Source organism: Oncorhynchus mykiss, chromosome 8 (assembly GCF_057628025.1).
Source record: "Oncorhynchus mykiss isolate SJ-2025 chromosome 8, ASM5762802v1, whole genome shotgun sequence".
Lineage (NCBI taxonomy): Eukaryota > Metazoa > Chordata > Actinopteri > Salmoniformes > Salmonidae > Oncorhynchus > Oncorhynchus mykiss.
The window spans coordinates 60,364,566-60,436,654 of NC_143029.1; the positions used below are offsets into that span (position 1 = coordinate 60,364,566).

A 72,089-nucleotide genomic window follows, 5' to 3' on the forward strand; every position below is an offset into this window, starting at 1 on the left:
CATAGCTTATCATTAGCATGGGATGAGCGCTCAGCCTCAGTCGGAGTTTCATAAATTCTTCATTCACTACAAGATGTAATGAAATCTTTTATGTCATTTTTCCCCATCAATAATTTGGAAGGCCTTGTCGAATGCCTTTCAGAGTCTATGTAAATGGTGCCCGACTAGAAATCCTACACCATAAATGTTGCATGCTGCTCTGTTAGGCTGATTTAATGAGCTGATCGCCCTCCGAATGGTCAATATTTAATCCACTATATTACCTCAGTCGATTTAGAGGGGTTAGTAACTTTGCAAAGCCCAAATAGTCTCCACCCGCTGGGCAGAACATTCATTGATTTGAGAGTTGGAGAGGTGAAGTGGGAAAAGGAGAGAAGTTGGATCTCTGGTGAAAACTATGTAGAAATTCTAACCATGTGGAATCTGACGATGAATTCAAAGCTAAAAAGAAAGGCTCTAAATAGTGACCCGGTAAGGTTCAGGTGATTCAAGACAATTATAACACCTTATGGACGTTTTAATACAGTAGTCCATCATAAGTGCTCATTAGTGCAGCATTACATCTAGACCCACTTACGTACAGAACCTCCACTCGATAGCTCACTGTAGAACTCTTTCATTTTCCTTCTTCGTATTAATCAACTCTCTCCTACTACTGACTCAGTGTAAAGTGTATATTATGCTCTGTGTGAAGTGTGAGTAACAGTTCCAAGTACAGGTAGCTCGCTCCCAGTCTCCTGAGATCTTGTCACATCAGATCTTTTTCAGAACTGATCTGATTGGGCAAAAATACCAATTAGTGAAAAAAATAGTAGAATTGGGCTGCCTGTCTAAATCTAGCCTTAGTTACTGCTTGCTTTTCTGAGTCTTCCAAACTTGCCAGAAGGCATGCCAGCTAAGATAGTTAGACAAGCTAACTACTCTAACTTGGATTGATAGCCTGAAATGGGTATCAAGATGGCGTCGACAGAGAGGGCTGCCTCGCTTCTAGTCCTTAAGAAACTTTGCAGAATTTAGTTTTTTTATGTATCATTTCTTACATTGCTAGCCCAGAAAATCTTAAGTGTTATTACATACAGCCGGGAAAAACTATTAGATATCAACTTACCAGCACTGCGACCAGTAGTGTGACTTTCCCGAAGCGGATCCTTTGTCCGAACTACCCAGGGCATTTGAAATTATTCTTGTTTTAGGCTGACCCAAAACAATGCCGCCAGAGAAGAGATAGACGGAGCGATCTTCTGGTCATATCACCTCAACCTTACCTGTCACCCTAGACCCACTTCAATTTGCTTACCGCCCCAATAGGCCCACAGACAATGCAATCGCCATAACGCTGCACACTGCCCTATCCCATCTGGACAAGAGGAATACCATTCAACACCATAGTACCCTAAGCGCCGTCCACAGGGTATGGCATGGCGTTGCAAAATGGAGTGATATCTTTCCTTCAAGATCCTTTTACCCAGTACAAATCTCCCACTTTACCACCACTAAAGTACCCCCAGACCATCACATTGTCTTCTCCATTCTTGACAGATGGCATCAAGCACTCCTCCAGCATCTTTTCATTTTTTCTGCATTTCACGAATGTTCTACTTTGTGATCTGAACACCACAAACTTAGATTTGTCTGTCTATAACACTTTTTTCCAATACTTCCTCTTTCCAGTGTCTGTGTTATTTTGTCCATCTTAATCTTTTCTTTTTATTGGCCGGTCTGACTTTTGCTTTGCAACTCTAACTAGAAGGCCAGCATCCCGGAGTCACCTCTTCACTGTTGGCGTTGGGACTGGTGTTCAGACCCCTTGACCTTTTCCACATTTTGTTACGTTACAGCCTTATTCCAAAATGGATTAAAAAATATACATATAATCAGCAATCTCCACACAATACCCCATAATGACAAAGTGAAAACAGCTTTTTAGACATATTTGGAGTCCACACAAATCTATATAAGGTCCCACAGTTGACAGTGGATGTCAGAGTAAAAACAAAGCCAAGAGGTAAAAGGAAATATCTGTTGAGCTACAAGACAGGATTGTGTCGGGGCACAATGGTACCAAAATATTTCTGAAACATTGAAGGTCCCCAAGAACACAGTGGCCTCCATCATTCTTAAATGGAAGACGTTTGGAACCACCAAGACTCTTCCTAGAGCTGGCCGCCAGGCCAAACTGAGCAATCAGAGAAGAAGGACCTTGAGCAATCAGAGGAGAAGGACCTCTCCTCACCAATCAGCCTTTATGGTAGAGTGGCCACTCCTCAGTAAAAGGCACAGGACATCTCTCTTGGAGTTTGCCAAAGGTCACCTAAACACTCTCAGCCATGAGAGACAAGATTATCTGGTCTGAAGAAACCAAGATTCAACTCTTTGGCCTAAATGCCAAATGCATCATCTGGAGGAAACCTGGCACCATCCCTATGGTGAAGCATGGAGGTGGCAGCATCATGCTGTGGCGGTGTTTTTCAGCGTCAGGGACTGGGAGACTAGTCAGGATCAATTCAAAGATGAATGAAGCAAAGTAAAGAGAGATCCTTGGTGAAAACCTGCTCCAGGGTACTCAGGACCTCAGACTGGGGCGAAAGTTCACCATCCAACAGGACAACAATCCGAAGCACACAGCAAAGACAATGCAGGAGTGGCTTCGAGACAAGTCTTTGAATGTCCTTGGGAGCCCGTACTTGAACCCTATTGAACATCTCTGGAGAGACCTGAAATAGCTGTGCAGCAACAGTCCCCATCCAACCTGAGCTTGAGCTTGAGAGGATCTGCAGAGAATAATTGGAGAAACTCCCCAAATACAGATGTGCCAAGCTTTTAGAGTCATACCCAAGAAGACTCGAGGCTATAATTGCTGCCAACGGTGCTTCAACAATGTACTGAGTAAAGGGTCTGAATACTTATGTAAATGTTGCATTTAATTTTTTATTTATAATAAATAGCAAACATTTCTAAACCTGTTTTTGCTTTGTCATTATGGGGTATTGTGTGTAGAAAAACAACAACAATTTAATCAATTTCAGAATTAGGCTGTAACCTAACAATGTGGAAAATGTCAAGGTGTCTGAATACTTTACGAAGGCACTGTATATATATTTAAATAGGACAAATCTGAGGGGGCACATGACCCTCTGCCCCCTATGGGCATGACACCTCTGGTTGGGCCTTCCAACTCCTCTTCATTCCATGTTAATGGCAGCACTAATGGTACTGCGAGAGAGCAAAGTCATGAATATGCATCCTCCTCACCGCTGATAGTTTTTCAGAAGCCCAGTCCGCAGAAATAGAAAAATGGAACAACAAATAATATCTCGCTGTAATTGGCTGTCTGGCAAGGTAATATGCAAATATGTGCTCTTTAGCAAGGCCTTTGTAGTGCGTGGAGAGTTTTTGAAACATGGAAATAGAGGTACTAGGACTTGATTAGAGTGTTCATTAGCATTGGGCTGGTGGACACTCCCTGTGGTAACAATTTATTCTACTGAAGAATGTTCTCTCGTGTACAAATGCTGTGTTTATGAAACAAAAAGTATTTGTACTTATTTTGCTGGTTATAACAAGTGAGGTCATATTTTTGCTATTGTTTTTAAGTGCTACCCAAAGCTATAATACTAGTAAATCATAGCAAATGTGGATTATTCTTTTGTTTACTGCACTTTGTAACATTATGTGGACTTAAATGCATCCATTTTGCTGATGCCAATATTAATATGCTTACATCTAGAACTTAATTTGTTTGATGGATCTTCAAACCATACTTTTCTGTCGAATGAGTGATGGAAACTAATAAATATGTCAGCATTTATTTGACAAGTTGGCAGCAGCTGTCTTGCTTTTGCCTGACATCACACCGTTCAATGCAGATTAATCTACTGAGGGTATTTTGCCTGTAGTTAAATGAACACACGTTATGATCGGTAAACAGATGAGCAGTCATTCGATATTGCATCATCTCTAGGGCCTACCTCATATCCTGTTTGTGACAGGTCCCTCACCATTCATACTGTTCTGTTTGTTTAGTCTTGGAGTACAGTAGTTGTCTGATGAGCATATTGAAAGTATTCTTGGAATGGTTAGTTTGATGTTGCCAAATGTTGGCTTTATTAATAGATGGGAAATTGCTTGATTCATTCAAGATCTCAGCGATCACTGCCTCATTGCCTGCATCCGTAATGGGTCAGCGGTCAAACGACCTCCTCTCATCACTGTAAAACGCTCCCTGAAACACTTCAGCGAGCAGGCCTTTCTAATCGACCTGGCCGGGGTATCCTGGAAGGATATTGACCTCATCCCGTCAGTAGAGGATGCCTGGATATTTTTTAAAAATGCCTTCCTAACCATCTTAAATAAACATGCCCCATTCAAGAAATTTAGAACCAGGAACAGATATAGCCCTTGGTTCTCCCCAGACCTGACTGCCCTTAATCAACACAAAAACGTCCTATGGCGTTCTGCATTAGCATCGAACAGCCCCCGTGATATGCAGCTGTTCAGGGAAGCTAGAAACCATTATACACAGGCAGTTAGAAAAGCCAAGGCTAGCTTTTTCAAGCAGAAATTTGCTTCTTGCAACACTAACTCAAAAAAGTTCTGGGACACTGTAAAGTCCATGGAGAATAAGAACACCTCCTCCCAGCTGCCCACTGCACTGAAGATAGGAAACACTGTCACCACTGATAAATCCACCATAATTGAAAATTTCAATAAGCATTTTTCTACTGCTGGCCATGCTTTCCACCTGGCTACTCCTACCCCTGTCAACAGCACTGCACCCCCAACAGCAACTCGCCCAAGCCTTCCCCATTTCTCCTTCTCCCAAATCCATTCAGCTGATGTTCTGAAAGAGCTGCAAAATCTGGACCCCTACAAATCAGCCGGGCTAGACAATCTGGACCCTTTCTTTCTAAAATTATCTGCCGAAATTGTTGCCACCCCTATTACTAGCCTGTTCAACCTCTCTTTCGTGTCGTCTGAGATTCCCAAAGATTGGAAAGCAGCTGCGGTCATCCCCCTCTTCAAAGGGGGGGACACTCTTGACCCAAACTGCTACAGACCTATATCTATCCTACCATGCCTTTCTAAGGTCTTCGAAAGCCAAGTCAACAAACAGATTACCGACCATTTTGAATCTCACCATACCTTCTCTGCTATGCAATCTGGTTTCAGAGCTGGTCATGGGTGCACCTCAGCCACGCTCAAGGTCCTAAACGATATCTTAACCGCCATCGATAAGAAACATTACTGTGCAGCCGTATTCATTGATCTGGCCAAGGCTTTCGACTCTGTCAATCACCACATCCTCATCGGCAGACTCAACAGCCTTGGTTTCTCAAATGATTGCCTCGCCTGGTTCACCAACCACTTCTCTGATAGAGTTCAGTGTGTCAAATCTGAGGGTCTGTTGTCCGGACCTCTGGCAGTCTCTATGGGGGTGCCACAGGGTTCAATTCTTGGACCGACTCTCTTCTCTGTATACATCAATGAGGTCGCTCTTGCTGCTGGTGAGTCTCTGATCCACCTCTACGCAGACGACACCATTCTGTATACTTCCGGCCCTTCTTTGGACACTGTGTTAACAACCCTCCAGGCAAGCTTCAATGCCATACAACTCTCCTTCCGTGGCCTCCAACTGCTCTTAAATACAAGTAAAACTAAATGCATGCTCTTCAACCGATCACTACCTGCACCTACCCGCCTGTCCAACATCACTACTCTGGACGGCTCTGACTTAGAATACGTGGACAACTACAAATACTTAGGTGTCTGGTTAGACTGTAAACTCTCCTTCCAGACCCATATCAAACATCTCCAATCCAAAGTTAAATCTAGAATTGGCTTCCTATTTCGCAACAAAGCATCCTTCACTCATGCTGCCAAACATACCCTTGTAAAACTGACCATCCTACCAATCCTCGACTTTGGCGATGTAATTTACAAAATAGCCTCCAATACCCTACTCAACAAACTGGATGCAGTCTATCACAGTGCAATCCGTTTTGTCACCAAAGCCCCATACACTACCCACCATTGCGACCTGTACGCTCTCGTTGGCTGGCCCTCGCTTCATACTCGTCGCCAAACCCACTGGCTCCATGTCATCTACAAGACCCTGCTAGGTAAAGTCCCCCCTTATCTCAGCTCGCTGGTCACCATAGCATCTCCCACCTGTAGCACACGCTCCAGCAGGTATATCTCTCTAGTCACCCCCAAAACCAATTCTTTCTTTGGCCGCCTCTCTTTCCAGTTCTCTGCTGCCAATGACTGGAACGAACTACAAAAATCTCTGAAACTGGAAACTCTTATCTCCCTCACTAGCTTTAAGCACCAACTGTCAGAGCAGCTCACAGATTACTGCACCTGTACATAGCCCACATATAATTTAGCCCTATCAACTACCTCTTTCCCAACTGTATTTAATTTATTTATTTATTTTGCTCCTTTGCACCCCATTATTTTTATTTCTACTTTGCACATTCTTCCATTGCAAAACTACCATTCCAGTGTTTTACTTGCTATATTGTATTTACCTTGCCACCAAGGCCTTTTTTTGCCTTTACCTCCCTTCTCACCTCATTTGCTCACATTGTATATAGACTTGTTTATACTTTATTATTGACTGTATGTTTGTTTTACTCCATGTGTAACTCTGTGTTGTTGTATCTGTCGAACTGCTTTGCTTTATCTTGGCCAGGTCGCAATTGTAAATGAGAACTTGTTCTCAACTTGCCTACCTGGTTAAATAAAGGTAAAATAAAATAAATAAATAAATAAATTCAGACTGCTGAAATGTGAGTAATTAAATGGATGGTTAGCTTAGTTTTCTATTAATTGTCTCATAGTTTTCATAATTTCTTCTCTACTTGTTAAAGAGAAAGACAGCTGCTCCATCACTGATTAAGGGAGTGCTCTGACTGCCTCAAACACTCACATCCCCACTCTCCACATGCCCAGGACCTTGACTCCGACTCTCCAAACATCACAGTGATTCACACAGCCGAAGGCGGGGTACCCAGTGTTCCTCATCTGCATATCCATGGCTCTGCATTTCTCCTCGTTTTCCACATTAAAAGAGTCGCCACACACTAATTAGACTTCCTGGGTCAGAGGTCAGGGAGCTGGAGGAGAGAAAAAGAGATAGAGCTCATCCCTCCATCCTCTAGGGAGGAAAGGAAGATGTGGCTTTCTGAAAGTTTCTGAAGGTTTTTATTTTTCCAGACATCAGGGCTTGGTCATGTGGAAAGCAGCATGCTGACAACTCGATTGGTCCTTGGGGACTGTTGTTTGAGTCTGTGTGCATAGGCCTACTGTACGTGTCCCGATGTGTACTGTTCGTCTCCAGGTGCAGAGTATGTGGGTAGACATGTGCTTGAGTAGGAATTGGTGAAGTGTATGATAAACGTGTTGAAAATAGCAAGGAAAAAAGGCCTTAGTATAATTGTAGTTTGTAGTACAACCATAGACATCATAGACACCATCATCATCATAAGCAGTACATAGTGATAGGAATAAGTGGATGATGTCAGCGCTATGGGAAACTCTTGACGACGCATGAATCCGGAAGTATTTTAATTTGAAGCACACCATATTGCTGAATGGGGTTGAACGGCAGCAACAATTGGATCACGGTGAAAGTGGCCGTAATTACCAAAGGATCAAATCAAATCAAATCCAGATCATTGTCGATGTAGTCGTTTTCATCCTGCCTGACAGAGTCAACCGTAACATCTATGGCATGAGGACACGAGCCTTCTCGTAGCCTGCCAGGCCGTGATCGGTCTGTGTCATCGCGTGGCCCTGTGTGACGACAAATGTAGTAGTCGGAATGGATCACTAATTAATTGAATATCTCGATTTGTAGCAAACTTTAAAATAATTCACAGTTGGGATCGAACTTCATCATAAGACATTTTTGGGGGGCCATTCTCCCGATTGTTTTCTCCCCAAGTTGATGGTATTCACTTGGTAATTACAGTCTTGTCTCATCGCTGCAACTCCAATATGGATTCGGGAGAGGCGAAGGTTGAGAGCCATGCGTCCTCCGAAACACAACCCAACCAAGCCACACTGCTTCTTGACACAAGGCACATCCAATCCCGAAGCCAGCCACACCAATGTGTCAGAGGAAACACCGTACACCTGGTGACCGTTTCCGCGTGCATGCGCCCGACTCGCCACAGGAGTCGCTAGAGCGCGATGGGACAAGGACATCCCTGCCGGCCAAACCCTCCCCTAACCCGGACAACGATGGGCCAATTGTGCGCCGCCCCATAGTCTTCTGGTCGCGGCCGGCTGCGACAGAACCAGGATCTCTAGTGGCACAGCTAGCACTGCGATGCAGTGGCTTAGACCACTGAGCTACTCGGGAGGCCCAATTGTAATTTACATAGGCTTTCTAGAGCAGACCAGGACTTTGGGCACCACTAGGTTTCTACATAGTAACCGACCAGCAGGGCTTGTGACTTCACGCTCCTGACCGGACACTGGGGACCTTATCCCCATTCATAAAGACATTGATCATTTGAAAAAGCAGTACACATTTGAAAGCCAATCAAGAGAGAGCCTCCTTTGGTTTTCCGGCCTCTAGTTGATTTACACTGTTTCGTTTTAAGATGGTACTAAACACACATTCAATTACCAGCATGTGTCACTTTGATTCATAAGTGTTCCATGAGTGATATCCTCACACACAGAAAGCCCCTTCATCATCTTCAATAACAACAATGGGACATCTGTGCACAATAGGCCCTCGTACACACATACTGTACACGCATGCACACGAGTCACACACGTAAACACACAGACACAAATGCAAGCATGCACTGTGCATACACACTTGCAGATGCACACATACAGTACACTTATGCAAACAGACTAACACACGCACACACTCATGCAGACACTCTGCCATATCTCAAATCAAACTTTATTTGCCACATGCGCCAAATACAACAAGTGTAGACTTTACTGTGAAATACTTACTTACAAGCCCTTAACCAACAGTGCAGTTCAAGAAGAAAATATTTACCAAGTAGACAAAAATAAAAAGTAATAATTAAAAGTAACACAATAAGAATAACGAGGTTATATACAGGGGGCACCGGTACTGAGTCAGTGTGCCGGGGTACAGGCTAGATGAGGCAATCTGTATATGTAGGCGGGGGCGAAGTGACTATGCATAAGTAACAACAAAAAGCGAGTAGCAGCAGTGTACAAAAAGGGGGGGGGGGGGGGGTCAATGTAAATACCGATTTTTATAAATTGTTCAGCAGTCTAATGGCTTGGGGGTAGAAGCTGTTGAGGAGCCTTTTGGTCCTAGACGTGGTGCTCCGGTACCGCTTGCCGTGGGGTAGCAGAGAAAACAGTCTATAACTTCGGCTTTCCTCTGGCACCGCCTATTATATAGGTCCTGGATGGCAGGAAGCTTGGCCCCAGTGATGCACTGGGCCGTTCGCACTACCCTCTGTAGCGCCTTACGTTCAGATGCTGAGCAGCTGCCATATCTGCTATGATCCCTATGATATAACAGGGTACTACTGACATCAGTATATCACAGTCAGTCTGCCTGAGAGTAAAAATTGTGATTTTAACAGTGTGTTCTACAGGACCATACATGTGCATCCAGGCTAGGGCTACAATCAGACAACTAGGGAACTGAAATGAAATACAGCTTCAAGGTAAAACCCAAACTCACAGCGCTTGGCCGACACAGCCTTAAATAAAATATTCAGAGCTCTCCCAGTAATTGCATTAGCCAATTCACATTTATCGCGCTAAGGGATAATAAAAAGGTGCAAATGTGAATGTAAATGCTACGCACATACACTGTCGATAATTACCGCATTAATTGCTTGTTTTTTACCCAAGTGGTGGCTCTAGGGTAGTTCTAGTGCTAGGATTTCCCTGGAGTTGTCCCTATAGGAGATAGGAGATGTTATTCTCTACTCTCTCCTTCCCTCTTCTCTCTGTCCTGCATCTCCCTTATGACCGTGTGTGTTCATGTAGTCAGGGCAGAATACAGCTGTCTCATCAGCATCATTTGGATGAGAGATGGAGTCATCCGTGGAGTCCCGTTGCCGCTGACACCCCAGCTGCAATTGCTGCAATTCGGTGGGTTGTGGACGGGGTCGTGTTGCTATGACAAATGCATCCAGTTGGTCAAAACTGAGTGAGGCTAGCAGAGCCCATTAAAACATAAGGGTTGTTCTGCATTACTGCTCAGATATCACAGGTACACACACACACACACACACAGGGCAAACATTTATACAAATGCGTGCGCGCACACACACGCACCTCAAGGCCTACATTTACCACATTCAATAGCATTGGTTTTGTGGTCTATCCAACCCCTCTTTATTACAATCAAATAGGTCTCCCCTTCCCCCCATCCTTATTAGCCACATATCATAACAATAACAGCAGCTATAAGGGATAATAATGATGCTGACACTGTGCCAACTCTAAGAGAAACCTCGTCTCAAAGCCAACTTCCTAAGCGAAGGGTGGGGAGGGTGTAACATATAAAAAGCTCTGAGCTTTATAGCCAATGAGGCTAATTTATCAGACAATAGCAAACCAATATCTAAAGCACCATCAATTTTGTCAGTCTCTGACACATAATCCATGATTTGACATTTAAAAAAGTGTCTTCCCTTTCCTACCAGCTGGCTTCCCATTCGCTTTGCCCCTCTGAAAGGCACGGTGGCGGTAATTTGCTAGATTATAGATGGAGAGCTAATAAATAGCGGAGCTAGCGGCTCACACAAACCATTTATCGTGACCTTTATTCCAGGCAAAATCAATTTGCCGTTAATATGCCTGTAATAAGGATACAGCTTTTATTTGCTTGGCTCTCAAACTGCATTGATGTTTTTAGTGATGGCTGTGGCAACTGGTGAGGAATGGCAGTGTTGCATTTGATTTGTTTACTGAGAATTGACAACCACTTAGCAACCACCTCTCGGAGGCAGTACAAATAAAGAAAGTGACACCTAAAATAGCACCAACAGTTGCCTGACGACACAAACTGAATTCTTCCGCTGCTCTATGTTCTCTACACACTTCAGTCGTTGTATGTTGTTCAGTTGTTTGTTGTGACGTCAAAGTGAGGGGTGTTGTACAAAACAAAGTCATAATCGATTGGGTCATCTCTAACCAATCAGAGTATCAAAGAGAATGGAACATTTTTGAAACGCTGCTTTACCCACGTGTGTTCTGGCTCTGGCCCAACCCATCGGTTTCTGGACCAATCAGAGCGGTTAGAATGCGTTCGTGTTCTAGAACTCATCGGGGAGGTCCTCAGTTCCAGACTTATTGCAGAGAAACTAACGTCTGTGGGCGTGGCATAGAGTTTGGGTACCCAGGCAATGAAAACAGCAGTTGCATCACTAGCTGTATTTATTGGATTATAAAACTGTAGGCCTGTATACTTGATTGTGTTTCTGTGCTTTTAGTTTTGGTATTCTACATTGCTGATTGAGGTTTGAAGAACAAACACATTGGCATAAGACAGACTTCAAACTATGTTTGCTAGATCTCTAGTGCTGAGCGGTTAACAGAAATTCCAGTTATTTTTCTTTTTTTCAACAACCAATTGACCTAGGTCGGTTAAAGGATTTGAATTCCATTTTGTTCTTCTTTTTTCTTGTGAACTCAATGCACACAATGAGTAGTTTCTCTAGAGATAAATCAGATCAAACCTGAACTATGCGATGTAGTAGGACAGGGTTTCCCAAACACGTTTTGGTTTTTGCCCTAGCACTACACAGCTGATTCAGATAATAAACTAATCATCAAGCTTTGATGATTTCAATCAGCTGTGTAGTGTTGGGCTTACAAACCAAACTTGGGGTCCCGAGGACCGAGTTTGGGAAACGCTTTTGTGGGGAGTTGTAGTTTCATAGAGGCCAATATTCTACATGGTTTAGTGCAGAAAACATGGTAATTAAATACATAGACCACAATCCACTGCGTACCTAATTGTCCAGTATGTGTTTCTTTTTTACAACTGCCGTGTAAAAGAGACAGAAGAATGCATGATTGAGAGGGATGGAGAGGAGTTGCTTCGCGAGGTCTCCAGACTAGAGAATACACCGAGAGTTGGTATCCAGCTGTCAAAAGTATGCCTTATTTACTTTGAAGAACTACTGAAACAGTTGATTTTGTCAAACATCATAGGCAGCAGCTCTATAGAGATGATGTCTCGTGAAGAAGTAATACATGTAATAAGTGATAAGCAGTAATGGGTAGTCAATACCATCGTGGGACTCTTATTAATTATGTTATGCTGTGTTGTCACAGCATTCAATCCACATAATGCATAGTGCATTTAACGTAAAGAAAAAAAAAATGAAAACCGTGATTTGAAAACCGTGATTTTTTTTTTTTATGAACCGAAACCTAACCGACCTCAAAAAGCACTAAATCGCTCAGCGCTGTAGAGCTCAGAAATAAAAATCTAGTCTAAATCTGATTCACCCCTTTAATCCAGTTGTACAGGTCTTGCACTGTATAATATGATAGACATACCTCAATGAAATCCACATCTGTTAAAGACCATAATAAAGCAGAAATTGTGGTTTGAATAGATGACTACTTTGATCTTCAAGGTTAATAGACTGAATGGAAGAAAACACAACAGGTTACTCCATATTCATTTCTCAGACAAACAACCAGGGTATGTATTTTAGACAATGAAGTTGGAGTGCATTTGCGCTTCTCATCCATGCTGACAGGCCTGTGATTGGTGTAAACATAATCCAGCCCACCAGCTGGCTCTCACTCTGTCAAACTGTCTGGTTTCACAGCTCCTCAGAATGGAACTTGAATGAAAGCCTATGGCAGTAGCAGATGAAACAACCTCTGGTTTCAAATGGCTGATATCTCAGTCCATCACCATCTACCACAGGGTTTCCTTCATTTTTATGGGCCCTTCTCCCTATTTTGATACCCAAATAATTTTGAGACCCCACCATGTAACAAAAATTGTATAATCAACGGGCAATGTATACTTTTTCCAATTTGGGATATGACTATTGTCTATTACAAATCAGTCTGACAGTATTTCAACATGAAGACAGTATGGTTTGAAGTGACTGAAACGCATCAGAAAGGTATTGGGAAATTCAGAAGATCATCAGGCAATAATGTTGTATGATCTGTGTAGAAAATGACATCATTGATGTTGAAGGGTTGGGTTAAATGCGGAAAACACATTTGAGTTGAAGGCATTCAGATGTACAACTGTCTAGGTATCCCCCTTTCCCTTTCCTTTCCCCGCAGTCTGATTCAGTGCCTACTCTTGTCCACTCGGTTCTAACGGCTTATGGGCAAAGTAAAGGGAAACAGTATGCACATACGTGTTCCTGAGAGTCTTATCTTTCAGTGATGGGGTTATAAGAATGTGTAGTTTAAAACATTCAAAATATGGAGCCACATTTGTAGGGAGTAAACAGAAGCCTCTCTGTTTATTACAACCACGTCTAGCGGCTACCCGAGGAAACTGACGTAACCCTTCTATGTATCAAGCGTGAATTTTCTTTCGCGAACCAATTTTCAAATCAGGGGTTGCAACCCCTAGTTTGGGACACCCTGATCTAGAATAATCCTTAGATTAATAATCCTTAGGTTCGTTTAGATTTGGTTCGCGAGCAGTGCAGGTTAAATAAGGAAGTGCATTCGGGAAATGTGAAAGTACGCATCTTAGAAATAGTTTCCACATTCCCGAATTCAGAATCAATTGGGCTTCCCAAAAATAATATATACAACGTGGTAGTACATGTAGCAAAATCCCATCTAATACAACTGTAGCAGGCTCGCTCCCTATCACGTTCCACTTTACAGCACAGTGTTACCAGGCTCTATAATTATAATGCCGCCGATTCTCGAAGCTGCAATATTCTCGGCTTTTCTGAAGCATGGCTCTTGGACTAGATACCCCCAATGGCTATCCAACTCGATGGATTCTCCATTCACTGTGCAGACAGGACAGTGGAGTCAGAAATGGGGAGGGGTTTGCCTATTTATCAACAACAACTGGTGTGCGGACTCGAGTGTGGTGCACATGTCGACCCACTGTTTACCAGTCTTGGAATGCCTGATGGTCAAATCCCGATCCTTATACTTCCCGAGGGAGTTTTCAGCTGTTATTGTGACTGTTGTATATATTCCAACTCAGGACAAAATAAATAACAAGCTGGCACTTAACGAACTGTATGAGGCAATAAACAAGCAGAAAAACTTACATCCGGAGGCTACTTTTCTGGTTTGCGTCATTAAGACACGTGATGCCCAACTTCCATCAACAAGTCTCCTTCGCCATCAACTCCATCATCCCAGACACCTTAGACCAACTCCAATTTGCATAATGCACCAAAAGATCCATAGACAACTCAATTGCCCTCCACACAGCTCTTATCCACCTAGATAAAAGGAATACCTATGTGAGAATGCTCTTTATTGACAACTCACCATTCAACATCATTGCATTGTCCCTGCCAAGCTCATCACCAAGCTTAGGACACTAGGACTGAACCTCTGCAGTTGAACCCTGGACTTCATGACGGGACGACCCCAGGTGGCAAGGGTAGGCAACATCAACTCCACCAAGCTGACCCTCAACGCGGGGGCCCCACAGGTATGCTTAGTCCCCTCCTGCACTGCCTGTTCACCCATGACTGCACGGCCATGCACGACTCCAACACCATCATCAACTTTGTTTACAAGACGACGGTGGTAGGCCTGATCACCTGAACAGCAACTTCTCCCTCAACGTTAGTAATACCAAGGAGGTGCTCATGAACTACAGGAAACGGGGGCTAGCATGCCACCATCCACATTGACTGGGCTACAGTGGAGTGGGTCGAGAGCTTCAAGTTCCTTTGTGTTCAAGTCACACGCGCAAGAGCACCTCTTCCCCCTCAGGAGGTTGAAAAGGTTTGGTATTGGCCCTCAAATCCTCAAAACGTTCTACAGCTGTACCATTAAGAGCATCTTGGCTGCATCATTGCTTGGTATGGCAATATCACCGCCCTCAATCAGATGACGCTACAGAGGGTGGTGCGGACAGCCTAGTACATCACTGGGCCCGAGATCCCTGCTGTCCAGGACCTTTATTTATTGGGCGAGTGAAAGGAAGGCCTGGAAGATTGTTAAGGACTCCAGCCACCCAAGCCATACTGTTCTCTCTGCATCTTTACAGAAAGAGGTAACAGTGCATAAAGTCTGACACTAACAGGCTCCTGTACAACTTATTTCGCCTATCCATAAGATTGCTAAACAGCTAACAAAATAGCTAACAAAATGGCTAGACGGACTGAGTTGACCCTTGTTTTTTATTTATACACACTCACTGGGCTCTACACACTCACACACACTGACACTCCAACACACAGAAGAACACTCACTTCCTCATTTGCTCACACACACAAAATATGCACATGCATTTATACGGACTCGCCACAAACACACCCACTCATATACAATAATCATATACGCTGCTGCTACTCTGTTAATCATATATCCTGATGCCTAGTCACCTTACCCCTATACATAATCTACCACTTTCACTCCAGTATCCCTGCACATTGTAAATATGGTACCGGAACTGACTGACCCTGTATATAGTATGCTTTATACTTTCTTGTGTGTTTTTGTTCTACCTTATGTTATTTTTTGTAAGAAAATGATTGATTACTGCATTGTCAGGGTCGGGGAGTAAAGGGTTGGGGAGTAATGTAAGTAATTGCAGAAAAACGGTAACTGTAATCCATTACGTTATCAGCTAAAATATTGTAATCAGATGACAGATACTTTTGAAAAGTTACATGATTACTACAAGGATTCCTTATCAATTCAGAAAGGATATTTCACTTCTCTGTTTTCTTAATGACAGTCAAATCAGCATTGAAAAAAGGCACAAGTTTGTTCCACCTGAGCGACTCTGACCACAAGTCAGAGACCACTATGATGACACACAAAATGTGTTTGATGGATTGTGGGAAAAGAGCAGGAATAGGCTTTTGTAGGCTACAGTCCAAGATATGTCTTCCAATGGTGCGACTGCTGTTGGCAAGATAATCCAACTTGAATAAACTCTTGGAGGTAAGGATGACAGCAGTGGTTTAGTCTACGGCGATACTGATATCACTTGTTATTGATATCTACATAGCACATATTGATGTGAATCACACTGCTGCTCTCTCATTTAGCTATTTGCGCCTTACGGATTGTGGTTGTTGTGGATGGTTGTTCACAAATCTAAATTTGTATTTGAACCCAATAATGGTTGAATTCAAGAAGTTTAAGCTGCCTATCAATCGTTGTTTTTGAAACCAGTGGACAGCCAGTGAAAAATGCACTCTTGCAACAGCTGCACAGTGCGGATTCAAGATTATGGAATAAAAGTAGGCTTTTATTGCTCAATATAATTCACGCTGATAAAATATAAAAATACATGGGCCTAATGGACACATTCTCAAACTCACACACTTGTAATAGACTTAAAGGGGCAATCTGTCGTTGCTACATCCATTTTTGGACGTATAAATTATACATACTGTGACTTAGTACTTGGTGGCAAAACCCTTGTTGGCAATCACAGAGGTCAGACGTTTCTTGTAGTTGGCCACCAGGTTTGCACACATCTCAGGAGGGATTTTGTCCCACTCCTCTTTGCAGATATTCTCCAAGTCATTAAGGTTTCGAGGCTGACGTTTGGCAACTCGAACCTTCAGCTCCCTCCACAGATTTTCTATGGGATTAAGGTCTGGAGACTGGCTAGGCCACTCCAGACCTTAATGTGCTTCTTCTTGATCCATTCCTTTGTTACCTTGAAGTTGTCCTGTCCCCTTAGCAGAAAAACACCCCCAAAGCATAATTTTTCCACCTCCATGTTTGATGTGGGGATGGTGTTCTTGGGGTCATAGGCAGCATTCCTCATAGGCTGATTCCTCACCGTTCTCATGATCATTGCAACTCCACGAGGTGAGATCTTGCATGGAGCCCCAGGCCGAGGGAGAATGACAGTTCTTTTATGCTTCTTCCATTTGCGAATAATCGCACCAACTGTTGTCACCTTCTCACCAAGCTGCTTGGCGATGGTCTTGTAGCCCATTCCAGCCTTGTGTAGGACTACAATCTTGTCCCTGACATCCTTGGAGAGCTCTTTAGTCTTGGCCATGGTGGAGAGTTTGGAATCTGATTGATTGCTTCTGTGGACAGGTGTCTTTTATACACTTAACAAACTGAGATTAGAGTGTGCTCCTAATCTCAGCTCGTTACCTGTATAAAAGACAGCTGGGAGCCAGAAATCTTTCTGATTGAGAGGGGGTCAAATACTTATTTCCCTCATTAAAATGCAAATCAATTTATAACATTTTTGACATGGGTTTTCTGGATTTTATTGTTGTTATTCTGTCTCTCACTGTTCAAATAAACCTAGCATTAAAATTATAGACTTTGTTAGTGGGCAAACGTACAAAATCAGCAGGGGATCAAATACTTTTTTCCCCTCACTGTATATATCTATTGATTCTTAAAGAATATAACTTATAAATGCATCATGAGCTTAGTTCAACTGTCACACTCTATGAGAACTCAAAATATAAGCTTGCTTTCTCCAATGTTTGTAAACATTGTAAATGTAAATTCACACTGTGTAGCCTCATAACATGGTTAAAACTATAATTTTGAAATCATGGATGGTGAGTCCTTGCATCCATAGCTCTGTCTATTAATCTGAGAGTGGTTAGCTTTTTACCAAAAAAGAGGCGGGGCGACCGTTTTCTTATTGTTTCATTTGTGGATTTGCCCTTTAAATAGCTGCATGTTATCAAGATATCAGTGTCACCGACAAAAAGTTAAACAATAGGCCTATAACAAATGCTGAATATGGCATTCATTTTCACATGTAAATAGCACTTTTCAGTGGTGCTCAGAGCATGCCATTCTATGAGAGCAGCATTTATTTTTCAAATCGAATCAATGAGCCCAATCAGTCCTCCATGACAACAAAATCATCAACAACGGAGTAGGGCTGGCTGATAAGTCCTTAGTTTTGGGGTCATGCTCAGGTAAAACAATTTGGCTGATCTATACTTCCATATTGTCCAAGTCCTATTGTTGAAGATCAAGGGGTATAACATTTATTGGAACGACTCCAATTCAGATTTTTTTATGTAAAGGTAATAATAATTTAAGCATATTAGCAAATGTAGTAGAATGTGATGGGTTAGAATAGGCCTATATAACCAACCCTATAAAGTAACATTTAACATCCACATAAGGCCAGCTATGTAAACGTTAACATTGATTTATCCTGCAATAGATGTCTTTCAATTGATAATACATTTTTGTCTTATTCTAATGCTTCTTAAGTGGAAAGTAATTTAAAAGTAACTGAATGTAATCAGATTACGTTACCGAGTTTGGGTATACCAAAATGTACGTTACTGACTACACTTTTGGACAGGTAACTAGTAACTAAAGAGTTACATTTATTAAGTAATCTACCCAACCCTGAGCATTGTTGAGATTACAGCTTGCAAGAAAGCCATTTCACATTACTTGTGCACGTGACATTAAACTTGAGTCTACAGTTGAAGTCGGAAGTTTAGCTTAGCCAAATACATTTAAACTCAGTTTTCACAATTCCTGACATTTAATCCAATTAAAAATTCCCTGTCTTAGGTCAGTTAGGATCACTAATTCATTTTAAGAATGTGAAATGTCAGAATAATAGTAGAGAGAATGATTTATTTCAGCTTTTATTTCTTTCATCACATTCCCAGTGGGACAGAAGTTTACATACAGACAGTTAGTTTTTGGCAGCATTGCCTTTAAATTGTTTAACTTGGGTCAAACGTTTTGGGTAGCATTCCACAAGCTTCCCACAATAAGTTGGGTGAATTTTGGCCCATTCCTCCTGACAGAGCTGGTGTAACGGAGTCAGGTTTGTAGGCCTCCTTGCTCGCACAAGCTTTTTCAGTTCTGCCCACAGATTTTCTATAGGATTGAGGTCAGGTCTTTGTGATGGCCACTCCAAAATCTTGACTTTGTTGTCCTTAAGCCATTTTGCCACAACTTCGGAAATATGCTTGGAGTTACTGTCCATTTGGAAGAACCATTTGCGACCAAACTTTAACTTCCTGACTGATGTGTTGAGATGTTGCTTCAATATATCCACATAATTGTCCTCCTTGTGATGCCATGTATTTTGTAAAGTGCACTAGTCCCTCCTGTAGCAAAGCACACCCTACAGCATGATGCTGCCACCCCCGTGCTTCACGGATGAGATGGTGTTCTTCGGCTTGCAAGCCTCCCCCTTTTCCTCCAAATATAACGATGGTCATTATGGCCAAACAGTGCCATTTTTGTTTCATCAGATCAGAGGACATTTCTCCAAAAAGTATGATCTTTGTCCCCATGTGCAGTTGCAAACCTTAGTCTGGCTTTATTATGGCGGTTTTGGGGCAGTGGCTTCTTCCTTGCTGAGTGGCCTTACAGGTTATGTCGATACAGGACTCATTTTACTGTGGATATAGATACCTTTGTACCTGTTTCCTTCAGCATCTTCACAAGGTCCTTTGCTGTTGTTCTGGGATTGATTTGCACTTTTCGCACCAAAGTACGTTCCTCTCTAGGAGACAGAACGCATCTCCTTACTGAGCAGTATGACAGCTGCGTGGTCCCTTGGTGTTTATACTTGCATACTATTGTTTGTATAGATGAACGTGGTACCTTCAGGCCTTTGGAAATTGCTCCTAAGGATGAACCAGACTTGTGAAGGTTTATAATTTTATCTGAGATCTTGGCTGATTTCTTTAAATTTTCTGGAATTTTCCAAGCTGTTATAAAGGCACAGTTAACTTAGTGTATGTCAATTTCTGACCCACTGGAATTGTAATACAGTGAATTATAAGTTAAATAATCAGTCTGTAAACAAAAGTTGGCAAAATTACTTGTGTAATGCACAAAGTAGATGTCCTAACCGACTTCCCACAAATTTCTTGTTAACAAACTAGAGTTTTGGCGTGGTTGAAAAACGAGTTTTAATGACTCTAACCTAAGTGTATGTAAACTTACGACTTCAACTGTATATGTGGTAGCTATTGAGCCTGGGGACGAGGTTAGTCTAAGCACGACCTGGTTAATCTCCAGGGGACTGAGGTGAAGACATACATCATCAGGCCCGTTTCTTCCTGTTGCCTTAAAGTTATTATTTCCCACCTCTCCCGAGAGAATCCCAGAGTAAGCCAGCCAGGGTGCCAGGGATAGGGGAGGGCTGGGTGGCTGCATTATGGAGATTTGAGCCTCCAAAACATTTCAGAAAACATGCCTCAAGATCACAACTGCCAGTCTTGCTCGCAGCACAAAACCTTGTATTGTCAGCCCGCTCTCACCCTCCCTCTTTTTTTCCCTCTTGCTTACCTCCACTTCCCAATTTATATGTAAATTCGTCTTCCCTAAACAATGCTGCACCCACGTCTTTTGGCGAATGGCGGAGGTCCAAAAGCTAGAATAACAAGGCTGAGCCCTTGCTTTCCGAGGCAGCACTACGAATTGTTTTTTTTCTTCATGTTTTTAACAGTGACCTTCTGCGAACACTTGTGATGATACATTAATTGAGTGTGCCTTTTTCTTTTATAGCAGACACGTGTAGTGCTTCGATGTTTCAGCCTAACAAGCACACACAGCACAAGCAGAGAAAGTACTTATTTCAGAGTCTGAGCTGCAGAAATCTCTCCCGTACAAGCAGAAATGTAATGGCAGGCAACAGCTGTACCTGTTATTGACTGACTTTACACCAGAGGAAAGTCTATTTTTATTTTATCCTTTACTTATCTAGGCAAGACAATTAAGAACACATTTTTATTTACAATGACGGCCTACACCGGCCAAACCCAGACAACGCTGGGCCAATTGTGCGCCGCCCTATGGGACTCCCATTCACAGCCGGTTGTGATACAGCCTGGATTCGAATCAGGGTGTCTGTAGTGATGCTTCTAGCACTGGGATGCAGTGCCTTAGACCGCTGCGCCACTCGGGAGCCCAAGTAAAGTAGAACAGAAAAATATATACTCTAAGCTATGTTGTGAAACTGAAAAATCACAAGCCAGACTTGGGGTTTTCAGACTTTCTATGTCACTGACTTATAATTACGAAGATCTTGTATTATGAGTGGTGCTGAGCGTTTATCCTGCATTTTGTTTAGTTTTTCGGTTATTAAATTAAACTAATTGACTGATGTCGGTTCAATTACTTTAATTCCAGTTAGTTTGTTTTGTGTGAGCGCTGTTTGTCAAGAGCTGGGCTGGGAGTTGTAGTTTTCATTAAGCAAATATTCAAACTAGTTCAGTGCAGAAATATGGTAATTAACTACAATGACCATAATCCATTGCACCCGTGTATCCAGCTACTTTAGGTTAGGCCACATGACAAAGGACTGTACACAACACAATTACATGAGAAAGAGACAGTTCGTGAAAGTATGCCTTATCTGCTTTAAACTAGTCAATGATTTTATCCTAACCTAATATGACCATTTTGGGGTCATTTTGGGATCACTTTTGTTGTAAATAAGAATACAATATGTTTCTAAACACTTTCACTTGAATGTGGATGCTACCATTATGGATAATCCTGAATGAGTTGTGAAAAATTATGAGTGAGAAAATTATAGACGCGCAAATATCATACCCCCACCAAAAATGCTAAGCTCCCCTGTTAATGTAATGCTGAGAGGTTAGCATGTCTTGGGGATATGATATACATTGCAGATTCAGTCTTCCCAACCTGGTGCAGGTCTACAATTTTGTTTCTGGTGTCCTTTGACAGCTCTTTGGTCTTGGCCATAGTGGAGTTTGGAGTGTGACTGTTTAAAGGTTGTGGACAGGTGTCTTTCATACTGATAACAAGTTCAAACAGGTGCCATTAATACAGGTAATGAGTGGAGGACAGAGGAGCATCTTAAAGAAGAAGTTACAGGTCTGTGAGAGCCAGAAATCTTGCTTGTTTGTAGGTGACCAAATACTTGTTTTCCACCATAATTTGCAAATAAATTCATTAAAAATCCTACAATGTGATTTTCTGAAAAAAAAAATTCTCATTTTGTCTGTCATAGTTGAAGTGTACCTATGATGAAAATTACAGGCATCTCTCATATTTTTAAGTGGGAGAACTTGCACAATTGCTCAATCTTGCATGCTTTCTCAAACAGCTGTAACTGTATATGCATTCATAAATCATGTCCTTTCTTGAGTTGGGCTCCGGGATGTAACAACCGTTGAGCATCTGAGCTTATGGTTGATTGTGGGGGAAAGGGGTTGAGAGTGTAAGACTATGTGTGTGTCCCACATCTGTTGCAAGGGGGTAAGGATGTTAGGGACAATATAGGATGAATCACAATTAAATAATAATTTCTTGACAAAAATGTAATGGCAATCCTGGTTATAGGTAACAATCCTGGTTATAGGTAACAATCCTGGTTATAGGTAACAATCCTTTGCATGAACTGACAACATTATTATGCACATTTATACATGTTAATGATGGAAATGGAGTGGGTGGCACTGTGTGCCCTTTTCGAAGGATGGGTCCTGGCCTCTCGGGGGGCTTAGGGATCCGGGAGTGGTCTGCCGGTCACTGGGATGACAACCCAACTAGGGATGGGGAGGGGCTTTAGCGTGTGGAATAGTGGAGGACAATTGGAGGGTTACTTAGTAGCAATGCAAATATCATGGTACAGCTATATGGATACTGAATCACTATGGTTCTTTTTAATGGTAAATTTACAAACATATATTATGATAAATATATTTGAAACTTGTATCTCATTATGGGAAATAGTGAAATAAGTATAGCCAGTAATAATTGGGGCTTAGCAGATAATACGAAAAATAATGGCTCAAAAAGGAATTTAATATCTATTGTTTACAGGAAACTCATTCAACAATTTTAGATGAGGTTGTGTAGAAAAAGGACTGGGGGGGGGTGGAATGTACTTCTCCTATGGGCAAAGAAACTCAGAAGGGGTGATGATATTAATTAGCAGTAATTTTGATCCGAATGTGCAAACAGATCCACAAGGTAGATGGATGATTTAAAATATGTTTTTGGACCATAAACAGTTAAGGCTCGTTAACTTTTACGGACCAAATAATGATGATCCAAGCTTCTTTGAAAAAATATATAATACATTTTTCATGCCTGCTCCTGCTCTTCCTCCCTCTGGCTCTCGAGGGCGCCAGACTCCCCAACTTTACGCACTCAAGCCACCTTCAGTATGCACACCCGCCTTTCCCCATCTGTCACGCCCTGGTCTTAGTATTTTGTGTTTTCTTTATTTATTTGGTCAGGCCAGGGTGTGACATGGGTTTTGTATGTGGTGTGTTTTGTCTTGGGGTTTTTCGTACGTATTGGGATTGTGGCTTAGTGGGGTTTTCTAGGTAAGTCTATGGCTGTCTGGAGTGGTTCTCAATCAGAGGCAGGTGTTTATCGTTGTCTCTGATTGGGAACCATATTTAGGCAGCCATATTCTTTGAGTGTTTCGTGGGTGATTGTTCCTTTCTCTGTGTTTGTTTGCACCAGATAGGCTGTATAGGTTTTCACGTTACGTTTGTTGTTTTTGTATTGTTAGAATACCAAGAATACCACGCTGCATTTTGGTCCGACTCTCCTTCAGCGCAAGAAAACCGTAACAGAATCACCCACCACAATAGGACCAAGCGGCGTGGTGTCAGGCAGCGGCAGCAGGAGCAACAAAGTTTGGAGTATGCGACTTGGGAGGAAATAGACAGGTGGGCGGTCGACCCAAGGAAAGTGCCGGAGCCCGCCTGGGATTCGCTGGAGTAGTGCGAAGAGGGGTATAGGAGAATGGAGTTGGAGAGACAAGCACGGCGGCGCGGACGGAGGCCCGAGAGTCAGCCCCAAAAATTTCTTGGGGGGGGGGGGCTCAGGGAGAGTGTGGGAGAGTCAGGAGTCAGACCTGAGCCAACTCCCCCTGTTTATCGTGAGGAGCCAAGGAAGAGCCCAGAGCTGGTGTTGGAGGTGAGCGAAGCAGAGACTGTGAAGGAGTTAATGGGGAAATTGGAGGAGAGAGTTATGAGGGAGTTGCTGTGTTGGTGCTTTAGGTACGGAATTCGCCCGACGGAGCGTGTCGGGGATTTGATGCCACCTGGGTCAGCGCTCCATACTCGTCCTGAGGTGCGTGTTAGTCGGCTGATGAAGATTGTGCCAGCCTCACGCACCAGGCCTCCTGTGCACCTGCCTAGCCTTGCACGTCCTGCGCCAGCCCTGCTCTCAAGCTCTCCAGTACGCCTTCACGGTTCGGTCCATCCTGTGCCACCTCCGCACACCAGTCCTCCGGTGGCAGCTCCCCGCACCAGGCTTCCTGTGCGTGTTCTCGGCCCAGTACCACCAGTGCCAGCACCACGCACCAGGCCTACAGTGTGCCTCGCCTGTCCAGCGCTGCCAGAGCCTTCCTCCTCTCCAGCGCTGTCGGAGTCTCCCGCCTGTTTAGCGCTGCCGGAGTCTCCCGCCTGTTCAGAGCTGTCAGTCTGCAAGGAGCTGCCAGTCTGCAAGGAGCTGCCAGTCTGCAAGGAGCTGCCAGAGCTGCCAGTCTGCAGGATGCCACCAGAGCCGCCAGTCTGCAGGATGCCACCAGAGCCGCCAGTCAGCATGGAGCAGCCAGAGCTGCCAGTCAGCATGGAGCAGCCAGAGCCGCCAGTCAGCATGGAGCAGCCAGAGCCGCCAGTCAGCATGGAGCAGCCAGAGCCGCCAGTCAGCATGGAGCAGCCAGAGCCGCCAGTCAGCATGGAGCAGCCAGAGCCGCCAGTCAGCATGGAGCAGCCAGAGCCGCCAGTCAGCATGGAGCAGCAAGTCAGCATGGAGCAGCCAGAGCTGCCAGTCAGCATGGAGCAGCCAGAGCTGCCAGTCAGCATGGAGCAGCCAGAGCCGCCATTCAGCCAGGATCCGCTATTCAGCCAGGATCTGCCAGTCAGCCAGGATCTTCCAGATCCGCCAGTCAGCCAGGATCCGCCAGTCAGCCAGGATCTGCCGGAACCGCCAGTCAGCCAGGATCTGCCGGAACTGCCAGCCAGCCAGGATCTGCCAGAGCCTACTACCTGCCTGAGCTGCCCCTCAGTCCCGAGCTGCCCCTCAGTCCCGAGCTGCCCCTCAGTCCCGAGCTGCCCCTCAGTCCCGAGCTGCCCCTCAGTCCCGAGCTGCCCCTCAGTCCCGAGCTGCCCCTCAGTCCAGTGGGGCCCTTAGTGAGGACTACTAGACCAAGGTCGGCGGCGAGGGTCGCCTATCTAAGGACGCGAGGCAAAGGGACTAAGACTTTGTTAGTGGGGTCCATGTCCCGCGCCGGAGCCGCCACCGTGGACAGACGCCCTCCCGGACCCTCCCCTATGGGTTTAGGGAAAACAAGAAAACCGTAACACCGTCACGCGTATCAGCGCTCATTGGACTCACATGGACACAATTACATGTGTAATTTCCTTCCCTACGTCTGTCTGTTTCCTAGCTCTGTTCCCTGCTTCAGGATTGTTTGTCATTAGTCCTTGTTAACCCGTGTGCTGACGCTGTTCCTGTCGTGTTCTATGTCCGTTCCTGAATTAAATGTTTGACCCCCCGTACCTGCTTCTCCTGTCCGGCGTCGGTCCTTCAAATTTTCAACCCTGCAAGCAATACAAGACTCTATTATTACGGTGGGATAATATAATACTGTTTTAAAAACCTCAATGGACCGTAAAGGAAATAACACTAAAAACTATCATGAATGTCATGGATATATTGTTTGGGATTCCCCGGAACTGCTGTTCACCAGCTCCGGAAGTCTATGTCACCAGCTTTCTAGGCGTCACTGAACTGGATCACCACCACGAACCCCGTACTGTCTTGTCTCATTACGCACACCTGGTTCCCATTCCCCCTGATTAGTATGTGTATATTCAGTTGAAGTCAGAAGTTTACATACACTTGGTTAGAGTAATCAAAACTCGTTTTTCAACCACTCGACAAATTTCTTGTTAAAAAACTATAGTTTTGGCAAGTCGGCTAGGACTACTTTCTGCATGACACAAGTAATTTTTCCAACACTTGTTTAAAGACACTAAGTTGACAGTGTCTTTAAACAGCTTGGAAAATTTCAGAAAATGATGTCATGGCTTTAGAAGTTCTGATAGGCTAATTGACAGAATTTGAGTCAATTGGAGGTGTACCTGTGGATGTATTTCAAGGCCTAACTACAAACTCAATGCCTCTTTGCTTGACATCATGGGAAAATCTAAAGAAATCTGCCAAGACCTCAGAAACAATTTGGAGACCTCCACAAGTCTGGTTCATCCTTGGGAGAAATTTCCAAATGTCTGAAGGTACCACGTTCATCTGTACAAACAATAGTACGCAAGTATAAATACCATGGGACCATACAGCTGTCATACCGCTCAGGAAGGAAACGCATTCTGTCTCCTAGAGATGAACGTACTTTGGTGCGAAAAGTGCAAATCAATCCCAGAATAACAACAAAGGACATTGTGAAGATGCTGGAGGAAACAGGTACAAAAGTATCTATATCCACCGTAAAACGAGTCCTATATCGACATAACCTGAAAGGACGCTCAGCAAGGAAGAAGCCACTGCTCCAAAACCGCCATAAAAAAGCCAGACTACGGTTTGCAACTGCATGTGGGGACAAAGGTTGTACTTTTTGGAAAAATGTCCCTTGGTCTGATGAACCAAATATAGAACTATTTGGCCATAATGACCATTGTTATGTTAAGAGGAAAAAGAGGGAGGCTTGCAAGCTGAAGAACACCCATCCCAACCGTCAAGCATGGCAGCATCATGTTGTGGGGGTGCTTTGCTGCAGGGGGGACTGGTGCACTTCACAAAATAGATGGCATCATGAATTAGGAAAAAGTATGTGGATATATTGAAGCAACATCTCAAGACATCAGTCAGGAAGTTGAAGCTTGGTTGCAAATGGGTCTTCCAAATGGACAATGACCCCAAGCATACTTCCAAAGTTGTGGCAAAATGGCTTAAGGACAACAAAGTCAAGGTTTTGGAGTGACAAAGCCCTGACCTCAATCCTATAGAAAATTTGTTTGGCAGAACTGAAAAAGCGTGTGCGAGCAAGAAGGCCTACAAACCTGACTCCGTTACACCAGCTCTATCAGGAGGATTGGGCCAAAATCCATCCAACTTATTGTGGGAAGCTTGTGGAATGCTACCCGAAATGTTTGACCCAAGTTAAACAATTTAAAGGCAATGCTATCAAATACTAATTGAGTGTATGTAAACTTTGACTCACTGGAAATGTGATGAAATAAATGAAAGCTGAAACTAATCAATCTCTCTTCTATTATTGGTGATCCTAACTTTACCAGGATTAAATGTCAGGAATTGTGAAAAATGTTGTTTAAATGTATTTGGCTAAGGTGTATGTAAACTTCAGACTTCAACTGTATATACATATTTAGGGAAGGTAATCAGGGAAGTGATGGAGTCTAGGTGAGTCTGACGACGCACAGGTGCATGTAACGATGATGACAGGTCTGCTCCATAACGAGCAGACTGGTGACCTGGAGGCCGGAGAGGGTTGTGTGTGATTATAGATAGATAGATAGATAGATGTGTGTGCAGTATCTGCGTAATATATTTGCAAAAAAAATATCTGGGGGATTGGAAGTGATGCAGACAATTACACTGATGGAAGCTACAATCTATCTGCAATAATATAGTTGATAAAAATAATACAACAGCAAATGCATCCAACAGATTCATTGTGTGCTATGGATGTTGGACCAAATACTTAAGTTATTACTACTTTAACACACATACAACTGAATTTTTCCCATTACCTTTGCTCCCCTAAAATGTGGGACTATGTACAAAAATTGATTCTGACAGTCTGCACTTAAACGTCATAGACATTGTTTGATTTCAACTCCAAACTTTTGGAGTGTAGAGCCAAAAGAAGATAAAAATGCTTCCCTGTCCCAATAATTATGGAGGGCACTGTAATTCATATCATAGGCCTAATAGTGCTGTAGAACTCGTTTTACTTGCACACAATATAGCTGGATCACCAAGTCCTGTCCCTAGAGGTCCGCCGCCCTGCAGCGCCCGGACGGAACACACCCCACTTAGCTTCAGGATCTTAGTGAAACATTCATTATTGGTTTCTGGTGTGTAGAGTGTCAACAATTAGTACGGCAGACCCCCAGAGCCAGGACTGAGCAACCTAGCAGCTAGGGATTGCCTAAATAGGTATCTCCCCTGACGTGGGCATGTTTTCAATACAGACTTTTTTGTCGTGCAGTATTCCATATAAGGCATCCAGACCTTATTAGAGTTACACAGTAATAAATCAAATCTACGGATAACTTTACATTTCTGCCATCCACAGTGACATTGTGGGAGGATAACCAACATTCTAGGTTACACAGTTTCTTCTGATAGCAGTCTCCGGTATCAACATTTCCAAGCAAACCAAAACAGGGAGAAGGGAGAATCTGTAGACATGCTGAAATAAAATAACATACTCTTTTTTCAGAATTCAGACAGCCTTCACAAGAACATAACCTATGCAAATATGTCCCTGTTTGTGTTTTACATCTCCGGCAGAGGAATGACATTTCCGAGTGCATGTAATTCAGTTTCACTGGCAGATAGTACGTTATATAGATGGTTTTAAACTGCAGTAATTTATGTCTGAGATTATATGAACATGACTGGGCATTCAACCATACAGTATCTGCATCCATTTATCATCAATATCTTCTACCAGGTCTTTCTCACATTTTTGTTAACATGTTCATCGGGAAAAGCCTCAACCAACCCATGATACAGTTTGGAAATTAAATTTAGAGGTTTGTCAGACTGCCTTAAAAGACTTGTCCAGTGTTTGCTGCACAGAGAGAATAAAGTGTTGTATCTGCAAAAATTCACCTTAGCTCCGTCACAGAGTGGTCTTTCCTGGCTGCCTGACCCTGCTGAGACTCCCGTCACGGCTTTTTGTGGAACAGGTAGGGGTTGTAATTTCCCTCTGGGCAGGTGTCTAGGTGCCTTGCACTGGGCGCACACCGAGCAGGAGGAAACATAAACCCTCACATCCTTAGCTAAAGTGGGCCACCAGTACTTCCCACTAAAACAGCGCACTGTCCGACCGATGCCAGAATGACCAGAGGAGGGTGACTTGTGGGCCCAACAGATCAAATGATCGCGGGCATCAGACGGAACGTACAGACGCCCAACTGGACACTGGGTGGGAGTGGGCTCTGTACGTAACGCCCGCTTGATGTCCGCATCCACCTCCCATACCACCGGTGCCACCAGGCAAGAAGCCGGAAGTATGGGAGTGGGGTCCGTGGACAACTCCTCTGTGTCATACATCCGGGACAGTGTGTCTGCCTTAGCTTTCTGGGAACCTGGTTTGTAGGAATGGGTGAAAACAAAACGGGTGAAAAATATGGCCCACCTTGCCTGGCGAGGGTTCAGTCTTCTCGCCGCCCGGATGTACTCCAGATTGAGGTGGTCAGTCCAAATGAGGAAAGGGTGTTTAGCCCCCTCAAGCCAATGCCTCCACACCTTCAGAGCCTTGACCACAGCCAACAGCTCCCGATCCCCCACATTATAGTTTTGAGCCAGCACGGAAGCCGAGGTAAACACAGCCTTCGGGTGACAAAAAGCCCTGTCCGCCCCAGCTGACCACTGCAGTCGCACCGGTCCCCCCTTTAGCAAGGAGGTAATGGGAGCCGCTACCTGACCAAAGCCCCGGCTAAACCTCCGGTAGTAGTTGGCAAACCCTAAGAACCGCTGCACCTCCTTTACGGTGGTTGGAGTTGGCCAATTACTCAAGGCTGAAATGCTGTCATTTTCCATCTCCGCCCCTATCGCGGACAGGTGGTACCCTAGGAAGGAGACGGACTGCTGGAAGAACAGACATTTCTCAGCCTTGACGTACAAGTTATGCTCCAACAGTCAAACAAGCACCTTGCGTACCAGGGTCACATTTAGCTGAGCATATTAGAATGTCATCGATATACACCACTACACCCTGCCGTTTCATCATATACCCTTGGGAGCGCGAGCCGAATTCCACTGGATCCAGGTGAAGGAGGGGTGGACAGCGGTGTGGGTTGTTGTGGGAGCTGAGGTGATGATGGGGTTGCTGGAAAACTCTCCAATCGCTCCATGGTTTGCAGCACGCGATCCATGGCTGTGCCGAGACTTTGCAACATAGTCGCGTTCTGCTGGACGTGCTCCTCCACAGGTAGAGGAGGGCTGTGTGCACCTGCTGACTCCATTAGTGGTGCGTGTTTCTGTCAAGAGTCTAGGTGATGTGGGTAAGGCGGAGTCAGGCGCAGGACACAGAGATGAGTAATAATCGTAACTTTACTCAATAAACAATCTTCCATCAAGGAGAACAAAATACCAGAGCACATAAACGAGACAACATGACAACAATAAACACGCACAAAACCATGATGGAACCAGAGGGTTAAATAGGGAATAAATATCCCATGTCCCAACATATTTAGAAACTGGAGTGTTCTCTATGACACAACGGGTATTCTAAAACTACAAAACCGGTTTAAAATGTCTCAATTTTGAATTTTCGGAATGGTTCCATCCCAAAACTGACAGGTGTAGTAGTTGTTAGTGTTCTCAGCCGCCAGACAGTGATGTCTGGGTGGGGAGTGGTGGGGGGGGGGGGGTGGTAAGACTGTTGGTGCATCATCTTTGATCAGTTGTAGTTGCTGTGACTACCTCCTACTGTGAGCGTGAGAATAGAGACAGCGATCACACGTCACCAGACTTGTCAACTTTGTGAGTTCTGCTACACGGGTGGAGCTGAGGAGAATAATCTGGCAACAACTTTAACGTGACAATTGATGCTCAAAAAGGGACTTTTACAACAACATCTCAAATTCTTATCTGTCATGTGAGACAACTTGACAACAATAAACACGCACAAAACCATGATGGAACCAGAGGGTTAAATAGGGAATAAATTCAAATGTAATGGAAACCAGGTGTGTACAATCAAGACCAAACAAAAGGAAAAATAAATGTAGATTGGTGGAGACTAGAAAGCCGGTGACGTCGACCGCCGAACGCCGCCCGAACAAGGAGAGGCACCGACTTCGGAGGATGTCGTGACACTGATGCTCCAAATTGAGGCATGACAAAGAATTACCTTCCTGTACATTTATACCTTAATATTATCAATTAATACAATCAATGGTTCAATAATTGAAATGACCATTATTCGCATATCACAGCCTGTATGTAGCTTTAAGCTTAAACTGCAGTCTTGTAACTACTGTAGGTCTACCCATCAACTCACTCTTGTGGGGCCCCAGTGTTGAGGATCAGCCGAGGGGAGGTGATGTTTCCTACCTTCACCACCTGGGGGCGGCCCGTCAGGAAGTCCAGGACCCAGTTGCACAGGGTGGGGTTCAGGCAGAGGGCCTCGAGTTTAATGATGAGCTTGGAGGGTACAATTGTAACGATTTTCTGTATGTGAAGGAGAGTCGGACCAAAATGCAGCATGTAGATTGCGATCCATGTTTAATGAACGAACGTAAAACACGAATCAATAACAAACAGTACAAAACAAAGAACTTAACGAAAACCAAAACAGCCTATACTTGTGTAAACTAACACAGCGACAGGAACAACGACACATAGGACAATCACCCACAACAAACTCAAAGAATATGGCTGCCTAAATATGGTTCCCAATCAGAGACAACGATAAACACCTGCCTCTGATTGAGAACCACTCCAGACAGCCATAGACTTTGCTAGATAACCCCACTAGCTACAATCCCAATACATACACACCAAAACCCCAAGACAAAACACACCACAATACAAAAACCCGATGCCACACCCTGGCCTGACCCAATACATGAAGAAAAACACAAAATACTTAGACCAGGGCGTGACAACAATGGTGTTGAATGCTGAGCTATAGTCAATAAACAGCATTCTTACATAGGTAGAGAGAGACTCAAATAATACGGCAAAGAGCTGCTGTTTTATGAGTAAATTCAAGTTTAAGATGGTATTCAGCACTGTCAACACTTTGTTCAACAGTTTTAGAAACCATAAAATGTGTGTTTTGATAAGCTTGCATCATTATTATTTGCGACTTGTGTTTTCTTTGCGGCTTTTTTTTTAATATCGAGGAATATTTCACTTTCTCTGGTCATTGGAGTAACAACATAAATTTGCGCTTGGGGCATGCGGTGCGGTGCGACTTCAGTTTTCGCCATCAGCTAGAAGACTGTTCCCTTTTCTCAGTGAAGGGAGGGAGAGACAGGAGGGACAATGAGTCGGGTGAGGCAGTCTCACCACTGCTCTCTCCCTCCCCTCAGACTGACCATCATATACAGACCATCAGTCCACTAAAACAACAATTGGCAAATAATTATGCTCACTCAGCTGTGCCTCACAAGTAATACAACGAAAAATACAATTTCAAAATGGTCTGAGAACAACATTGGCAGGGCAATTCAAGCGTAGCCAATATGCAGTGATAATGCATTGGGCCTATAGCCTACTGCACAAACCTCATTGCTACAGAACTGTTTTTAATTGATTAATGTTGCATAGGCGTTTTTTTGATGTCATGTCTCTAAAAAAAATCTGAGCAGTAGATCTCGGGTTGCATTTTGACTCAGAAAGAGATCTTGACTTAGACCATTGTTCTAACCGAAACGGACCTCAGAAAGCACAAATCTCTCAGCACTAAAACAGAGACAATATTGACAATGTCTTAACACTGCCAGAACATAGAAACGGGAGTGTTCTCTATGACACAACCGGTATTCTAAAACTACAAAACCGGTTCAAAATGTCTCATTTTTGAATTTCCGGAATGGTTCCATCCCAAAACTGACAGGTGTAGTGGTTGTTAGTGTTATCAGCTGGGGGGGGGGGTAAGACTGTTGGTGCATCATCTTTGATCAGCAATCACACGTCACCATATTTGTCACCAGATTTGTCAACTTTGTGAGTTCTGCTGCATGATTTTTTTGTTAACTAGTAAATAGTAGCCTACAGCAAAGTTTGTTTAACTCATTTCTAACTTGTTAGCAATTTCTGCTAGTTAGTTTTTGCTACCATGTGGGTTTTAAGTTTCCTCCAGCCTGCTAACTGAGGAGTTTTAACTAACCTGTTTCCATACATGTTTTATTTTAAAACATTTGTCTAACAAAAGGACTTGTTCTCAACTGGCCTACCTGGTTAAATAAAGGTGAAATAAAACAAATTAAAAGGAGTTGTTTAATCTAACTGCTTAACTATTTATCTGTATATGGAATTTTATATTCATTTTTGTTTTCTAATCTTTACAGGAAAATGCCACAGGCACTATCTGATATGTGGAGACATTTCACTGCAGCTAAGGAAAATGGTGTACATTTGCAAATACTGTGCCAAATCATATGTGAAGAATGCATCAAAGATGCAGAATCATCTGGCCAAGTGCATAAAGCTCCCTCAGCGCTCACAACTATCAACCTCCCTCTACCTCTACTAAAATGAGGAATCAGACACCTTATTGATAGCAACAGCTCATGGTCCTCCTGGAATCAGAAGTTGTTTTGACTCAATGGAGGAACAAAGTCAGAGAAACGCTGATGAATGTCTTGCTCGAGCTGTGTATGCAACTTGTTCACCTTTGATAATCACAGGCAATGAGTATTGGAAGAGATTTCTGAATGTTCTTCGCCCAGCATACACCCCTCCAACCAGGCATGCATTATCTGCTAATTTGCTGGATGCAGAGTTCAACAGAGTTCAAATGAAGGTCAAGCAAATCATAGAGAAAGCAGACTGTATTGCAATCATCTCAGATGGGTGGTCAAATGCTCGTGGACAAGGAATAATTAACTACATCATCTCCACTCCTCAACCAGTATTCTACAAGAGCACAGACACAAAGGACAACAGACACACATGTCTCTACATTGCAGATGAGCTGAAGGCAGTCATCAATGACCTTGGACCACAGAAGGTATTTTCACTGGTGACAGACAATACTGCGAACATGAAAGCTGCTTGGTCTAAAGTGGAGGAGTCCTACCCTCACATCACACCCATTAGCTGTGCTGCTCATTGTGCTGCTCATTGAATATGCTACCCAAGGACATCATGGAACTGAAAACAATGTATACACTCTACAAGAGAGCCAAGGAAATGGTTAGGTATGTGAAGGGTCATGAAGTTATAGCAGCAATCTACCTCACCAAGCAAAGTGAGAAGAATAAGAGCACCACATTGAAGCTGCCCAGCAACACCCATTGGGGTGGTGTTGTCATCATGCTTGACAGTCTCCTGGAGGGGAAGGAGTCTCTCCAAGAAACGGCCATATTACAGTCTGTCGATATGGACAGCCCCATCAAGAGGATCCTCCTGGGTGATCTATTTTGGGAGAGAGTGGTAAGCAGCCTGAAACTCCTGAAACCTATAGCAGTAGCCATTGCATGGATTGATGGAGACAATGCCATCCTGTCTGATGTTCAGACTCTGCTTGCAGATGTAAGAGAAGAAATCCGTACTGCCATGCCCACTTCACCATTGCTCCAAGCAGAGGAAACTGCAGTTCTGAAATACATCAAAACGTGTGAAGACTTCTGCCTGAAGCCCATACTTGCCACAGCGTACATGTTGGACCCCAAGTATGCTGGCAAGAGCATCCTGTCTGGTGCAGAGATCAACAAGGCTACCATCACTACCATGTCTCGCCACCTTGGCCTGGATGAGTGCAAGGTTCTTGGCAGTCTGGTGATGTACACTTCCAAGCAAGGGCTTTGGGATGGAGATGCAATATGGCAGTCGTGCCAACATATCTCATCGACCACCTGGTAGAAGGGACTTTGTGGATCTGAGGCTATTATCCCTCTTGCCGCCATCATCCTCCAAATCCCACCAACATTAGCCGGCTCAGAGCGCAACTGGTCCTTGGGAACACACACACCAAATCACAGGCTGACCAATACAAGGGTTGACAAATTGGTGGCCATCCAAGCAAATTTGAGGCTTTTGAGCCTGACAACGAGCCATCCTCAACAAGGTTGGAAAGTGACAGTGAAAATGATGCCTCAGAGTCTTATGTTCAAGAGGTGGACATTGAGGAGGTCCAGGGAGAAGACATGGAAGCCTGAGAGGAACCAAAGCTTTAGTTTCTAGACTATAATTTTACAAATGTATGTTAAACGTTTTTGGAAAAAGGTTTATGTTTCTGTCTCCATATGATATGGTAAATATATCCAATGCAAAAAACATCTACATTTAAATGGTATTGATATTAATTTGCATATATTCCCATACATTCCTGTTCATTTCCATATATTCCTGTTAATTCCCACAGAAAGTTTCCACCTCTGAATATTCCCCAAAATGTGCAACCCTAATGATAACACATAATCACTCCCGACAGACACAAGCAAAAACTCATTACTTAACTGTTACAGCAGCCTAGGCTACACCTAAAGATTAGAGATCTGACATGCTATATGGGATAAACAAAAAATCAGTCTGATCAACTGTAGGCTACTAATAATAGCAGCTGCATACAGCCTATGCACCCTGTTCATCTGGTCAGGGTAACTAATTGGTAATGTTATGTATTTATAGTCCATTTGTATGTCAGGAGAAAATGTGAATGTGAACAAATTTGGATCATATTCCAAATTGGGTTGGCTAGGCTGCCTATGTGTTTTCAATCCAAAATTATTAACTGGAATTAATCGATCAACATAATAGTGATGACATTTGTGCGTACATTTTTTATGAGGCCTACAGTTGCATGATGCAAACATGCATAAAGCAAGCTCATCCCTGTGAGTTCTATTGTCTATCAGTTGTTGTCTCTGTGTCTGGGTAGAGGAAATCCCCCTCCTAATCTAGTCTAAATATAATTCATATGAACAAGTATAAGGTTGCCCTTATAAAACCTTTTTAAAACTGATTAATCACTGTCATACCTTATAGGGTCCAGAGTTTTCCCGGTGAGGTTAACAGATGAGGAAGAACTCTGGGCACCAGGGGGTAAGAATTGCTCTGGTACATATGGTGCCACGAGTCTGCTTGCAGTTGTCAGTTATCGTCAGGTATGTGAATGATCAGGGCTTTATTCAGGAAAGTTTCTTGACCTACTTTGATGTCAAGTGGGCGAGATGTGCACTCTGTGTTTAACTTCATGGAGAATCTTGTTCAAACCTCCGATGGCGCAGCTGTAATGGAATGTACCTGCTATTTGTTTTTACATTTAAGTCCCCTCCTGTTCCCTGATTAAGAGGCGATGATCACTACCATTGTCAAATCTCTCCTGACATGAACTGAAGCCACGTCTCATGTGCCCTCGCATCCGCTGGCATTTTGAATGTTTCTTCTCCAAGCACCGTGAGTACCCCTATCAATTTTCTTCCATTAGTGTATGTAGAGTCAATCACACATGCCAACAATCATATCATTACATAACAATGATTTTACTCCTTGCTTTGACTAACTCGTTCTTATATCTTTTGTCTAACTGTGTAGTGTGTTGTATTATTGTTTTTTGTCTTCCAGGTCAAGTCCTGCACTGCACATCTCAACTCATGCCTCATACCCTCATGCAATCATTGCTGTGATCCCTACCCAAAACTATAAATGTCTTTAGTAAATTATTTAAGTTCAACATAATTACTCTTGGATGATTTTTGAAACACACTTTGACTTCTCTGTGCGTTCCGGGCCTATACTCCTCCTCAATGTTTCAAGTCACCAGCCTCCACTCAGTTACAGCCTGAATAATCTGTTTTTTGGAGAACTCTAAGGTCTTCTGATAATACTAGCCCATGCGAATCGACATCCCTGTGTTTTGACAAGTCTTCCTTGTGGTTTGAGCAAGAAAACAATAACTGATTAAATATATGAATGCTTAAAACTAATTGCTGGGTATAGCCTATATATGAAGGGCCTACATGTATCAACTTTTAAATATATATTTTTTAACCAGGAAGGGCTCATTGAGATGTAAAATCTCCTTTTCAAGAGCGTCCTGGCCAAGATAGGCAGCACGAAGTCGTTGCAAAAATTACAGACAAACATGAAAAACTTCAAGTAATCTAGTAAAAACCATAAAATTCACAAGAGTATAACAAAATCAAAAACAGCTAATTAAAAACATTGACAGGTCAGGGAATCAGTCTCAAGATCATTCATCAGTGATTTAAAAATACCAATCAGGACAAGTTCTTCCAGTTTAAAAAGTATTTTGTAAGGCATTCCAAGACGATGGTGCAGAGTACATAGAAGCCCTTTAACTAAATTCAGTTCGGACATTTGGAACAGTTAGCAGGATAAAGTCCAGTGAACGAAGAGAGTACCCACCACATTTCTGAACAATAAAAATGCCCAAATAAAAATGTAGTAAACCCAAAATGGCTTTGTAAATAAAAGTATACCAGTGACTGAGCCTGAGTGACTAGAGAAGGCCAGCCAACCCTGGTATACAAGGTGCAGTGGTGCGTAAGGGTTTTGCAGTTTACAATAAATCTCAAAGTGCCATGGTAAAGGGTGTCAATTAATCTCAAACACTGAGCGTGTCACGTTCGTTATAAGGATCGGACCAAGGCGCAGCGTGGTATGTGTACATTCTTATTTATTAAAAGAATGAACACTGAACAAACTAACAAAATGAACCGTGAAGCTATACAAACAAGTGCTGACAGGCAACTACACATAGACAAGATCCCATGAAACACAAATAGGAAATGGCTGCCTAAATATCATCCCCAATCAGAGACAATGATAAACAGCTGTCTCTGATTGAGAACCATGTCAGGCCAACATAGAAAAACAAAAAAACCCTAGACCTACAACAACCCAAGCCATACAAAACCCCTAGACAATACAAAAACTAGCGTACCCACCCTTGTCACACCCTGACCTAACCAAAATATAAAGAAAACAGAGATATCTAAAATCAGGGTGTGACAGATCGGAAGCATTCATATACAAAATATCCCCATAGTCTAGTAAAGGCATAAATGTAGCTGATACTAGCCCCATTCTGGCTTCAAAAGAAAAACAGGCCTTATTCCTAAAATAATATCCCAATTTCAGCTTCAATTTTTGTGTAAGTTGTTGAATATGCAATTTAAAAGAGAGGCCGTCATCAATTAAAATTCCAAGATATTTATATGAGGTTACAACCTCAATCTCCTTGCCCTGACAGGTAGTAATAGGTGAAAGGTTAACAGGTCTATTTCTTGCTTTAGAAAACACCATTAGTTTAGTTGTCAGTATTGAGGATATGCTTCAATTGACACAAGGTATGTTGAACAGTATAAAAAGCAGTTTGCAAGTTCTGGAAAGCTTTTGTAAGAGGCGAGGCACAACAGTAAATAACAGTATAATCAGCATACATTTTGGAAATTTTTGTCTAAATCGTTTATATAAATAGTGAATAAGAGAGGACCAAGTACAGTGCCTTGGGGAAAACCATTAAAGACAGACAATTTAACATACATAAGCCCATCAAATTGAGTGCACTGAGTTCTATCACAGATAGTTAGCAAACCATGCAACTGTGTGCTCTGAAAGACCTACATTCGACAATCTCTGCCTTAGTGTATGTAGCATGATCAACTGTATCAAAATCAAATCAAATGTATTTATATAGCCCTTCGTACATCAGCTGATATCTCAAAGTGTTGTACAGAAACCCAGCCTAAAACCCCAAACAGCAAGCAATGCAGGTGTAGAAGCACGGTGGCTAGGAAAAACTCCCTAGAAAGGCCAAAACCTAGGAAGAAACCTAGAGAGGAACCAGGCTATGAGGGGTGACCAGTCCTCTTCTGTCTGTGCCAGGTGGAGATTATAACAGAACATGGCCAAGAAGTTCAAATGTTCATAAATGACCAGCATGGTCAAATAATAATAATCACAGTAGTTGTCGAGGGTGCAGCAAGTCAATACCTCAGGAGTAAATGTCAGTTGGCTTTTCATAGCCGATCATTAAGAGTATCTCTACCACTCCTGCTCTCTAGAGTTGAAAACAGCAGGTCTGGGACAGGTAGCACGTCCGGTGAACAGGTCAGGATTCCATAGCCGCAGGCAGAACAGTTGAAACTGAAGCAGCAGCACGGCCAGGTGGACTGGGGACAGCAAGGAGTCATCATGCCAGGTAGTCCTGAGGCATGGTCCTAGGGCTCAGGTCCTCCGAGAGAGAGAAAGAAAGAGAGAGAGAGAGAATTAGAGAGAGCATACTTAAATTCACACAGGACACCGGATAAGACAGGAGAAGTACTCTGACTCTAGCCCCCCACACATAAACTACTGCAGCATAAATACTGGAGGCTGAGACAGGAGGGGTCAGGAGACACTGTTGCCCCATCCGATGATACCCCTGGACAGGGCCAAACAGGAAGGATATAACCCCACCCACTTTGCCAAAGCACAGCCCCCACACCAAAAGCCTTAGAGAGATCAATAAAAAGTGAGACACAGTGCTGTTTTTTGTCAAGGGCTTCAGTGATATAATTTAAAAACCTTCATGGCTGCTGTAATTGTGCTATGCTTCTTCCTGAAGCCCAATTGGTACATTGATAAAATAGAGTTAGTAAATAAAAACTATTTTAGCTGTTCACTCACAAGGGTTTCAAGTATTGAGATTGGCCTATAATTATTTAAAAGAGTTGGATCACCCCCCTTTAAAAGTGGTAGGACAAATGCTGATTTCCAGATTTTCGGAATTTCATTACATTCCAGCATTGAACAGATATGTAAGTGGTTCAGCGATGAAATCAGCTGCCAGATTTCATAGCTGAACAACTTACATATCTGTTCAACCTAACCCTGGAATGTAATGAAATTCTGAAAATCTGGAAATCAGCATTTGTCCTACCACTTTTAAAAGGGGGAGATCCAACTCGTCGATGTGTTGTGAATTACACAGTAAAATCGTAAGTGTCGCTGACTCAACTAAAAAATAAGCATTTTGCATCTAGGAAACGTGTATATTTTTTTCCCTCCATTTATTTCCCCATTTTCACAGTGAGTACATTTGTTTATACATTTGTTCGCCAAATGCATAAAAAATTGCACCTACTTTACGCAACCCTGTTAATAGATTGCAAAACTGTATACAGCAAAACTTCTCATGCAAGTATTTTCTCATCCATACAATTTAGAACCTAAAAGGACTCTTCGGCTGTCCCCATTTGAGAACCCTTTGAAGAACGCTTTTTGTTTCCATGTAGAACCCTTTTGGTTCCAGGTGAAACCCTTTCCACAGAGGGTTCTACATGGAACCCCAAATGGTTTTCCCTGGAACCAAAAAGGGTCATCCAGCTGAAGAACCCTATTGGAACCATTTTTTTCCAAGAGTGTCACCTAAAAACACATATCAAGTGCAAGGGCGCTGTTTCTCACATTTGAAGGCTGGGGGGGGGAGACATTTAGGATAGCTTCTATTGTGGGTCGCTAAAATATCTGAATGATTATGATCACACTTCCTCCAATTCAAATAATATGGCAACACTATGCCAAAAGAAGGTTTGGTATGGTATTAGAAACTTGGGAGCCAAGCTCGAGTTATCAGTGTGGCCTGTGATTGCCTGGACATGTTGAAATATTTTCACGCCTAGAATAAAAACCTCCAGGCTTCTGTCATAACTGTCAACAGGGGGCAGTTTGGAAAAAACAAATTCCGTCCGAATCGTCCTCTGGAATAATGGACATTCTGGGGTAATAATAACATAACCAACTTACTCTAGTAATACTAGTCCAGTATGGGCGGCAGGTAGCCTAGTGGTTAGAGCGTTGGACTAGTAACCGAAAGGTTGCAAGATTGAATCCCTGAGCTGACAAGGTAAAAATCTGTTGTTCTGCCCCTGAACAAGGCAGTTAACCCACTGTTCCTAGGCCATTATTGAAAATAAGAATTTGTTCTTCACTGATTTGCCAAGTTAAGTTAAGATAAAATAAAAAATAAGTGTGAATAGAGCGATATAAACAAACCTTGTAAGAAATATGTTGAATTTGTACATTTGAAATAACATCAGATCTTCAATGTAATATCCACTATAAGAAAGAAACTATAGTCTGAGAAGCACCTCCAACTGTTGAGTTGATCTATCTAAAGCTATAACTTCAGTCTCCCATCCAGGGTTTTAACCAAGCCCAGCCCTCTTTAGCTTTGATATTGGTCACTGACTATTACAAATGTGCTATCATGAGAATGATTGGTGAGAACTCTCCACTTAGTAGACTCACTTCTGCTATTGAAGTCATTCCAAAGAGTAGGTTCAACACAGCAAATGAAATGTAAGCATACTATACTGTATCAATCATATACAGTGCAATCGGAAAGTATTCAGACCCCTTCAATCAATCAAATATATTTATAAAGCCCTTATTACATCAGCCGATGTCACTAAGTGTTATACAGAAACCCAGCCTAGAACCCCAAACAGCAAGCAATGCAGGTGTCACGTCTGTTCCTGCTCCTGCTCCTCCCCTCCGGCGTACGACATCGCCAGAGTACTATCCACCGGTCCTGGGATTCATCATTACGCACACCTGGCACTCATCATTATGCGCCATCATTATGATTCACACCTGGAGTCCATTACCTTCATCATTTCCTCCCCTTTATGTCAATTTCCCATGTTCACTCACCAGTTGGTATTGTTCTTGTATATCGTATGTTAGTGTCGTGTTCTTGGTTTTGTTGTTTTATTAAAACGTTGCACCTGCTTCCGACTCACTGCCCCACCATTACATGTAGAAGCACTGTGGCTAGGATAAACTCCCTAGAAAGGCTGGAACGTCGAGAGGAACCACGATCAGTTTCCCACATTACATCCTTATTCTAAACACTATTTTGTTATTTTATTTCTCCTCAATCTACACACAATAGCCAGTAAAGGTCCCCGAAACACAGTGGCCTCCATTCTTAAACGGAAGAAGTTTGGAACCATGAAGTCTCTTCCTAGAAATGGCCGCCCATCCAAACTAAGCAATCGGGGGAGAAGGGACTTGGTCAAGGAGGTGACCAACAACCCAATGGTCACTCTAACAGAGCTCCAGAGTTTCTATGTGGAGATGGGAGAACCTTCCAGAAGGACAACCATCTCTGCAGAACTCCACCAATCAGGCATTTATGGTAGAGTGGCCAGACATAAGCCACTCCTCAGTAAAAGGCACAAGACAGCCCTATGGTCTGATGAAACCAAAATGTAACTATTTGGCCTGAATGCCAGGTGTCACAGCTGGAGGACACCTGGCACCATCCCTACGGTGAAGCATGGTGGTGGCAGCATGATGCTGTGGGGATGTTTCTCAGCGGCAGGTACGGGACTGGGAGACAAGTCAGGATCGAAGGAAAGATGAATGGAGCAAAAACCTGCTCCAGAGCACTCAGGACCTCAGACTGGGTGAAGGTTCACCTTCCAACAGGACAACGGCCCTAAGCAAACAGCCAAGACAATGCAGGAGTGGCTTCAGGACAAGTCTCCGAATGTCCTTGAGTGGCCCAGGCAGAGCCCGGACTTGAACCCGATCGATTATCTCTGGAGAGACCTGAAAATAGCTGTGCAGCGACGCTCCACATCCAACCTGACAGAGCTTGAGAGGAATTGGAGAAACTCCCCAAATACAGGTGTGCCAAGCTAGTAGCATCATACCCAAGAAGACTCAAGGCTGTAATCACTTCCAAAGGTGCTTCAACAAAGTACTAAGTAAAGGGTCTGAATACTTATGTAAATGTGATATTTCAGTTTTTTGTTTTTTAATACATTTGCAAAAACTTATAAAACCTGTTTTTGCTTTCATTATGGGGTATTGTGTGTAGACTGTTGAGGGGAAAAAAAGTATTTAATCTGTTAGAATAAGGCTGTATAGTAACAATGTGGAAAAAGTCAAGGGGTCTGAATCCTTTCAAACCTTGGTTGATTTGGTTCTCCAACTCAGTCAAAAATAAAAGTTAAAGAATAGGATTTACTCAAATTAAACTGTGTTTTTAAAATTACATATATATACACTACCAGTCAAAAGTTTGATGAAGACATCAAAACTATGAAATAACACATGGAATCATGTAGTAAACAAAAAAGTGTTAAACAAATCAAAATATATTTTAAATTTGAGATTCTTCTTGAAAGCTTTGCACACTCTTGGCATTCTCTCAACCAGCTTCACCTGGAATGGTTTTCCAAAGGTCGTGAAGGAGTTCCTACATATGTTGAGCACTTGTTGGCTGCTTTTCCTTCACTATGCGGTCCAACTCATCCCAAATCATCTCAATTTGGTTGAGTTTGAGGGATTGTGGAGGTCAGGTCATCTGATGCAGCACTCCATCACTCTCCTTCTTGGTAAAATAGCTCTTACACAGCCTGGAGGTGTGTTTATCCATCATTGTCCTGTTGAAAACCAAATGATATTCCCACTAAGCCCAAACCAGATGGGATGGCGTATCGCTGCAGAATGCTGTGGTAGCCATGCTGGTTAAGTGTGCCTTGAATTCTCAATAAATCACAGACAGTGTCACCAGAAAAGCACCCCCACACCATCACACGTCCTCCTCCATGCTTTACGCTGGGAAAAACACATGTAGAGATTTTGTTCACCAACACTGCATCTCACAAAGACATGGCAGTTGGAACCAAAAATCTCCAATTTGGCCTCCAGACCCAAAGGACACATTTCCACCGGTCTAATGTCCATTGCTCGTGTTTCTTGGCCCAAGCAAATTTCTTCTTCATATTGGTGTCCTTTAGTAGTGGTTTCTTTGCAGCAATTCGACCATGAAGGCCTGATTCACGCAGACTCCTCTGAACAGTTGATGTTGAGATGTGTCTGTTTCTTGAACTCTGTGAAGCATTTATTTGGGATGCAATTTCTGAGGCTGGTAACTCTAATGAACTAATCTTCTGCAGCAGAGGTAACTCTGGGTCTTCCATTCCTGTGACGGTCCTCATGAGAGCCAGTTTCATCATAGTGTTTGATGTTTTTTTGCAACTGTTCAAAGTTTTTATACATTTTCCATACTGACCTTCGTGTCTTAAATGAATGATGGACTGTCATTTCTAATTGCTTATTTAAGCGGTTCTTGCCATAATATGGACTTTGTCTTTTTCCAAATATGGTTATCTTCTGTATACCCCCCTACCTTCACAACACAACTGATTGGCTCAAACGCATTAAGAGGGAAAAATATTCCAATAATGAACTTTTAACAAGGCACACATGTTAATTGAAATGCATTCCAGGTTACTACCTCATGAAGCTGGTTAAGATAATGCCAAGAGTGTGAAAAGCTTTCAAGAAGAATCTCAAATTTAAAATATATTTTGGTTACTTACTTTTTTGGTTACTACATGATTCCATGTGATATTTCATAGTATTGATACCTTCACTATTATTCTGCAATGTAGAAAATAGTAAAAATACAGAAAAACCCTTGAATGAGACAGTTTTCTAAACCTTGAGACAGCTAGTGCATATTTCCATTCCTTTCCATTTTACAGACGCACACAAACATTGACTACATCTCGTCTGGCCAGATCCACATGCTCACCCCCCCAAACTGTGTTTAAAGTGCATTTAAAGCTGCAATATGTAACTTTTTCGGTGACACAAATTCACCTAGAATTGGGAGTCATGGGTCTGTTCTATGTGCGTAAATTCTTTGTTTCCTGTTATTCCGTATTGTTTTTGCCTCTTACTTTCGGTTTTGTATACCACCTTCAATCACATGAAAACATTTGTTTTTTTGATATGAAAGTATATTTCACAGTGGTTTAGATGATACAATGATTCTCTACACCATACTTGCTTGTTTTGTCACAAACTGAAATTTGGGGAACGTTTCTAATTTTTGAAACCAGGAAATAGCAAGTAATTTCTGCCCATTGCACCTTTAAAATTTGATTTAGTCCTATTGTTTTACTTCGATTTTTGGTTGAAATGGAGACTTAAATACATATCAATTATTATTTTGTAGATAAATTGGATTTAAAGCCAGACTCAGTGGCACAGATACAGTTGAAGTCGGAAGTTTACATACAGCTTAGCCAAATACACTTAAACTCAGTTTTTCACAATTCCTGACATTTAATCCTAGTAAAATTCCATTTCTTAGTTCAGTTAGGATCACCCCTTCATTTTAAGAATGTGAAATGTCAGAATAATATTAGGAGAATGATTTATTTCAGATTTGATTTATTTCATCACATTCCCAGTGGGTCAGAAGTTTACATACACTCAATTAGTATTTTGTAGCATTGCCTTTCAATTGTTTATCTTGGGTCAAATGTTTCGAGTAGCCTTCCACAAGCTTCCCACAATAAGTTGGGTACATTTTGGCACATTCCCCCTGACAGAGCTGGTGTAACTGAGTCAGGTTTGTAGGCCTCCTTCCTCACACACGCCTTTTCTGTTCTGCCCACAAATTTTCTATACGATTGAGGTCAGGGCTTTGTGATGGCCACTCCAATACCTTGACTTTGTTGACCTTAAGCCATTTTTTCACATCTTTGGAAGTGCTTGGGGTCATTGTTCACTTGGAAGACCCATTTGCGACCAAGCTTTAACTTTCTGACTGATGTCTTGAGATGCTGCTTCTATATATCCACATAATTTTCTTACCACATGATGCCATCGATTTTGTGAAGTGCACCAGTCCCTCCTGCAGCAAATCACACCCCCGTGCTTCACGGTTGGGATGGTGTTCTTCGGTTGGGATGGTGTTTGCCCATGTGCAGTTGCAAACCGTAGTCTGGCTTTTTTATGGCGGTTTTGGGGCAGTGACTTCTTCCTTGCTGAGTGGCCTTTCAGGTTATGTCGATATAGGACTCGTTTTACTGTGGATATAGATACTTTTGTGCCTGTTTCCTCCAGAATCTTCACAATGTCGGCTGTGTGGTCCCATGGTGTTTATACTTGCGTACTATTGTTTGTACAGATGAACGTGGTACCCTCAGTCCTTTTGAAATTGCTCCCAAGGATGAGGAGGCCTACAATTTTTTCTGAGGTCTTGACTGATTTATTTTGATTATCCCATGATGTCAAGCAAAGAGGCACTGAGTTTGAAGGTAGGCCTTGAAATACATCCACAGCTGCACCTCCAATTGACTCAAACGATGTCAATTAGCCAATCGGAAGCCTCTAAAGCCATGACATAATTTTCTGTTTTTTTCCAAGCTGTTTAAAAGGCACAGTTAACTTAGTGTATGTACACTTCTGACCCACTGGAATGGTGATAGTGTGAATTATAAGGGAAATAATCTGTCTGTTAACAATTGTTGGAAAGATTACTTGTGTCATGCACAAAGTTGATGTCCTAACCGACTTGACAAACTTTAATTTGTTCCCAAGAAATGTGTGGAGTGATTGAAAAATGAGTTTTAATGATTCCAACCTAAGAGTATGTAAACTTCCGACTTCAACTGTACATCTCCTTCAAAAGTTGATATTTGTTTGCGATGACAACCAAACACAATTCAATATCACTTGCAGTTTGGTAAATAGTCTACTAACTTGTCGACAAGTTAACAAATAATAAGTATGTTGAATTCAAGCTTCCTTCTCGAAGATAAAAGTTAAAGAATGGGATTAAAGTCGTGCTCCGGTACTCTGGCGACTAAGAAAGTATATTTTAAATCTCCTGTTGGGCTGGATGTGTCAATGTGTAGTTCATACAGTACATGCATAATCTATGAGCAGAATCACTGAGTACGTTTACATGAACACAGTAATACAATTATTGTGTATAGTCATCTTACTCTAATAGTTTGTTAAGAACGTGTTTATGTTTTGCAATAAGAACGATTTCCCTAAAAATCCAAATCCACATCTGAAATCAGGCTACCTGATAGGAATTTTGTTAATGCAGAAAATCACCAATCAAAATTAACGTTCTACCACAGTGACCATGTTCTTTTTGCGTAGCCTATTTTTGCGTAGCCCCCCCCCCTGCACATCGACTCGGTACTGGTACCTCGTGTACATAGCCAAGTTATCGTTACTCATTGTGTTTATTCCTTGTGTTATTAATTCAATTTTTCTAAAGAGTTGTTGAGAAGAGTAAGCATAAGTAAGCCTATTACTGTTAGTCTACACCTGTTGTTTACAAAGCATGTGACAAATAAATTGTGATACTTTCAGTTTTCCTAGCTCACTTCACTCGTACATAAGAAAGATGGAGGCTTGCGCTACCAGTGCTGGCACATGTGCAGATCAAATACACTGCTAGAACGCCGATTAAGCTGTTTACCTTTCCTAATCATTTGAAAGATTGCTCGGAAAACTAAATGTTTTAAATCGGTGTATGCTTACTTCGATTTTGACCTTACAGCCAATTAAGATAAGCAGTGTAAGGTGACTAGTTACATATTCTGCCTACTGACACGATCAGTTTAAGATCAAAGTATTAGTGTGTGCGTGTAAATGTACTAACTGTCTTAACTCAATTAGCCACAAAATCCCTAGTTTTCTAAAAGCTGTTTTCCCTAGATTTCTCCCCGCGTGGGCCAGCCCCTTACCAATTCAATTTTGAGTCAATTCAACCCCTCACATTTGAGTGTCAGCTAGCAAGAGGCCTGCCCAGTGTTATCCAATTAGGTTGCGGAATGTGGTGGTCCCAAAGGCACAGCAGAGCGAGAGAACGCAATGGCGTTGTAACGGCCGTTGGTGGAAGAAGGTGAGGACCAAGGTGCAGCGTGGTACGTGTTCATCTTTTATTCGTAGAACTGAACCGCCAAACAATAAAGAGAACAACCGAAACAGTTCTGTCTGGTAAAGACACAAAAACAGAGAGCAACTACCCACAAACACCAAGTATGGTTCTCAATCAGAGACAACGATAGACAGCTGCCTCTGATTGGGAACCATACCAGGCCAAACACAGAAATACAAAACATAGAACAAAAACATAGAATGCCCACCCCAACTCATGCACTGACCAAACTAAAATAGAGACAGAAAAAAGGAACTAAGGTCAGGACGTGACATGCGTGGTACACATATCTGCAAATATGTGAGTGTGCAACCACTTTTGGCTTGTGAGTGCTACTTTAAAATAACTACTGGGTAAAAAGTATACAAAAGTATCAGAGAATCTTTTTAAGTCAGTGGCTGATGGAACTATCCAAGCAGTAAATAAATCTCCTTTTAAATGTTGATATTTGGTTGCGTTGTCAATCAAACACAAAAGTAATATAAGAAAGTAAATAGCCTTAACATTAGGCTCTTACAAACTAATATACAGTATTTATTTAACTTTAGAATGAGCAACACATTTTAGGTTACTGTAACAATGCGTTTCTTCTTATGTAATCATAGAAAGTGTATATTTTCAGGGTCGCATATCTGTGGAAATCTACAAAAGTGCTCTAATAATCTGCACTGATCACTTGCACCATGTACTTTAATTAAACATTTATCAACATTAACTAAGGGCTCTATTCAATCCGTATCGCAGAAGTTCAGCATTATTGAAATTTGAAGGCAATGGTCCCACGTTAGAGGAGACCACATTCACAGTAAATGCAGTACGTCGGCTCAATCGGAAATGACCTTCACATTTCTAGCGCTCTTCAGCGATACAGATTGAATAGAGCCCTAATTGTCATTTGCAAGCTTTTTAATTATTAATGACTCTAAATTAATATGAATCCTTGTTACCCTAGTAGATTTTTTTTGACTAGTGCAATGGCAATGGCATACTCAGTGAGAAAAAGGTGTAGATTCACAAGCAGAGCAGGTGTTTATTTTGCCTTCGCAGAAGGCAGGAATCGTGGTCACAGGCAGGCAATGGTCATACACCGGTAGGCAAACAGGCAGGTGAATCAAAACTAGGACTGAAGGCTATAAAACGTTTCTCACAAACGAGCACAAACAGAATGAACTGAAGTAAATAAGGAGCTGATGAGACCAGGTGAGTAACTAACACAAGGTGAAACCAATGAGCAAAAATGAAAGACAGGGCTACATTCAAGAACACAACGAAACAGAACACAAGGTTGACTAAGAAAATAAATACAGAACCTTACAATTATCTGGTACTTTTGTATACTTTTTAGCCAGTAGCTCTGAAAGTAGCACTCACGAGCCAAAAGAGGTCCCCTAAAATTGCATACTGCGTCACATATGTGGAGATACATCATGTGCACCACGTCCTTGGTCTCTCTCTTGCTGTGTGTGCAGGATGTGCCTCTGGCCAGCTGTCACTCACATGGCGAGGGGCTGAAACTCATTGGTAGTCACCAAAGTTCCAGAGCATGTCTTTAATACTTGATTTCAATAATGAGCAATTATGTGTGTTCATATTTCATTAATAACTCTTCAGTATAATGTATACAGTTCCATATTGTGTACATTCCATGTTGTGTGCAATCATATTCAATGAATACTGTACATCTTAATTTCATTATAGTAGGTGGTGTAGTGGAGGGTAAATGCAGGTAAATGCCGTTTACACACCTTTTTATTTTCCGCTAGAGCACCTATTATTTTTACCACTACATCTCTGATTATACTGTATAGAACTCTACAAGCATTCAATAGCACCCAATTGTTGTTTTTTACCTACTAAGGCAAATAACTGTTCATTTTTGAACAGGAGTTTCAGTTTTCAACCTCATCAGTCTAGCAGCCAGACCTTCCCAATGGTAGTCTAACCCTGGTCTCTGCCAACAGCAGGTGGTCAGAAGAAAGGCACGGATTCAAAAAAACAATAACCCTCCTAAATGTAATATTACGTTCTTCTTTAGCGGGAACAGGTAAATACTCCACTAAACCCAGTCTGCTGAAATTAGATTTGTCTGAAGATGTTCTTTGAGCTTGGGTTTGAAGGAGGAATAAGTTTAGTATTTGTGATTTAATAAACATTTTGGATTGAAACCGGTGGTGAATTTGCACCACATATCCATCTCACTACGCATAAGCAACACCTCACTAAGCAACTAAAAACAAACTAAACACATTATCACAGACAAAACAATGCTATATATTTAAAACCCATTTTCAGTTTTCAAAGACCTGAAGAATGACGTTCCTGGCCTGGATGCTCTACCGATCGCTACAGTGTTGTGTTGTGCTAATACCATTTGTTTTCTGTTCCTCTGCTGCTTTGCCACTCTGGATCAGCTTTCCGTTTATCCGTCTCACTCCGCCTGAGAAAGGCCAACCCTGAGCCCGCACTCCTCCCAACAGGGGAGAGGAGACCAGTCCTGGGTTAAGAGACCGCAAGACCAAGGCATTCCTCCAGGAAGCCTGTGGCTGGTCTGTGGTGTTGACCTGGACGCTAGAGATATGTTTTGCGTTGGATGTGTCTCAATCCACTGCGTCCGCCTATGTCGCATTTCCGCATCTGCAGTGAAAGGTGACGCCGATAGAGCGGTGTTTGTCAGACCATAAGACGTCCATGAAAATCGGTCTTCTCACAAAATCGTTGCGTCCGAACGGTATGCTGGAAAGGGGGTCTGAGTGAAAAAGTTTGGAACCCCTGGTATAGAGAAGCGTGGGGGCATTCCCGAAGGAAGGGGGTAATGTAGTGAGTGACCTTAACCGAACACCTAGCAACCTCGTCAAGAGGTTGCAACAAAATGCAAATTAATTGCTTAAAAATCATACAATGTTATTTTCTGGATTTTTGTTTGAGATTCCGTCTCTCACAGTTGAAGTGTACCTATGATAAAAAATTACATACCTCTACATGCTTTGTAAGTAGGAAAACCTGCAAAATCGTCAGTGTATCAAATACTTGTTCTCCCCACGGTACATGTGAAATGAGTAATGTAATATATGTAAACACTATTAAAGTGGCATTCTTTAAAGTTCCATTGTATATAGTGACTAGTGATTCATTTATTAAAGTGGCCAGTGATTGGGTCTCAATGTATGCAGCAGCCTCTCTGAGTTAGTGCTTGCTGTTAAACAGTCTGATGGTCTTGAGATAGAAACAGTTTTTTAGTCACTCTCAGTCCCAGCTTTGATGCACCTGTACTGACCTCGCCTTCTGGATGGTAGCGGTGTGAACAGGCAGTTGCTCGGGTGGTTGTTGTCCTTGATGATCTGTTTGGCCTTCCTGTGACATCTGGTGCTGTGGGTGTCATGGAGGGCAGGTAGTTTGCCCCCGGTGATGCATTGTGCAGACTGCACCACCCTCTGGAGAGCCTTGCGGTTAAGAGCAGTGCAGTTGCCATACCAGGCTGTGATACAGCCCGACAGGATACTGTTGAGGGTTAGCGAAGTGGAGATGTTGTTTCCTACATTCACCACCTGGGGGCAGCCCGTCAGAAAGTCCAGGACCCAATTGCACAGGGCGGGGTTGAGAACCAGGGCCTCCAGCTTGATGATGAGCTTGGAGGGAACTATGGTGTTGAATGCTGAGCTGTAGTCAATGAACCGCATTCTTACATAGGTATTCCTCTTGTCCAGATGGGATATGGCTGTGTGCAGTGTGATGACCATTGTGTCGGTATGCAAACTGAAGTGGGTCTAGGGTGGCCGGTAAGGTGGAGTTGATATGATCCTTGACTAGTCTCTCAAAGCACCAGTCGCTCTGCTGTCACCAGCACCAGTCAGTTTGCCATCACCAGTGCCAGTCAGTCTGCCATCACCAATCATTCTGCTGTTCCCAGTGCCAGTCAGTCTGCCATCACCAGTGCCAGTCAGTCTGCCATCACCAGTGCCTGTCAGTCTGCCATCACCAATCATTCTGCTGTTCCCAGTGCCTGTCAGTCTGCCATCACCAGTCATTCTGCTGTTCCCAGTGCCTGTCAGTCTGCCATCACCAGCGCCAGTCAGTGTGCCAGCATCAGTCCCAGTCACTGCCGTCACAAGCACCAGTCACTCTGCCAGGTCTGGAGCCAGATTCCATCAATCTGCCCCTTGTGTGGTCTGATACACTGGCACCACAAGACCACAAATAGATTAAGGCTGCACTTTTTCGAACAGGTGCCATAGGTAAGCCAGAGCTCCGTGACAACCTCCAGCTCTGGTACAACCCTCTCCTGTTCTTCTGCAATCGACTACTCCCGTGGATGCCCTACTGGCTGTGGAAAACATAAATTAACAGAAGCTGGCCTCAACAAAAAGAAGTGTGACAGGTTCTGGACACTAATGGTTTTTACCACGTGGTAACAGAGACCTTCACATGCAACAAATGCCGTGGTAAACATCTGTTTTGAAGTCAGACGTGCTGGACCAGCTGGCCTTAGCTCAATGTGTCCAGTTCTGTGCCACTCTCACATAGAAGTACGTTTCCTTTATATTTCAAACAGGGAATGAGTTGGGCAATATTTGTTTTGCTACTATTATTTGCATTGCTCATATACAGTACGCTCCTATATTTACTGACTTAATGTGGTCAAATCAGACGCTAATACAATACAAACTTGTTTTCCTAGGTTTGCCTGTGATGTGCAGGTGATAAGTCCGTTGCTCGACCGCACCCTGGGCAACAGCTCCGCCCGGTTCAGGAAACAGCTGCAAGAGAGGAGCTGAAGCGCACTGCATGTTACATCCCTCCCCTGGTCTTCAAGAATCCTCCAGAACCTGTGCCAGTGCCATCCTACAAGTGGATTGTGAACGTTTATGGCCACGACATCATGTGGAGACTAGATGACATCAAGGCCAAGATCACGTCTACATTTGGATTTCACTTGATAATGGATTTGACCGAGAAGGTGAGAATACACATCCATTTGACATTTAGTTATTGATTGTAACCATTATAACCCAAAATATTAGGTTGTTTTTCCATTTGTAGATAACTTGTCAACAATGTACTGGTTCAAAATATATTTACTGCGTTCAAGGATCACGCAAGCATAGTTGAAGACGTGTTGGTTATTAAGTCCTGTGTTATTCTTATGTGTATTTTCAGGTGATCAGAAAACTTGCTGGGACAACAAAGGGGACTGCACCCTGGCTCACTTCACAGTGGGTCAAAGTGTTCATTTCGACCGCCCAGGAGGGTTCAGGATCGGACAACATGGCTTCCGACCTCATCAAGCAGCACACCAATGCCGGTGGCTGATGTTCTGAAGCTGGGAGGACCAAGCTTGGCAATCAGGTTCAGTTGGTGGATCTTGTTATCAGGCTCGACATCTGGCACTTTATGAGGAGGATTGCTGTGGGATGCACTACTGATGCCCATCAGCGCTACGCAAAAGTGAACAGGTGCTGACAGAGTTTGATAGCCACAAGGGGCTGGACTCCCTCGTTTTTCCTCTCATCGACTCTGAGCGGATGCAGACCATCTGGCGCACACAAAAGTGGCATGTTAAGTGCATCCAGGCTCTTTCTGGTGTTGCACTTGACACGGAGACTGGCACCCTCACAAATGGTGGCATCGTACTGAAACATAACAGGTGTGCTAGAGGCTCCACATCTCTCGAGTACTTCCACCTTCATCTGAAAAGATTTATCCCAGGTTTGTCTATTAAAATGTTAATAAAATATTCTTTGTTCTTATAAATACATTCGGATTGGGGAGGGTTTTGTTGACGCTTATATTAAGTGTATAGGAACCAGTGCCAACAGCCTCAATTTCCAGCTCTACTTCCTTGATGGACTGGAGGAACCAAGACCAGGCTAGTGAAGCTTTGGCAGTGGAACCATCACCTCTCCGCAGCTACACTGGTGGTTTGGTTCACTATGTGAACCAGTTGGGTGATAAGGTTCTGCACCAAAGGATGATTTCTTCTGTCCACCCACCAGCCAAGTACACTGCTAAGTCATTATTAACTATTGGATAACTGTTTGTATTTTTTTTGGTCAATGTGTTTTACTTATTTGTGCCTTCTATAAAGAGCTCATAGGTATTCAGTATCTGTACAACCAGACTGGCCAGCCCCTCCAGAATATGCATGCACACACGGAGGCGGCCACTGAGATGCCGGCGGACATCACTCTGGAGGAAGACGGCACAGAGGGTGGCACTGTTGGTGCTCTGCAGCTCTTTGACATCATCCAAGAGATATCTGGTGACTACATCCCAGATGACTTCACTGCAGAGATGCTTGAGTCCATCACTGATGGAAATGCTAGTTCACCGTTTCAGGGGTTGGGTTGTTGATTGGGTTGAAGACATGATTTACATTTCATCACAGCACTTACAACGTTATGTATTCACAGGCTGTGGATCCGGATGGCCTTAGTAGCATGGCCCACGTTGACAAGCTGGCAGAGTATCTGGTAAAGCTGCGTAATACTTCTGGCCTCTCTCAGTCAAACCAGCAAGCTGCAACAAATATCCTTGTGGAAAAAGCTGAGCCAGCATGACAAGGACCAGATTGTTTATGCTAACTGTCACCAAGACAGGCTGGTGATTGGTTGCATCTGGTCACAAAAAAATAAGACCTGTATCACTGAAGTAGTGTGCAGAGGTTCATCTGCCCAGTGGCCTGACCGTTGCCATGTGGTAGAGACCATGTTCACCCGACTGTGCGGCATCTACCCTTGCTCGCAGAAGGGGAAAGAGGCTCTGACAAGGTGGACTGCAGGACGACAAGAAGATCAGGCAGCTGGTGGTGACCAACAGGCTGGTCATGCAGCATACCAAACTGTAGCTGTATGAAGTGAACCAGGACACCTTGGTGCAGTGGCACAACAGCAGGCAGAAAACCCAGGATGTGGCTGTGCTCCTCCAGGGGATTCAGCACCCTCTCCAGCGCTCACAAGCCACAGAGCCTCTCCCGACTGCAAAAGCCCACCCTGCTGCTATTCATCGGTACAACTAAGAAGAGCATGTCTACCACCTACCTCCTTACACAGCAGAGCAGGCTAAAACTAAATGCAGAGCCCCAGTTGGACCACTTCTGGTCACGCCAAAGATTCCTGCATTGCATTCCTGGCAGCTATTCATCGAAGCACCAGCTGTCTGTGTTACCAGTGGTGGACTGGGTTTTCAAGTCCTGAACTGCCCTGGACATTGCTTCATGCCATTTGTTCACCAAGTGACATTGTAGACAACACTGGCATCCATAGCAGCTTAACCTTTACTCGCCAACACAAAGCGGGCCAACAAATGGATTGTCAGAGACAATACATGCAGAAAATGTGGTCAGTTCAAGGACAAGCAGACTGGGTATGTCCTTTATAAAGGCAGTGTTTACTGCCCCCCATGCAGAGACTGAAAAACAGCTTCTATTTCAAGGTCATCAGACTGTTAAATAGCCATAACTAGCACCGTAGAGGCTGATGCCCTATACACACAGACTTGTAATAACTGGCAACTTTAATAATGGAACACTAGTCATATTAATAATGTTTACATATTTTGCATTATTCATCTCATATGTATATAATGTATTCTAGTCTATGCTGCTTCGTCCAAATATTTATATATTCTCAATTCCATTCCTTTAGATTTGTGTGTATTGTTGTGAAATTGTTAGATATTACTTTGTTAGATATTACTGCACTGTTGGAGCTAGAAACACAAGCATTTCGCTACACCTGAAATAACATCTGCTAAACATGTGTATGTGACCAATAGAATTTGATTTGAAATTGTTGAATGAAAAAGCAGAAAACAGATGGGGAATCAAGCCCAGATCCCAGTAGATTTAAGCCTTAACAGATGTAACACATTTGTTTTCATATACAGTAAGTGACCATTTCTCTCCTTGAAATACCCTTCTCTTTCTCTTAAGACTTGGGAGTCGAAGCTGTCTCGGAGCCTGTTGGTTCGAGAGCCGATGGTCCGGTACCGTATTCCGGATGGCAGCAGAGTGAACGGACAGTCTATGGCTTGGGTGGCTGAAGGCTTTGGTACATTTTCAGGCCTTCCTCTGACACCCCCCGATATAGAGGTCCTGGATGGCAAGGATTTACATGACTTAAATCCCTGCCATCTGGGGAGTGATGTACTGAGCCGTCCGCACCACCCAGGGCGGTGCATTTGCCATACCAGGCAAGCGTTGATGCAGCTAGTCAACAATTGGGCAGTTGTAGAACTTTTTAAGGATCCGAGGTTCCATGCCAAATCTTTTCAGCTTACAGGGGGGGGAAGAGGCGATGTGCCCTCTTCACGACTGTGCGGGTGTGTGTAGACTTTGTTTAGTCCTTAGTGATGTTGACGCCAAGGAACTTGAAGCTCTCGACCTGCTCCATGTGACTGACAAAGTATCTAACAATGTGGCACTGGGAATTTCATTGGTTAGGTTGTTTTTATTTATTAAGTGATCTTCCTCAGTTTCTGAAGACCGGTGAGCCAGAACTGTCTCTAACATGAGAACAAATCATACAGTAGCTTAAGAGTTTGAATACGGTATATTAAACAAGAATGTTCGCCTCTTTGAAGTCCTTATCACTATCCTCAATTCAGGAATGCCCATTAAAAGCATTCAGACATCAGTTAAGGGCAAGATAGACTTCTCAAACAAAACAACTCTTTGCTGACATACATAACGTACTGCTTTTCAATAAGAGGGCAAATGTAATTTAGGCCTGAAACCTCTACCTCCACTGTTAAAATGAAAAGATACCATAATAACGGGGACCTGCTCATTTTGGTTGTTGTAGAAAACATCCCCCAGTCTCCACCCAGGTCCACAATTCCTAGACAGAAACACACTCACACACACACACACACACACACACACACACACACACACACACACACACACACACACACACACACACACACACCTGAAGGATGCTTTGAACAGCTTAATGCATTCGTGCCCACTCTGTGGCAGGACCTATTGCCCACCAATCATTAGGGTGCTTGGCTTGACCAATGTCAACATGACCAACAAGAACATACTTTTTTTGCTATAATGTGTAAGCAATAGTACACCAGATTAGGGCCTGCTAAATTGTTACGTGATGAGACCTCTCATCTTTTGACTGTGCACAAATGTTATATTCAGTTTATGTTAGCATAAAACAGGTTAGAGCAGTATTTCCCAACCACTGGGGTATACTCACAGTGCTAAAAAATTATAAAATTGTATGCGCTCACTAACGTTAGTCGCTCTGGATAAGAGCGCCTGCTAAAGGACTAAAATGTAAATGTAAAATGCTAAGTGAACTTCAGTATCCAATCCCTCTCTTCTCCAGCTACATCCCTCCTACATACATCCTCTCCATACAGCTCCTACACACACATATACATATACATTCAGCTAATGGTTTGCACACATTGTCCTTAAGATAATAACAACAATATGTGCAAGGGGGGGGGGGGGGGGGAGTCAGAAAAATAGCTAGGGAGGTAGGGAATGCATTTAGAAAGAGAGAGAGAAGGAACACACGTTCAGGTATGGACCATATAATGGAGGGTCCTACCAAGGGCTCAGGGCTGGTTAGTCAATGTAATCAAAACAGTCCAACAGCCTCTAGGCAGGAGAGAGATGATGTTCTGGAGCATCTGTTGGCATAAAAGAAAGAGATTCAAGTTAGGACACCAGGGATGCCAGAAGATGGGAAAAGATTCCATCGTTCATGTCGTTCTCATCAGTATGATCATCATGGCCTTACCCTTTTCTTCAGTGGGACAGAGACCAAGGTTCTCAAAGAGTCCTGTAATGTTATTTTAATTATCCATGATCGGAAAAAAAGGATGCATCTTTCTCATGTCAGTCATGTGCGATTCTCACGTCAGTCATGTGCGATGTTCTATGTGCTCTAAGTACGGTAACTCAACTGGCTGTCTGTAAAGAGAAGGGTGGGCTGTACGCTGAGCCTGCTACTCTGATTGGATAGACTTAAGCTGTATTTCTCCATCCACTCGCTTCATAATTTCACCTAATCAGTTTTCCTTGCATGTTTTCGGTCTGATTACTTAGATTGCTGCTGCCTGCTACTATGATAAATCACATGGCAAGGACGTTTGCTATCAAGCTATTAATGTGCATAATATCTAACAAGCGGTGCAAGGTTAGGAAAAAAATATGAAACGCTGACACGCATTCTGAGTGACAGCAGACTTGGCTGCCTGCTGCAAGTTGAGGACACATACACCCCTCCGCACGCTGCTCCTAGTCTGCAGGTTTTTGGCAGTGACCATGTGCAGGGAAGTATTTTGGCAACATGTACTTAAGCATGTTAAAAACAATTCATTTTTTTTCCCGATCAAGAGCATCATTCGATCCAACTAACTGTCAATTTACAGATACGAGTATGGCCAAGCCGGCACACCCCTAACTGCTAATGGACTTAATTTTGCCATACTTTATTTATTAGTCATTTGCACAGATATTCTTGAATGACTATGAAGTAGTGTGATGAGATCTGCGGAAGACATGAAGGGCCAGTGATCAGCATGCTGAGACCTTGGAACCTCTGGAGGTTAGGAGCATAAGTGCTAGATTTTATTAAATACTACCCATGTGAAGTGACAGACGTTAGCTAGCTAGTCAGACAACAGATACTGAGGTGATCTTAAAACGTCTTTTGGGTAGGGGGCAGTATTTTCACGTCCGGATGAAAAGCTTGCCCAGAGTAAACTGTCTGCTACTCAGGCCCAGATCCTAGGATATGCATATTATTAGTAGATTTAGATAGAAAACACTGGTGTTTCTAAAACTGTTTGAATGATGTCTGTGAGTATAACAGAACTCATATGGCAGGCAAAAGTTTTTTTGAAATCTGACACTGTGTTTTTCTGTGACTTGGCTCTGATCTAACATAATCGCTTGGTTTGCTTTCGTCGTAAAGCCTTTTTGAAATCGGACACTGTGGCTGGATTTACAACAAGTGTATCTTTAAAATGGTGTAAAATACATATGTTTGAGGAATTTTAATTATGGGATTTCTGTTGTTTTGAATTTGGCGCCCTGCAGTTTCACTGGCTGTTGACGGGGTGAGACGCTATCGTCCCACATACCCTAGAGAGGTTAAGTAGGAAGACCAGGGAAGCCTGCAACTTGATAAGGGCAATAAAACAGATAGGGAGTCATTGACATCCTTGACAACACAATATTAGAAGAACCATTCATAAAAATTGGCAGAATTGGACATATAGCTAAATAGATACAGTAGTCCAAGTAGAAGGAAGAATTTTGACCGGTCAACTGAGGGGAGATCTGACCGACTTCACTGTGACATCAGCCTTTGCTAATGCAAAGATTAGTGGACAACAGTATACAGGCTTCCAGTATGCAGGCTGGCTACCTCAACATCAACAACAACCATAACATGTGCTGGCGACATAGAGATGTATGCGAGGAGATGGCACAAAAGCTGAGGGCCCTTTTTGAAAATGGTCATTCCCCTTCCTCAAATCAAATCAAATGTTAAACAAACCTGTAGCACTGGACACATTAAAGTATGATCTCCAAGAAGAGCTTGGAGACGAGTATGTATTCTCCTCAGCCGACAGAGCAATATGCTCAGACATTTAGTACTGCTACAGGTTTGTGAATACCATGTGTGTCACCAGGTTTGTCACACGTTTAAGTGATACTCTAGAAATATTAAGGTTTCACTTTTGTCATCCACAGATTGTTCAATAGCGTCTTTCAAAAGTGCTATGGGGCATCTACAGGGGAGCTGTTGGACTTGGAGGGGCACATCACCAGCTACAACTCCATGAATCAAGACACTGGTGCAAAGAGGCAGCGGACCTCAGATGGACAAACCATCATAGCCATCTGCACACTGCTTATGAAAAGAGTCCATACACTGTGTAAACAAAGTGGGTAATTTGTTTTTGTGGACTCCTCAGGGAACTGTGATCGCCACAACAGCCGGATCTTTGTTCTCCTGACTCTTTCATCACAGGAGGGCTTCCCCTCGGGATCCCGATGACCACATCAGAGAGTGAGGACACTATCAAGGCTGGTCTCCACCTCCTCAACACCCTGCTACCAGAATAAACTTTCTGTGGGAGAAAACACCTACAACCCCAGATCTTCATGACTCAGGCAAGCCCTCAAGGAGGTGTTTACAAAAAGTATCCAGCTACTATGTGTGTTTCACATGCTGCAGGGAATGTGGAAGTGGCTGGGGACAAGACCGGCAGTACCTCCTTGAGCTGGTTAAGAGTCTGGTGTATGCAGATGATGCCACATCCCTTGATGTCCTCTACGTGAAGATAGCAGGAGATCACGTAGCCATTAAGAACTAGTACAGTGCATTCAGAAAGTATTCGGATCCCTTGACTTTTGTTGTTACGTTAAAGCCTAATGCTAAAATTGATTAAATAAAAAATGTTCCTCATCAATCTACACACAATACCCCATAACGAGAAAGTGAAATAATTTTTTTTTAGAGATGTTTGGAAATAGAAATTCCTTATTTACATAAGTATTCAGACTCTTTGTTATGAGCTCAGTAGCATCCTCTGTTCATTGATCATCCTTGAGATGCCACCTGTGGTAAATTCAATTGATTGGACATGATTTGGAAAGGCACAGAGCTGTCTATTTAAGGTCCCACAGTTGACAGTGCATGTCAGACCAAGCCATGAGGTCGAAGACATAGAGCTATGAGACATGATTGTGTCGAGGCAACATATCTGGGGAAGGGTACCAAAATTGTCTGCAGCATTGAAAGTCCCCAAGAACACAATGGGCTCCATCATTCTTAAATGGAAGAAGTTTGAAACCACCAAGACTCTTCCTAGAGCTGGCCGCCTGGTTAAACAGAACAATCGGGGGAGAAGGGCCTTGGTCAGGGAGGTGACCAAGAACCCAATGGCCACTCTTACAGAGCTACAGAGTTCCTCTGTGGAGATAGGAGAACCGTCCAGGAGGACAACCATCTCTGCAGCACTCTGCCAATTAGGCATTTATGCTAGAGCGGCCAGACCTCAGTAAAAGGCACATGACAGCCCATTTGGAGTTTGCCAAAAGGCAACTAAAGGACTCAAGACTGTGAAAAACAATATTCTCTGCTCTGATGAAACCAAGATTGAACCCTTTGGCCTGAATGTCAAACGTCATGTCTGAAGAAAACCTGGCACCATCCCTACGGTGAAGCATGGTGGTGGCAGCATCATGCTGTGGGATGTTTCTCAGCGGCAGGGACTGGGAGACTAGTCAGCATCGAGGAAAAGATGAATGGAGCAAAGTACAGAGATCCTTGATGAAAACCTGCTCCAGAGCACTCAGGACCTCAGTCTGGGGCAAAGGTTCACCTTCCCACAGGGCAATGACCCTAAGCACACAGCCAAGACAATGCAGGAGTGAATTCAGGACAAATCTCTGAATCTCCTTGAGTGGCCCAGCAAGAGTCCAGACTTCACCCCATTCTGTAGAGAATCTGTAGAGAAGAATGGGAGAAACTCCCCAAATACAGGTGTGCCAAGCTTGTAGCGTCATATCAAAGAAGACTTGAGGCTGTAATCACTGCCAAAGGTGCTTCAACAAAGTACTGAGTAAAGGGGCTGAATACTTATGTAAATTTGATATTTCAGTTGTTATTTTTGCAAACACTTCTACAAACCAGTTTTTGCTTTATCATTATGGGGTACTGAGTGTAGATTAATGAGGGGAAAAAATGATTGTATCCATTTTAGAATAAGACTAACATAATAAGATGTGGAAAAAGTGAAGGGGTCTGAATACACTGTATATGGAGCACCTTGCGGCTGTATATGAGAGGTGTAATATGTGGGTGGTATGTCTCCGTAACGACCTGCCAACAAGGGGAAACAACACAAACAACTTTGTGGAGAGTGCAATGAGGGTCATCAAAGATAAAGTTCTCCACATGATGAATGCCTGCAATGTGACTCAACTGGTTTACGTCATCACAACCAGACTCAAGGCCTATTACGTTTGCCACCTGATCCAGCGCTATGTAGTCAAAGTACTTAATCCGAGACAATGACATCAACACCAATCGCTTTGTTAAGGTACTTATTAATATACCACATAGTTTAGTTATGTTGACACGAGTCTCAAAGTCAGCAGTGAAGAGGCAACTCCGGGATGTTGGCCTTCTAGGCAGAGTTGCAAAGAAAAAGCAATATCTCAGACTGGCCAATAAAAATAAAAGATTAAGATGGGCAAAAGAACACTGGACAGAGGAACTCTTCTGCCTAGAAGGACAGCATCCGCGAGTCGCCTCTTCAATGTTGACGTTGAGACGGGTGTTTTGCGGGTACTATTTAATGAAGCTGCCAGTTGAGGACTTGTGAGGCGTCTGTTTCTCAAACTAGACACTAATGTACTTGTCCTCTTGCTCAGTTGTGAATGGGGCCTCCCACTCCTCTTTCTATTCTGGTTAGAGACAGTTTGCTCGGTTCTGTGAAGGGAGTAGTAGATGGTGTTGTACAAGATCTTCAGTTTCTTCGCAATTTCGCGCATGGAATAGCCTTAATTTCTCAGAACAAGAATAGACTGACGAGTTTCAGAAGAAAGTTATTTGTTTCTGACCATTTTGAGCCTGTAATCGAACACACAAATGCTGATGCTCCAGATACTCAACTAATCTAAAGAAGGCCAGTTTTATGGCTTATTTTATCAGGACGATTTTCAGGAGTGCTAACATAATTGCACAAGGGTTTTCTAATGATCAATTAGCCTTTTAAAATGATAAACTTGGATTAGCTAACACAATGTGCCACTGGAACACAGGAGTGAAGGTTGCTGATAAGGGGCCTCTTTACGCCTATGTAGAAATTCCATTAACAATCAAAAATTAAATTTCTATATTGTAAATACACTTGATTGTACACGTTTTGTATATTTTGGTATCTGTGTTACCTTATCCTCCTATTGTTCTCTCTTGCCTGACCCTCAGCTAGCGAGGTATGTTGTCCTCGGCTCCGCTATTTTCAACATAAAACTGTGGTAATGTTACACAATGTGCTGTTATGGTTGCATACGTTTTGTTAAATGTTTATATTGTACATATTATAAATAGTTTTACCGAGCTCGCTAGCTAGGGTATCTATTGTAACGTGTGTGTACTGAGTTCCCATGTGCTCGCGCAGGTGCCTGAAAGCTGTGACTGCGCCAAGGGCTAACATCTTGTACGTTGTCTCTTCATGCGCATGTATGTATTTTATTTTGTCCAAATGATGTTGTATATCATTTTATTTGTATTGTTGTGTGCACTGAACGTGTGGACGCAGCACCTGTTATTTATTTTGGGTTGCTCTCTCTTGCCTGACCTTCAGTTAGCGAGGTGCCTGAGAGCTGTGACTGCGCCAAGGGCTAACATCCTGTACGTTGTCTCTTCATGTGCAGGACAAATACAAATCCATCATGCAGAACTCCAGTTGTGGCAGTGTCCTCCTTAAATTACACAACGCAGAACGAACCACGCTACAGCTACACTGTATTTCTAATCATTTTGATGTTATTTTAATGGTGAAACAACGTATGGTAAAAAAAAAAGACGAACATCAATGTCTCTAGTCTCTCCAAAGTGCAGACGTACAACGTGAGCATGGCCATATGCATTTGCCCAATTGGAAAAAAATGGCTGGCCATGCAAGCACCAGCCTTCAAACTCACAAGTGACAACTTCCTCCCTACCTCCTCACCTCTTGCAAGGAAGATGTTTTATCAGATTGACACACGTATTTTACCATCTTCGCCATCATTTGACATGAGTCGGGAATGCTTGTACAATCAATCGATCACTCAGAACAACTCTGTTATTGACCGATTATAATAATTCGGCCTAGGTCTTTGAATTATCTTCATTTAGCTCGATTGTGGTTATTGGTGTTAATATTTTGCAGGTTTCATCAGAAAGACTAGGCCCTTTTCCACATGGATTTATGACCCGTAAATCATCGTACTGCATTCACCGTTGAACTACCGCCATTGTACTACTGTTATTTGTGTGTTTCATTGCTGCCAATCTTAAGTGTACTGTACATGTCAACACTCTCCTCCAACAAGGAGAACAAAATCCCAGAAGGATGGTTCATGGGACTTGAGTTAGAACAGACTATACCTTGTAAAGGGCGGCTGTGAAGGACTGCGAGTGAGAAATACATGATCTTGTTCGGGTATACTGTGGACGAGACAAAGTCATGTACAATATATGATCACTATTTTCCCTTTTTCGTCATCAAACAGAGATACAGTCAAGGGAGACCCCCGCAAACAGAAATTAATGAACAAGATGGCCTGGAAGACCCTTGGCTGGATGAGAACTTTGAGGAGATGGTGAGAAGAAAGAACAATCCATCCTCCAGGGGGTCTGTTAAAACCATAGTGGTGTCCTACAAGAGGATAACCGACATTTGGTCAATTTAACAGTGCAGCATCGGCGGTAAATGAGGATTCACGCCTGGCATCGCAGACCTCAAAACAAATAGGCATACAGCCAACTTCTGTGGCGAGGAGGAAGAGGGTCCTGGGAGGAAGAGGGGCACTAATAATGGGACGTCCACTAAAGAGACCCCCAAGAGCATGCCCACCACAAGGCAGCAACATCAACATCACAGAGAGGGGTGCTGCCCCAATGTGTGGGGTTCCACACTCTCTGTCACAGTGTGACAGATGGTGTGTCAATGGGGCACACTCACAGTGCAAAGTAATGACATAACATGCTAGTAAAAAAAAGGCCAGCCATACTTTTGACCTGGGACATAGGGAATAGGGTGCTATTTGGGATGTGACCATCTGGTAGGCTACCAGCTGCATTGTGTTTTTCATGCACAAACCTGCAGGAACATCCCCTTTTTTATTGTTATATTCCATATGAGGAAAGTTCTACTGATACAGTATGCATCAGAACTCAGGAGTAGACCCAGACGCAGACAGCTAGAGTCACAGATGTTTATTGACCAAAACAGGGGTAGCAGGCAAAAGACAGGTCAACGGCAGGCAGAGGTCCATAATCAAGGGCAGAGTCAAAAAGATACAGAACAGCTGGCAGGCTCGGGATCAGGACAGGCAGAGGTTCGTAAACGGGTCAGAATCAGGCAGGTACAGCATGGCAGGCATGATCGGGGTCAGGGCAGGCAGAATGGTCAGAATCTGGGAAACAAGGCAGCAGAACTTGAGAAAGCAGGGAGACGGGAAAACACGCAGGTTAGACCTAACAAGACAAGACGAACTGGCAACAAACAGAGAACACAGGTATAAATACACTGGGGATAATGAGGAAGAGGGGAGGGGGTGGAGACACAGGTGAAACAGATCAGGGTGTGACAATATGTATACACACAAGCTCAAATAAAAATTCCTACAGTATTTGATAAGAGGAGTAAACAAACATACTGTAGTAACCTAATATAACCTCCCACCCACATGGAACCCATTGTCCGGCTGTATTAACTGAGTTACCATATAGCTGAATAACTACAGAATATTCAGAACTTGTTTAATGTGAAGTAGCATATTGTTTTGTGTTGAAGAGCCATTACCGCAGCATGTGGTAAGTCTTGTGTTACCACTTTACTTACAGTCTGCCAGTATAGCTAAGGATATAAGGACATTATAAGGGGGTACATGCTCATGACAAGTCGTACAATGCATTATAACTGCAGCATAACGCAGCACACCTGCAGGTTAAAGCGTTTGTCTTGTTCTTTTATAGGAAATGTACTTTTCTAGTTATTACTGTTCAGCATTGAAGTGTTTACTTATTCACTTTTGTTTGTAACAGTTGTTCTTGTGGGGAGGGAAAATGATTACATTTAAATGCTTGTGTCCTTGTCTTATAACCTAAATTGGCAATTTACCTGGTTTGAGCTTTCTTCTCAGACTGGACATCTAGATCCTTACCTTGAACCTAACGGCATGTGCAATAGAATGTGCATTGGCAAAACGTTTGATTAAATCTAACCTCGTCCCCAGGCTATTGCGTACACAGTTAATTTGGGGGCGGAAGTGTCTGGGAACGAGATTAAATTAAATCAAGATAGATGTACTCAGGGTTTTCTAAAGTTAACCGGCTTCAGTTAGCTTCACATTCCAGCTCAGTCTTCATCTGTACTACAACGTTGGATATTGCTCATCCACCTGCAGCCAACTCTAGCAGTCTTGTAACTGTGTGTGTGACACGTGGCTAGTCGAACACTAAACTCTTCATTGAGACAATGCTGAAACATCCATCCATTTGCGAGTCAGTGCCACATTTACATTTCGTGTCAAAATCAAAGAAAAGTTATCTTGCAAATTCATCAGGCTATGGTGTGAAATAGGCTTTTAGAAGTGCATATTTTATTACTTATCGTTAATGCCGTCTTTAATGTGCTTATCAATGCACAAACAAGCACCTTTTTCCCCACTCCTATCACTCCTTTATTAAAATAATTACAAGTACAAATTAAAAATATCAGGCACAAATATTAGTTACACAAATGATCAGCAATCAACTTACATCAAACACGTCTACCGAAAAGCAAACCCTAATTGCTCCTGTAATTTGCTCTGGATAAGAGCGTCTGCTAAATTACAAACATGTAAACGTCACTGAGAGCATAAAATAAAGAATGTCTGTGCAAATGACCAATAAAGCAAGTATGGTAAAATTATGGCCAGACTTTGGTAGCTGTTAGGGGTGTGCCGACATGGCCATACTCATATTCGTATCCCTAAATTGCGGTTGACAGTCGGATCAGACGGTACTCATGATCTGAAAAAACTTAAGTGTTTTGATATGCCTAAATACCATTTGTCATTTGGAAAATTATTCAGACCCCTTGACCTTTTCCATATTTTGTTACATTACAGACTTATTCTAAAATTGATTAAATCGTTTTCCCCCTCACCAATATACACACAATACCACATAATGACAAAGCAAAAATAGTTTTTTAGAATTTCTGGGAAATGCATAAAAAAATACATACATATTCAGACCCTTTACTCTGTACTTTGTTCAAGCACCTTCGACAGTGACTACAGGCTCAAGTCATTCTGGGTATGACACTACAAGCTTGGCATACCTGTATTTGGGGAGTTTCTCCAATTCTTCTCTGCAGATCCTCTCAAGCTCTGTCAGGTTAGATGGGTAGCGTCGCTGCACAGCTATTTTCAGGCCTCTTCAGATCTTAGATCGGGTTGAAGTCCGGGCTCTGGCTGGGCAACTCAAGGACTTTCAGAGACTTCTCCCGAAGCCACTCCAGCATTGTCTTGGCTGTGTGCTTAGGGTTGTTGTCCTGTTGGATGGTGAACCTTCCGGAGCGCTCTGGAGCATCAAGGATCACTCTGTACTTTGCGCCATTCATCTTTCCCTTGATCCTGACTAGTCTCCCAGTCCCTGAAAAATGTACCCACAGCATGATACTGCCACCACCATGTTTCACCGTCTGGATGGTATTGGCCAAGTGATGAGCGGTGCCTGGTTTGGCATTCAGGCCAATGAGTTCAATCTTTGTTTCATCAGATCAGAGAATCTTATTTCTCATGATCTGAGAGTACTTTAGGTGTCTTTTTGCAAATTCCAAGCGGGCTGTCATGTGCCTTTTACTGAGGAGTGGCTTCCATCTGGCCACTCTACCATAAACACCCCTTGTCTATCTAAATAAAGTTTGCAGTTTTCCACCTACTCACTCAGCTGGACTAGAAGACTTCCCACCGTCTTGACACTTGACCACACGCTCGTGGACAGTTGCCCAACCTTAATAACCCTAGCCTAACGATTCAAACATAATTATTCCTCTGCTCTGTCATTCGCTACATACTTTAGTCTGAGACTGCCATCATTGAAGTTGTTTGTGGTGACGAGGGGCACAAGGGGCATTGTACAAAACAAAGTAATCAGCAATTGGATCATCTCTAACAAATCAGAGTATCACAGCTAATGACAAATTTTCAAACCCCCGCTTCTCCCACGCGAGTTCTAGCTCTGGCTCAACCCATCAGATTCTGGATCAATCAGACGGCCACGAATGTGTTCGCATTTGATGAAGGGTCGGGTAGGTACTCAGATCCAGACTCATTGTGGAGAAGAAACGAACATCTGTGGTCGTGCCGTTTGGCCAGCATCAACAACCTAACCTTGCTGTCATTCAAACAATAGTGCATGAGTTACGTGAAGAAGAATTACAACATTACAGATATTTTCTTAGATATGAGATATGTAACTTGTTCTCTGTAATATCGCATAGCTTTGAAATCGCGACATTACGTACTTTCAAGGAAAATAGGCAGGTTTCTATGGCATAATTTCTGTTTTACAGTTCAAAGAAGCAGGGAGACTTGCTGAGAATGAGGAAAACAATGTTGAGCGCGCTAGGAGAGAGCTGAGAGTACAGATCAGAAATGTTGAGGGCGGAGAGGATAGTGCTGAGGAGCCGAGAGAGAATTGAGAGCTCAGAGAAAAATGTTGTGTGTACAGAAAGTGGAATGGAGAGCAAGAAATTCAGGGTCGAGCATGCGTCTTCCTGCTCATGGTATACTTGCCTAAACTCTATGATCTCTGTGTGCTTTCAAATATAAAATTACATGTTACTCAATTATGATTGGCAGCCTTATTGACCAATAGCACTGCTTTTTTGTTATAATGCCTTTGATTGGCTTGCTAATACTATCTCAATGTGTTTTTTATTATCTAATTTATGTAAAGATTTACCAGTGGATATCTGTAATGGTAAACTCAGTAATTCCAGTTTAGCTATAAGCCTTTTTCTGATGTGATTTCTTTCCTTCGGATTTCATCACTCCAGATTTCATCACTCAATTATCTAACATTAGCTAATGTCTCCCATATAGCTACTAATGTCACACATTGCATTCATCCTAGATACTATACTATTAACTGGCTTGCTATATTAGGCAGCTCTAGATGCGAGGGGAAAATTCATATATTTGTATTATGTACAACGATTATAAAAAGGCCATTAGGTATCTAGCTAGCTAGGTTGAAACTGCTGGGGAAGAGCTAGTTGGATAGCTAGCTAACTCCCACTATCAACTGAGACCATCAATGTAGCTACTGATACATTTTTAGAAAATAAACATTGTACAGTATTTGCTAATTATATTTTAAAGACTTAAGTTCATAATACCCAGACAGATGTAAAACTTTAGGGACCTCCTGAGCACCAGGAAAATCTCCTTGTTCTTGAGGTTAATTCTGGAGTTTATTCAGGAAGGCACAACATGTTCAATAAAAATACAGGTAACTGCCAAAACAATGGAAACACTTGAGTAAATGAGGGATACAAAGTATATTGAAAGCAGTTGCTTATGCACAGGCGTGGTTCCTGAGTTAATTAAGCTATTAACATTCCATCATGCTTAGGGTCATGTATAAAATGCTGGGCAGGCCATTATTTTGGCTACTATCTCCATGCCCCTATAAATGAAAATACCCCCAACCACAGTGCATGAGTGCCTGAATGGTTTGATGAGCATTAAAACTATGTAAGCCATATGCCATGGCCGTCTCAGTCACCAGATCTCAACACTTACAGCATGGGATATTCTGGAGCGGCGACTGAGACAGCGTTTTTCCACCACCATCAACAAATCACCAAAGAATGCCATTTCTTGTAGAAGAATTGTGTCACACCCCTCTAATATTTCAGACACTTGTAGAATCTGTGCCAAGGTGCATTGAAGCTGTTCTGGCTCGTGGTGGCTCAATGCTCAATTAAGATGATGTTTCCTTTATTTTGTCAATTACCTGTAGATCCACAGGTTGTCTATATCATGCAGAATTGTCATCTCATTGTTACTTATGGAGCTCGCTCTATAATTTTTATTTTTTCACCTTTATTCAACCAGGTAGGCAAGTTGAGAACAAGTTCTCATTTACAACTGCAACCTGGCCAAGATAAAGCAAAGCAGTTCGACACATATAACAACACAGTTCCACATGGAATAAACAAACATACATTCAATAATACAGTAGAAAAAAGTGTCTATATATAATGTGAGCAAATGAGGTGAGATAAGGGAGGTAAAGGCAATAAATAGGCCATGGTGGTGAAGTAAATAGAATATAGAAATTAAAACACTGAAATGGTAGATTTGACAGTAGATGAGTGTGCAAAGTAGAAATACTGGGGTGCAAAGGAGCAAAATAAATAAATAAATACAGTAGGGGAAGAGGGAGTTGTTTGGGCTATTTATAGATGGGCTATGTACAGGTGCATTGATCTGTGAGCTGCTCTGACAGCTGGTGCTTAAAAAGGTAGTGAGGGAGATAAGTGTTTCGAGTTTCAGAGATTTTTGTATTTCGTTCCAGTCATTGGCAGCAGCTATGGTGACCAGCGAGCAGAGATAAGGCGGGACTTTACCTAGCAGGGTCTTGTAGATGACCTGGAGCCAGTGGGTTTGGCGACGAGTATGAAGCGAGGGCCAGCCAACGAGAGCGTACAGGTACAGTGGTGGGTAGTATATGGGACTTTGGTGACAAACCGGATGGCACTGTGATAGACTGCATCCAATTTGTTGAGTAGGTTGTTGGAGGCTATTTTGTAAATGACATCGCCAAAGTCGAGGATCTGTAAGATGGTCAGTTTTACAACGTGGGTAGCTGATTTCTGTACCAGGTAGTTTAAAAAATCTGGTCTCTTTCGCAAAATTCCCTGAATATCCAGAAAATCCAGTTGGAAGATTCCCAGAATTGGAATTGGAGGGAATAGGCAGGAAATCTGAATTCTCCAACCAGGATTTCTGGAATACCTGGGGATTTTGGGAAAGTTACTGGACTTTTGCAACTGTGGTCCCAGGGGACTAAACTGAAGGCATGTTTTCATAACTGCCCAGCACAAACATCTCATTCAACAAATTGTGGTCTTCAATTTAGTTGAGTGAAGTGCTGGAACAAAATATTGTACACTCCTGTGTAAACTGAGGCTGTCTTGACTACTATTGTCTAAATACAGGTACTGTATATTATTTTGCTAATCCATGCAGGTTTTTCATCTGATTTCCAAGCAGCCTGGTGGAGATAGATGCAACCATACTCCAAGGCAGGACATTTCTCGGCATCCAGGTTAAAGCCTGCTGCCATCAGGAACATGGCACACCCCATGTCAGTGTCAGTAAGTTTGCGCATTTTACACCATTCCATTGGTCCTTCTGTGAAATCTCCACACACCCGGGGCACTGGGCCATGCAAAACGAACTGGCCCAGTAAGAGGGAAAGTTACACACATGAAGATACAACTTGAACCATAGAGTAAGGCTGCTTTCAAATCATGTGGTGAGGCAACACACTGCTCTACGTTTACAATGGAAACGTATTTGCAACTTTTCCAACGGCCTCCCCCAGCACACTCTTCACATTGAGTTGCTGCATCTTTTACACATCATTTGTCTGATTTAAAGTCTTCAATCATCAACAATGTAATACTTGTCACATGTTAACTCACTTGCTCTTTAATTTCAAGCACACTCAGTACTTATATCCATCTCTCTCCAGGTGCTACAGAGACAGAATATTCCAAGAACCTCCAGAGCCTTCTGAACAACTACCTGCAATCTCTCTGGAGCACAGGGAGGTAGGCTGCACTCATAATAGTATACTTATGCACCTTCACTATTACTGTCCGTGTGTCTGTGTGATATAACATAATATCAAGGGTCACTGGGTGGATTTACTGAACTTCAAAACATGCTCTCTCCCTCAGAAAGTCTCCCAGACTTGAATAAAAACGAACATGTGTCCTTCCTCCGTCCCCATGTGATTCTGCTGGGGCCTGGAACTCTAGACCAGCACAACAAAAAACCTGCCCCCCTGTTGTTAGCTGTCAGCATGCCATTCCCTGAGGAAGGATGCAACAGTCAAGGCTTTCAATGACCGAATTTGGGAGATGATTTAAAAAAAAAAAAGTTTATTCATTGAATATCCGAAACATACAATATACTTGTAGTGAAGCCGCTCAACATCTAGACCACACCAGAATCCCATTCAGAGCGACACAGAGAAGCATCCAGGGTCAATGCCCTGCTCAAGGGCACTTTGACAGATCTCCCACCAGGCCAAAAATCGTCAACCCAAACCCTCCAAGATCCCCCCACGGTTCCCCAATAGCTGTCCCTCAACCATCCGAGACCCTCCCACAGTCCCCCCCCAAGAAAAAAAGAAAAATACATTCCTCAAACCCAAGAACCCCCCAATGCACCAACATCCAAGAAAATTAACTAAAGAGAAAAAAGAGAAGAAAACAGCAAACAGTGTGTTCTTGTATGCATTTATTTGAATGAGTGTTTGTATATGCATGTGTTCAAACACCTAAATGGCATCAG

At 42.8% G+C, this 72,089-nt stretch overlaps 1 pseudogene; it reads left to right on the forward strand.

Moving 5' to 3' along the window:
- Positions 1 to 34,069: 34,069 nt before the first annotated feature.
- On the forward strand, positions 34,070 to 54,097 carry LOC149982048 (uncharacterized; annotated as a pseudogene).
- Positions 54,098 to 72,089: the final 17,992 nt, after the last annotated feature.